Below are 72,089 nucleotides of genomic sequence, written 5' to 3'. Positions count from 1 at the left end.
CATTGATGGCCAGGCAGTCAGGTCTCGTCGAAAGAGCACACAAATCACTGACACGCTTAGCTGTAGTCAAAGCGAGCAACAGTGCTGTCTTCATAGACAGCATCTTGAGGGGTATTTGATTCAATGGCTCGAACGGCGACTTACATAGCGCTTCGAGTACCAAAGCCAAATCCCACTGAGGAAGCGTGACTCTAGGTGTTGGCCTAAGTCGCCGCGTTCCTAATAGGAAACGTTTCACTAGAGGGTGGCTAAAGACATTGTCTCTGCCAAACCCCTCATGACAAGCTGAAATCGCTGCTGCAAACACCTTAATGGTGGCGGGCGATCGCTGCTTATCAAACATAAGCTGTAGAAAAGAGAGAATACTCTCCACCTGACAGCTCATGGGGTCTACACCTTGTGTGACACACCATCGTGAAAACACGTTCCATCTACTGGCATACATCTTAGAAGTGGAACTGGCACGTGAACCCTGTATGGTCCTGATCACTGCATCAGATAACCCACGGCGCTCTAGCCTGTCCCTCTCAGCAGCCAGGCCGTCAGTGGTTGGCAGATTATGGGCAATCGCCCTATCGTGCCCCCCGCCTGAGACAACGCGTCCCGTCGATGTGGAATTGGCCAAGGTGGCGCAATCAACATCTGACTCATCTCCGCAAACCAAGGAGCCCCTGGGCGATCGGGGAATATCAGTATCACTGACAGCCCTCCTGACCTCACCCTGGCTAACAGTGGGAGAATGCAGGACAGCGGAGGGAATGCATACAGGAGAACTCTCGGCCACGGTTGGTGCGCGAAAGCGTCTCTTCCCAGTGGCGGTTCGTCCTGTTCCCTCAGAGAGAACCATAGAGGACATTGCGCGTTCACGCGTGACGCGAATAGGTCCACCTCGGCTCTCCCGAACTGTTCCCAAATTTGGAGAACAATGTCCGGATGCAGACACCACTCGTCGTCTCGAGGACCCCCTCTTGACATGAGGTCTGCTCCTACGTTCAAGTAGCCCGGAATGTGTGCTGCTCTCAATGAGCGAAGGTGCTCGTGAGCCCACAGCCACAATTCCTCTGCCGCCCGATGGAGAGCAGGAGACCTGACTCCTCCCTGGCGATTTATGTGAGCTACTGTGGTCCGGTTGTCTGACCAGACCAGCACATCGCGACCCCGAAGGGTAGACGCGAAGTGGGTCAGAACCAGTCGAACCGTTTCCAACTCCAAGAGGTTGATGTGGCGACTCGAAAGAGGCCACACACCTCCTATCGCTTGAGTCTGACATGTCCCTCCCCATCCCGTCAGAGACGCGTCTGTGAACACTGGGATGTAGGAGGACACCTTGCCTATCGGGACTCCGTGCGTAAGAACGCGCGGGTTTCTCCAATAGTTCAGATCTGCACTGAGCGAGAGTGGAACCACCACCAACCGATGACGTTGACGCAATGGGTCTAGTCTTAGTTGGGCGAACCATCGCTGCATCCTGCGCATATGCAGGAGTCCCAGCGGAACCACAAAGTGGGCTGACGACATGAGACCCAAAAGTGACATGATCGACAGCGCCGTCACCGTGTGATTCGGACGACACTTCCTCAGGGCTAGCAACAAGGCTACCCTTCGGGGGTCCGAAATTCGAGCCCTCATCCTCACAGTGTCTAGCTGTATCCCCAGGTAGACAATCTGATGAGTGGGCCAGGGCGCGCTCTTTTTCCAATTCACAGCGAACCCCAGACTTGTGAGATGAATCACTGTCTGTGTTGTGTGAGTGATCGCCAGCTCTGCTGACGGGGCGAGAACCAGTAGATCGTCCAGGTAGGCTAGTAGCCGTATCCCCTGACGACGCAACGGTTCCAATGCCGCCTCCACACACTTGGAAAATGTGCGAGATGCCAGGGCGTACCCAAATGGCATCCTCGTGTATTCGTACGCCACCCCTTGAAAGGCGAACCGCAGAAACTTCCTGTGACGCGGCTGAACCGGCACATGAAAGTACGCGTCCTTTAGGTCTATGCTCGTACAAAAGTCCCCTCTCTGGACACATTCCAGCAGACGTTTTGTCGTTAGCATTCGGAAGGGCCGTTTGGTTACGCTCTCGTTGAGAATGCGTAAATCCAAGATCGGCCTCACCCCTCCCGTCTTTTTGGGCACCAGGAAATAGGGCGAATATAGCCCCTTGTTCCTGGGGAACTACTGTGACCGCCTCCTTCGCCAAAAGTTCCGTAATCTCTGAAACCAGAGCGGCCACTTTTTCGGGCGTTTTCATCACCGTCTCCACCACTCCCCTGAACGGGGGTGGGGTCCGATGGAATTGGAGAGCATAACCCACGGGGGTGGGGTCCGATGGAATTGGAGAGCATAGAACCCACGTCTGTTCTAGCCAGCGTGAGAGGGTACAGCTTCTTCGCCACTGCCAGCAATGCAGAGAAAGCGGCTGAGCGCGAAGCTGTGGTGCATTTAGTAGGAAGGACCTGTATTCCTCTATGGCCCTTACCGCCACTGTTCCCCAACACTGAAGTGGTGGAACAGCCCAAGGTGGGCCTCCCGAGAAAGGGAGAGGAACCATCAATGCGTTCTGAAAGAGAAAGAGGAGCAGAGACGTCGGTTAAACTCGTAACCGTCGTATTCCTGCCCTCCTTGAACGCATCGCGGGTCTGAATTGCACTGACCGAGGCCACAGCCTGCGACAGGGCACCATCCCCAGCAAGCGATTGCGTCATCTTAGGTGACTGCAATTCGCTATTAGAGCCCTTCACTACAGCACTCCTAGAAGTCTGTAATATGAGGTCTCTATGAGGTAAAACAAGGCGGCGCCTTGATACCCTCTTAACCTTCACCTTCTGTGTGTGTTCAACTCTGCACCCCTGGTGGGTTGATTCACACTCAGTGTGGTGAGTACTAGCTCGTTTTGCCAGAGTAGCCGATACGTTGGTTATTCCCCTAACCTTAGTAATCCGGCCCTTCGTGAACGTAGCATGGGTCTGAATCGCACTAACCGAGACCTTAGTCTGCGATAGTGCGCCATCCCCAGATAGCTGCTGTGTCATAATGTCTGGGGGCGCCGATACTCTGGACACCTTCGTGACCGCGGTAATCGGACCCTCTGTGAACGCAGCATGGGTCTGGCTCGTACTAACAGAGACCCTAGTCTGTGATAGTGCGCCATCCCCAAATAGCGGCTGCGTCATCATGTCAGAATCTGACAGAGACTGCTGCCTGCTATGTAGAGCACTTCTTATACATGAAGTGTTATGTGTACCTACTCTGAGTGCCTGTTCAGCAACGCACCCTCGGTGGGCTGAACGGCTCTTAGAGTGGTAAGGAAGAGAGGGTGAGATTTGAACGCTCTCGGACGTATTATGGAAAAGGGGCTCTTTTTTGACAAAGTCAGGTGGAGCCAACTCTTTATTGAACACATCAACAATAGCAATCACATCACCCATCCCTTCAACCGAAGGGTGGGGGGGAACAGTGGATACGTTCGATGTCGACGGATCCTCTATTCTCTCCCCCGCGTCCCGTCATGTGCGCCTCCTCTTGCCTCCCTTGGGAGGCCAGGTCGGCGTCCTCACCACCTCCCTCGCCGGCTGTAACGGGGCTACCGTGGCTGCTGGAAGGGCGGGGCCCGTTCCCTTGCTGCCTGCAGCCGCCGGATGACGCCGAGTACGCCGCCTCGCTGTAGATCCCTGTCTACTCTGAGGGGCGGAGGTAGATGGCCTCTGTGACGGTGCCGGGCCCAGTCGCTCTGCCAATGGCAGGTGCTTGGCCAGCTGCTTCTTGTCCTCCTCCAGCTTAGAGAACCTCTCCGTCGCCTCTTTGACAGCGACCCCAAAGAGGCCGTCGTCAGAGAGGGGGGCGTTCAATAAAGACGTCCTGTCTGCCTCTTTCATGGAAGTCAAAGACAACCAGAGGTGTCGTTCCCCGACCACCGAAGTGGCCATGGACCTCCCTGCGCAGACTGCAGACGCCTGTGTTAGGTGAAGTATGGCGCCAGAAATCCTGGACGCCTCCTCCACCTCCTCCGGTACCAGCTCTGTCTTACCCGTGGTTAAACGGGACAGAGCGGCCGCCAAGAGGGCAATATTATTAGCTGCTGCTACAGCTTGGGCTCCCAAACTGAAGGACTTCTCTAACAGCAATGCTGTGAGACGGTCCTTCTGTGATGGCAACGTGGCCTTCTTGGAAGAGGGCCAAGGACTCGAACCCGGTACGAGATATGTCGCCATGGCGCTCTCTAACCTGGGGATTCCCTGACCCTGGAACCTTCCCTCCACTCTCGTGAATGGGAGGTACGCTTTAACCGGTAAAGGTGCCTCCCACGAGCCCTCGACGTACCTAGCCAAAGAAGGCATGGCAGGAGCCACTGGCTCTGCCGCCCTCCTTGGCCTGGAATAAGGTCCGCCCTCCATCATATCAACCTCCGGTGCGGAGGGAAGAGGGGGCAGCTTTATGTCCAGACGTCTGGCAGCTCTCTCAATGAGACCCGGAAAATCCGATCTCAGAGAGGCTGCAGCAAAAGACAGAGCTTCTGATCTCTCAGAGCTCGTACCCTCTCGCTATCCAAAGGAAAGGGGGGCTTGAAAGTATGAGGGATGGGGTCTGACTGTTCCATCGGAATGCCAGACCCCTCCTCAAAGTCCCTATCTTCCCCCGAGTCTGCGCCGTCAGACGACGCCTCTGAAGCAGAGGCTAGTATTGACAGCACGTCCTCAAGGGGGATGTCCTCCCTGAAAAACGCCCAACGCTGCTTCCTCTCCTTCAAAGAAAGGAGGGCGCAGGAGGCGCAATTCGGGGGACTGCAGACGCCTTCTTTGGCATGCTGGGACCCCAAACACACGAAACATAGGTCGTGGTGGTCACCGGCCGCCATGGAAGAGCATCTGCACTGAGCTCTGAAAAGAGCTTTTGGGGGTGGGAAATCTCCCGGTGTGCTCATTTAGACGACGTTGATGACTGGAGATCAACGGCGTTTTCGTCCTGAGTCTTCTTCGTGCTTCTTTGTCTCTTCTTGGCTCTTCAGTCTAGTCCAGTCGCTGAAGATAAAGGGAGGCAGATTGAGGGGAGGCATCCCATCTTATAGGGACACCTGTACTCCTATTGGCTGCAGGTGTGTGCATAATTTTGTCTCAGGCTGATGCTGCCTTAGGGCAGTGGGTAAACCAATAGGAGCAGAGCTCCAATATGGGGCGGAGCTCCACGATATAGAACACACCCTATCTTCTCCAGGAGCAGTCTGTCCGCAGCCCTCCAACGCCCTTGTCATCTCAAACATAGAGAACTCTGCTTCTCATGGCTCCCCTTTTCTCTTTAAGACATCCCGGAATTACCAGCCCCCTCTCCTAAACCAACAATGTGGTCCTCTGTAGCTCAGCTGGTAGAGCACGGCGCTTGTAACGCCAAGGTAGTGGGATCGATGCACGCATGACTGTAAGTCGCTTTGGATAAAAGCGTCTGCTAAATGGCATTAAAATTTAAAACCTAATGTAAATTGGCGACGAAGAACTACAACTCCCAGTAGAGCAGCCACAGTTTACAAAATGACATGACCCAGTTAGGTCATCGGGCTAGCCCCTGCTCAGTTGTCGTTATGTGACGGTTTACTTTGCTTTAGCTTTAATTAGAATAACCTGAATGTTTAGACGTTGCTCTAAATTGGCAATCTTTACCTAAATGTATATTAGACTACAAATTTACGTGGGATATATACCTGCACGGTAGCAAATTAGCACTATTTCCCACACTTCAGGTTAGTATACCGGTACACTATAGCCGTTTCTAACGGGTGTAGCTATAGCCTACTGTAGCTATATTAAAACCGGGACATGGGACAATTACATTAATTGCAAGCAACGCAGCTGTCAACTTCTGCAACTTTGTGTTGCAGCCTCTTAGGCTGATTTGAACTTGCATAACGTTCACTATTACGTTATAATATGATATAATGTATCATAATGGGTAGCATGTGTGTATGCTATGTACTTAAAGATTTATATTCGAAATGTATTTAGATTTGTAAAGAGGTGCAGACCCGTTGTCATGAAATAATGTGCATATGTAATGCCCAGCAAACATATTTTAAAGATTGAAATTAATTTAGGGTCCTGAGGGGAGGCTTTGTTACTGAAATCCACATAGCCATCCATATAATGAACCTAACCCTTTAGAGTGAAACGAAGTAATCAGCAGGCTACTGACAGTTGAATTAAGTGGGGCAAGCAGCGCCACCACAGACCCGCTGTACAGCGTAGATGGGTTAGCTGACAACGTCACGAAAACGATGTGCGCGCTTCCATGGGGCGTGTTATTGTGATTCTGGATGGACAGATTGCTAGCAAGAATGACAAGAAACTGCCATGTGGGGAATCGTAAGTGTCTCGTTTCATCTTGTTCTTGATACCATCTCTTGTTTTGGTAATATGGCTAAAATTCGCTAGCTAGCTAACCAACAACTGTAACGATGTATTTGAGAGACAAGTGCTCATTGTGCAAATTGATTTATGTTTTCAATAAAAATTGTCAACGAAATATAGTTTACATGTTGTCAACAATCTAAGCCAACCCCGTCAGTTTTTCCCCATAGTTGCGCACGTTTCGGTTTTATTGCTAAACATCCTACCCCTCTATGGAGCTAATGCGTTCCCAGGATAGACACATAGGATTACATGCTACCCAGACCGCACGCACAAGTTGATTTTGTCCCCCTACACCAGACGCGATCAGGACATGCAGGTTGAAATATCAAAACAAACTCTGAACCAATTATATTAATTTCGGGACAGGTCGAAAACCATTAAACATTTATGGCAATTTAGCTTGCTGTTGCTAGCTAATTTGTCCTGGGATATAAACATTTGGGTTGTTATTTTACCTGAAATGCACAAGGTCCTCTACTCCGACAATTATTCCACAGATAAAACGGTAAAAGTTTGTTTTCTAGTAATCTTTCCTCCTTCAGGCTTCTTCTTCTTTGGACTTGATATGGCGGTTGGCAACCAACTTTATGGTGCATTACCACAACCAACTGGACTGGAGCCTAGACCTCAGTTCATCTTTCAATCACCCATGTGGGTAGATGCACCAAAAAACCAATGAGGAGATGGGAGAGGCAGGACTTTCAGCGCGTTGAGAGTCACAACGAGTTCTAGTTTTGCGCCTGGCCACGTAGACGCTCATTGACGCGCACAAGCAATGTGGGTGCAATGATTGAATAACATGTATGTGTACATTTATTTTGCAACGCTTGCGCACGTGACGCTTGCGGTGTGGTCAGCATGTAAGCCTTCTAATCTTTTAACAAAGTACCTGCTTCACAGACTGACCCTGACCGCAAGGTTGACTGGTCACTAGGGTCCATGCATTCCAACTGCAAAGGACTCTGGGAGAGTTGCAGAGAACCCAGTTTCAATCAGGAGCTGCTGTGAGGTATCCATGGGGACCAGGAGGGTGCTGGTGACAGGCTGTTCCTCTGGGATCGGGCTGGCTGTGGCTGTAGGACTCAAAGGTCAGAGAGACAACATTGTGGTTTTCATAAATGAAATTGACAGTTTGACACGCTCATCCCCATCAGTTGAGATGCAGTGCAAGTGTTGTTAACTTGCAGTGTGTCTGTGTGAGGCAGTGGTTGCCACCATGAGAGACCTAGGAAAGCGGGAGCCCCAGGAGAGAGAGGCTGGGGACACCCTGAACAGATCCCTGGAGATCAGACAGCTGGATGCCTGCTGTGAAGACTCCATCAGAGAGTGTGTGGACAGCCTGCAAGACAGACGGGTGGATGTACTCGGTGAATATTAGGCTTCCGCGCACGCACGCTCGCACGCACACACACATAACACACACACATTCATACTGACTCTACACACACACACTTGCATGCAATCATCATATACACTGCTGCTACTCTGTTTATCATATATCCTGATGCCTAGTCACGTTACCCCTATACATATCTAACCCTACTACTCCAGTATCCCTGCACATTGTAAATATGGTTTGGGCACTGACCCAGGAACTGACCCTGTATATAGCTACTGACCCAGGAACTGACCCTGTATACAGTGAGGGAAAAAAGTATTTGATCCCCTGCTGATTTTGTACGTTTGCCCACTGACAAAGAAATTATCAGTCTATAATTTTAATTAATGGTAGATTTATTTGAACAGTGAGAGACAGAATAACAACAAAAAAATCCAGAAAAACGCATGTCAAAAATGTTATAAATTGATTTGCAGTTTAATGAGGGAAATAAGTATTTGACCCCCTCTCAATCAGAAAGCTGGGACCATAGTCACCAAGAAAACAATTGGTAACACACTACGCAGTGAAGGACTGAAATCCTGCAGCGCCCGCAAGGTCCCCCTGCTCAAGAAAGCACATATACAGGCCGTCTGAAGTTTGCCAATGAACATCTGAATGATTCAGAGGAGAACTGGGTGAAAGTGTTGTGGTCAGATGAGACCAAAATCGAGCTATTTGGCATCAACTCAACTCGCCGTGTTTGGAGGAGGAGGAATGCTGCCTATGACCCCAAGAACACCATCCCCACCGTCAAACATGGAGGTGAAAACATTATGCTTTGGGGGTGTTTTTCTGCTAAGGGGACAGGACAACTTCACCGCATCAAAGGGACGATGGACGGGGCCATGTACCGTCAAATCTTGGGTGAGAACCTCCTTCCCTCAGCCAGGTCATTGAAAATGGGTCGTGGATGGGTATTCCAGCATGACAATGACCCAAAACACACGGCCAAGGCAACAAAGGAGTGGCTCAAGAAGAAGCACATTAAGGTCCTGGAGTGGCCTAGCCAGTCTCCAGACCTTAATCCCATAGAAAATCTGTGGAGGGAGCTGAAGGTTCGAGTTGCCAAATGTCAGCCTTAAAACCTTAATGACTTGGAGAAGATCTGCAAAGAGGGGTGGGACAAAATCCCTCCTGAGATGTGTGCAAACCTGGTGGCCAACTACAAGAAACGTCTGACCTCTGTGATTGCCAACAAGGGTTTTGCCACCAAGTACTAAGTCATGTTTTGCAGAGGGGTCAAATACTTATTTCCCTCATTAAAATGCAACTCAATTTATAACATTTTTGACATGTGTTTTTCAGGATTTTTTTGTTGTTATTCTGTCTCTCACTGTTCAAATAAACCTACCATTAAAATTATTGACTGATAATTTTTTTTGTCAGTGGGCAAACGTACAAAATCAGCAGGGGATCAAATACTTTTTTCCCTCACTGTAAGTATAACTTTTGTATGACTGAAGCTTTTAGTGATAGGTCTAATGCTTTAATATTTAATAATTTCTGTCCTCCGAATTCATATTCATTATATAAATAGGCCCGTTTAATTTTGTCTGGCTTTCCGTTCCAAATAAAATTGAATATTTATTTCTCATATAATTTAAAAACTGTTCGCTAGGCGTAGGCAAGACCATAAGCAAATAGGTAAACTGGGATAAGAGTTCATCAGGGTGATTTTTCCACAAATAGACAGGTATTTACCTTTCCATGGTAGCAAGATCTTATCTATTTTTGCTAACTTTCTATTAAAATGTATTGGAGTGAGATCATTTATTTCATTTGGGATATGTATTCCGAGGATATAGCTACTTACTTTCTCGTGTTCTTCTTATTTCTATTTCTTGTGTGTTTTTGTTCTACTTGACTTTGTATTGTATTTTTGTATAGTACTACTGATATTGATTACTGCATTGTTGGTAAAGAGCAAACAAGAAAGGCATTTCACTGTACTAGCGCACGTGACAATAAAAACTTGAAACACACTCCAATATAAACTCACTTATACTGTATACAGTACACCATGAGGGATAACACATTGTCATCCATAATGAGTGAAGAGGGTGTGACATGGCATTATCAGTCTCCCTCAGTGAGTAATGCAGGTGTAGGCATGATTGGGCCGTTGGAGTGCCAAAGTGTGTCTGAAATGCAGGAGCTCTTCGACACCAACTTCTTTGGCTTGGTGCGGCTGGTGAAGGAGGTCCTGCCTGATATGAAGCAGCGTCAAAGCGGACATATTGTGGTAATGAGCAGCATCATGGGCATTCAGGGTGAGTAGTCAATACATAAATGCAGCTTCAGAAATAAATAAGGTGTTTACTTCCTAAACGTATCCCTATAGAATTTGACATTAAAATGAATGAATGGATTTTATTTGTATTGATAGGGCTACTCTTCAATGATGTCTACTCTGCTTCAAAGTTTGCTGTGGAGGGGTTCTGTGAGAGTCTAGCAGTACAAGCCATGAAGTTCAATGTGAAGTGAGTCTACACTAAAGGAGATCCATCCACATCACTTTACATGAGTCATACAGCAGTAACTAAACAATCACAAAGCAGTAACAAGACTTTGCCCTGATGCCACAACAGTGAACCCACAGGTTATGTTTTCATGTAGATGATTAGCCTGAGATACTGAATAGTTGATCGCACATGCAAGCAGGTGGATTCCCTCAGTTAAACAGTGGTCCTTTATCTCTCCCTGCTCTGTCCATCTGTCCTTCTCCCTGCTCTGTCCATATTTCCTTCCACTCTGAGGATGATTCTAGTGGAGCCTGGTCCGGTGGGGACAGAGTTTGAGAGGAAGGTGTACGAGGACGCTGAGAAGATGGACCTCGCGAGGGCAGACGAGGAGACTGCTAGGATCTTCCGTGAGCTCTACCTGCCCTACTCTAGGAAGGTGTTCAACTCCCTCGCACAGACACCTGAGGAAATAGCAGAGGTAACACTGTTCTGTCACTACTTTATATTTTGTGACTACTATCCTATTATTATTTGGTATGCAGTCTCAACATCTCATCCTTTGGTGGCTAGATGGGGAACAGAATGTACTAATCGCTCTACTCTCTTGCAGCCAAACACTTCAACTGATCACAGCGAAGGAGCCTCCGTTTCGCCACCAGACCAACCGCGTGTACATGCCCATGACTGCCCTGAAGCACGCAGACCCTACCGGTCGTCTACCCCTGGACACCTTCTATAAGATGCTCTTCAAGCACGACAGTCTATTCACTGCCAGTCTGGGGCTGCTGCACATGTTGCAGAAGAGGACGGGTATTTTGTATCGATGGGAGTATTTCCCGTGTGCCTTGTATTTTCCAGTGCGCCTGTTTTGTGCCCTGGAGTGTGTTTGATGCATTTCTGCGTAAACCTGTATTTTGCAGATTAAAGCCTGTTATTCTGTGATTTACCCTCCTGCGCCTGACTCCTTCAACATCACCTTATCACAGCTCGATTCAATCCGTAGTGCTGAAGACCCGTGCTATGGTGCAATTAAAATGTACAGGTAATTTCCGATTGAGCCGACATATGCAATGTTTACCGTGCATGCAATCATTGCCTTTAAATTTGAATCGAGCTGTAGCTCGGATCTTCAGATTGAATCGGATTGAATTGAGCCCTAAGAAAGAGTATGTGTGTCTCACACCAATCTGGACTCCTTCAACTGTTCCTTCAGCTTTTAGAGGATATTAGTGCTTTACTACTGTATTTTAACAGTGTAATGAAGGTTTATAGTAAAACTGGCAACACTTAAATAAAACGAGGCAACTTTTTTCCCTTCAAGTTATTTGCTTTAAAATGTTTAAACTTCAGTTGCTTTCCCAATATTTTCATAATTTGAAAGGTAATATTTGAATGCAATATAGATGAAAATATGAGTGTGAGAGGTTCTGAACTTATTCCACAGGCCTTATCTTCATCTTAATGGCTTTTAAAATGCAGAATGGATTGTTCTACATTTCCATTTACAGTATAACTTTCTTCATACTGTATCTACCAAGTAGTCATTTCAGATTTATAATACTGTTATTTCACGGGAAAGGAGGAGAAATTGAAATGCTCTATAGACTCACCTGCACATCCATCTTTGAAGCCACTTAAATGCAGCTTGTATCCTTCATGCTCAGAGGAGACAGAGAAGGAGGAGTACTGGACATGGACTTTAGCTCCTTCAAAGTCCTCCATGTCCACCCTCAACTCATTCTTCTGCCTCTGAGTGAGGAGATGGATGTTTTCTAGGCCTGAGGGACAGCACATGGTGATGGTGGAGAACATGAGCACTAAAGATAGTAATAATACACATTAAAAACATTTAATGCATTTAGTATCTCAGCATAGACATTTCAAATGTGTCCAGTGCATCATGCTCTTACCTAACCAGTACTCTCCAGATGCCTGCCCAAACCCATTCCTGTATTGGTACCATGCACGGTAAAAGTTCACTGTCCGATTTCCACTGAAATTTGAGATGTTCCACACCAGGGGAATTTTTATCCATCTCCGGTTGATAACATTTTCTACTTCAAATGTTAATTGTGCAAACAACAACACAGATTGAGCCCTGAGGTAGTGGTAGTGATTTTTTTTTTGATGAAGCTCAAAACACTATAAACAAAAGGTCTATTCACTATACACACTGTCCATTTCCCCCCCCTCAGGTTGGTTCTCACAGCCCATGTCACAGTAGACCTGGATGGGGGAGGTTTCTCCTGCAGGGTAGATGGTGTACACTCCACTGTGTCCAAAGCCCCTTCTATACACATCAGCACAATCCACTGGCATGGTGTCGTATGGTAGAGTATTGACTGCCACAGGGAGCAGTAGAATGAGCACATCCAAAGCCTGCAATAAATGTCAACTTTAATTTAAAGACATACTTCAGAATTATTATAGAATAATAATCCCCCACCCCCTATTCAAGGTAACCAACTATTATGAATAGCAAGGTCTTTGGCAGTTCCGTTTTATACCATTTAAAGAACATGTCTGTCCCTCCTTGTAGACTTGTTTACTTTTGTGCAATATTGATAGTGGAAATCCACCGCAATTGTGACAGAGTGGAAATTCCACCCGACATGGGCACGAACTCACTACTCTCAGTGCCGTAACAACGTACTCAAGAAGCACTGTCAATACCACTGACCCAGAAACACTAAGACATTTCTAAATCTGGGGAGACAGTACTTCTAGGTCTCAGGAAGGCAGTAACGATGCCCTTAACCATCCACTAAAACTGCAACCAACATCATATTCTACATTTTAAACTATTTGCTCTATTCACATGCAATACATAATAATTAGTGCATTATTATAAGTCAAATATAAATGTGTGAAAATATGATACACAAACACAGAAATGTAGTTCCCTACAGTTTTTATTAGAAGTGACGTATTTTACAACTTTTGTCTGTAGAAAGAAACATTGTGGAACGGTTTTTATGTACAATGATTTTTAAACTACTTTTAAACAAGTATAGGAATTAATAATAATGATAGAAAATATCTATGACTTCTAATAATACAAGACCAATAAAATATCAGTCACATCCTCAATTTTCTTTTTGTCCTTTTTAGTACATAATCATTTTTAGAAACATAACATTCATCTTAAACAAGTAGATCTACCCAGGACAAACATTATTTACAGACAGAAGTTGGGATATCTGAAATGTAGAGACAGAGCATAGTAGTGTGGCCAGGAAAGGAAATCAAAGGACAACAAATAGATACTTCACTAAATGAACCCTGAACTGGAATCTGAACCTAGTATCAGTCCAACCCAGAAACCTCCCATGTCTGACTCTACTGTAGTAGCTGGTTATAGTGAACAGGCTTGGACGGGTGAAGGAAACATAGTAATGAAACCGAACAGGGGAGGAGGATCTGGTGGGCATAGAGGTGATTGGCTTTCCCAGTAGTAAGTACTACATCTCCAGCAGTAAGTATCCTAGCCAGGGAGCAGCAGTGGTGTGGTTGTGAGGGTTAGTTGGATCACTGGGGAGTGACATCCATAGTAAAGAGCTACAGTAGAGGGTGCAGCACTACATAGTAGTGTTCTCTCCTTCCACGTCTTCTAACAAGTCATGTCTAAATGTCCTGTCCGTGGCTGGTGGGGTGCAAGCTGCTAAAGATGCAGGGGAACGCTCCTCTGCATGCCGTAGTATAACACCTCCCTGAGGAGTGACAGAGCACTAGCAGTCCCAACCCACCAGCCACGCCCTCACACTGAACGACTGACTGACCACGACTGGACCGCACCAGAGTTGGAATCAGTCCACAGACTTATCCATAACTGAACCACAGGAGAGAGAACATACCAACACCTCAATTACCAATGGAACCGCAAGAGAATGTGCGTCTATTGGCCAACACAACAGCTAGCCTGAGTCCCAGATCTATGTTTGCGGTCTTGCACACATAACAATGACAGCAATGGAGCAGGCAAGAGAGCACAAACAGATGTGGGACTCAGGCTACACAAAAACAGGACCAGGGGTCAAAGAATAGAATAGAACCAGTAAAAAACATGCTATCATACTGACAGGCAACATGCAGGAATGTTTGCAGGGGAGTGGTAAAAGAATAGCAGCCGATAAACATAGCTTAGTACACTGAAGAGATGTTCAAAAAGGTAACCATGGTGTCAACACATATACAGTATATAAAAAACAAACACATAACTGAGTAAAACCAAAACTAAAGGGCAGTGATAATAATAATGCCCTCATCTGAATGAATTTTCAGAATGAGTGAAAACAAGCTATGACTTAAGTAGTGATGGCAGAATGGGTGGGTTTACACTGACAGTGGTAGGCAGACCCTTTAGACCAGGACCAATGAGACTAATGACCAGGAGGATGACTCGAGCCATGTGTGGGACTGACACTCACCCAGACAGCCTGGGGAAGAACGTGGCTGAAGTTGAAACTTTAACACATCACTGTTTTTGTTTAGTTGTCTGTCTGTCTGACTGAACACTGGCCAATGAACGTACTGTAATGAATGTTTAAATGCCTTCCTGGCTCTGTGTGTGTGGATAAGCAGAGTGCTTCATTGCAATGTCAGAACCCCATCTCACGATCACCCTCCCTCCAAACGCTTTGTCCCGTGAAGTGCTTCAGAGACGCCCATCATTCTACATTCTTACAAATAATACTTCTACAGAATGTAATCAGTTCTTTTTTCCCTAGTTCATCAAATCAGAACATAATATCACTAATGACAGCCAACTTAAAAGACTACATATTTGTTCCCAAGCCAATCTGATCGTTTTACCTGTTGGCCTAAATAAATAACATCAGTCAAGAGAGGCGAGACCTCTTCCTCTTTCTGTCTGAACCCCATGTTGATCTGCCTACGGTGTGTTAGACACTGGTGGTGGTGGGGAGTGAGTGAGTGAATCACTAGTAGTTTTCCTTGTAACACCACTGGCCTCAGGTGAGCCCAAGCCGTGTTCCATGTAACAGGTGAGTGTGAAACACTGTGTGAGAGGGCAGGACAGAAAGAGACTGAGAAAACACCTGAAAAGGCAGTTCTGAGAAACACAAAAAAACAATAAATAAAAATAAAGGAATTCCCTTCAACATTTTTTCTTTTTTCTTTCTTTTATCTACTTTTTAAAAAGTTTGTTAGTTTTTCAGGAGAGCGTCCCTAAGTCTTTGAAATGAAAGACTTTGTTTTCTTCATATACTTTTTATAATAATAAAAAAACAAGTCCATCTGTGACAGAATAAGTCTTACTTCATTAAATTGTCTGCTCTTTCATATCCAGACAACACACATTTCCCTTGACTCTTTCTCTGCAAAAAACACAGTCAATCCAAATCCAATGAAAATCTTGGAACCAGGCTGACACATAAACTCGAGACACACAGGCCTTTACAGCCAGTCGTCTCCTCTCTCCTCTCCCCCAGGCAGGTCTCTGTTAACCATGTGTTAACCAGGTGCCTTGGGGGTTCATGCAAACACCTGCATCTTGCCGTTGGACTCCTGGACATGGGGGATCTGGGTTTGGGCAGGACCGGCCACCGCCGGGCTGGGGGTGGAGTCTGACCAATCAGACACACAGTGGGGGGAGGGGCTGGACCAGGGCTCGGGCGACTCTGGGGAGGGGGTTAGGTAGGGATGCTCGCTGGGCAGGCGGAGGTAATGCTTGGGGGTGGCATCCAGGGCGGAGGAGTAGCTGTGCTGGGAGGGCGGGGTGGGGTAGTCCTCCAAGCCTGCAGTGCTGCCACTGGCCTGGGGAGGAGGGGCCTGGGAGGCCTGGGGAGAGGTGGGCTGAGGGGCTGGCTGGGGCTGAGGAGGCTGCTGCTGCCCGGGGGGCTGCTGCTGCTGGAAGAAGGCTGGAGGGGGCTGTGTCGTCTGGGGGGTGGGTGGGGAGGAGGTGCCCATGCGGAGGCTCTGCTGGCTGGCCATGGAGTGGTTGTGGAGCTGCTGCTGCTGCTCTGCGATGGAGGGCAGCTTGACAGGGCTGAGGGAGATGGGCGTGCTGGCGATGACAGGCGTGGGCTGCAGCATGGCCTGCTGGGCGCTGCGGTACAGGTGCTGCTGGTGCTGCTGCATCATGAGGCTGTTCTGCTGCTGCTGCATGGGGCTCTGAGGGTGCATGCCCGCCTGGCTGCTGTGGACCAGGTTCACCACCTGTCCCCCGCACTGGGAGGAGGGGGGCATGCGGCTGTGCCAGTCGAAGGGCACGCTGACAGGGCTCACCAGGCCCATGTTGAGCCCCCAGCTGGCCGGGCGTTGAGCACGTAGCCGTGGGGGCCCTGGTTGACCTGGCTGGCCATGGACACGCGGCCCTGCATGGACATGCCTCCATCTCCCAGGTCGTTGAGCTGGGCCAGAGACACAGCGAAGGGGCCAGAGCCGTCCATCATGCTGCTATGCACCATGGGAGTGCTGGGCACTGACATGGAGGAGTGGAAGAGCCCAGAGGAGGGCATGGCCACCGGGGAGCAGGGGTTGGTGATGTAGCCGGCATTGTTGGCCCCTCCGCGGGGGAGTCCAGGGAGTCGACGGGGACAGGGTGACAGAGCTCTCCAGCAGGGCGCTCTGCATGTCCAGGGTCAGCTTCTTGTTGCGGGCCTTAGCTGAATCCTTGAGGTTCTGGGCATGCTGCCCTCCCAGACCTGAACCCTTGGCCCCGGGGCGGCGACTCTTCTTCCCCTGGGGGGTGTTCTTCAGGCCGGGCATGAAGGCACTGGGGGGACACATGAGGGGGGACAAGGTGTGTGTCCCGGCCAGGTGGTGTGGGGCCCCTCCGTGGCCCTGGGGGCTCCTCACTGTGTTGTACTCATCCAACAGCTGAACAATGTCATGGTGCATTCGATCCTGGGCGATGTCCCGAGGCAGACGGTCCATATGGTCGGTTATCTCCCTGTTGGCGAAGTGGGCCAGGAGGATCTTGACTGCCTCACAACTACCCTCACGCGCCGCCAGGAAGAGAGGAGTCTCCTCCTAATATACAGAGAGAGAGAGAGAGAGAGAGAGAAAATTAGACATGTTTGCTCCCCAATATCTCTCTATATATTCAAGATTGTATCACTGTGGGTAGCTGACAGCTGTAGATATAGGTGGAGGGCTGTGTGTACCTTGAGGTCCTGCATGTCTTTGTTGGCTCCGTTCTTCAGCAGGGCCATGGTGGCCTCCACGTTGTTGACAGCAGCTGCCCAGTGCAGAGCAGATTTACCTTGGATGAGAGGAACACACACTGTTGTTACTCCTCCTACCTCTTACCACTAAACACAGTATCACCATTCAACTGCATGAACTCTCTCTTCAACACACACACACACACACACACAGTATGCTGCACCGCACACACTAGTTTGGCCAATCACGTACCCAGTTCGTCGACAGCGTTGATGTCTGCGTGACAGGTGATGAGTTCCTCCACCATGCCCTCTACAGCCAGGCGGGCAGCCAGGATCAGGGCGGTGGAGCCGTCGTACATACGAGAGTCCAGGTCTGTGGCCCGGGTCCTGATCAGAATCTAACCAGGACAGACAGGGAGAAATAACATATGTCAGTCTGGCAGATGAGGCAACAGTCAACTCAGCAAGTGGACTACTGTAAGTAGTAGCAAAGTCAAGTCTTACATGTGTAATTATGCGTATAGAAAGACTGAGGTATACACTGAGTAAATGTGAAGATATAACTTAAACATTAAGCATTTGAAAAGTGTGTGTGTATTTACCTGGAACACCCCCTGGGCATCGGCGGCCACGGCAGCGTGTAGCGGCGTGCGTCCTGTGTTGTCCTGTGCATTGGCGTCGGCCCCGGCGTCCAACAGCCGCTTGGCAGCGTCAGCGCGGGCGTAGCGGGCAGCCAGATGAAGGGCGGTCTCTCCGGTGCGGTCCGTCTGGGCGGCCAATGTGGCGCCCTGGTAGATGAGGTCAGAGATTATGTTGGCGGAACACTCCTCTGACTCCTCCTCCTCGGGGAGCTCGGGCTCCAGACCGCCTCCGCAGAACGACGCCAGCATCAGAGGGGTGAAACCGTCTGGTGGAGAGAAGGAAGGGAGAGGCACAGGGTCAGTCAATGTGTCAACCAATACATAACAGACAGGAACATATCAAAAATATCAAATGTAGCAACTAACAATAAACAGTGGGAATATGAATCAGGAGGAGTTTTTTAAATAATATACTACTGTCTCAAGGATTCCAATCCAGACGCATCCCCCTGCACATGACACAACAACGTTCCATGTGATTTATTTCAATACTGACCAGGTCCTCGGACGTTGACGTCCATGCAGTCCTGGTCGAACTCTCCCTGGGGCGGGGTGAGGGCCATGGAGGGGGGCATACGGATGTCTGCAGCCGCTAGGTGGTGCTGGGTCCACTGTCTACAGTCTACAGTGTCTTCACTGTCTGACAGGATGCTGGGCTCCTCAACCTTCAGTCTCTTGGCCTCAGGGCAGTCTGTGTCAATCCACGAGTCACTGTGGTCGCCAAGCAGAGACTCCTCCACCGTCTTGGGCATGTGTCTGGAGAGAGACAGGTAAAACACAGTCACAATACCATAGTGGAGCAGATACATTGATTTGGAATCACCATAGGAGTGCTGTAAGTGTACTGAGGACACAACAGTGTGACTACTCACTTCATGCCCAGTGCATCCTGGCCCAAGGGTTCCCTGCGGTTCTTGTTGCTGCTGGGTTCCTTCTTGGGGAAAAAGCCCTCGGGGAACCACAGGGTGCTGTGTTCTCTCTTCCTGCGGGCGATCAGCACGCCCACCACCAGGATGACCAATAGGAACAGGGCTGCCACGCCCACCAGCATCAGTTTGCCCCACTCTGGCATGTCTATAACTTCTGGGAACTTCTCACCTACATGTTATAACAAGGACTTTAGTATATGAGCTGTGGTTACAGTATGTGGTGAAGAAATGACATATATATCAATGTTTTTAATGTTATCTCATGTTATCTTTAGATGCTGTATCCTGGTATAGTGTCTGTGTGTTCCTACTCACCGCGGACTTCTTTGATTTGGTATGGGAAGTTGAGCATCTTCACGGCTGACAGGGCTCCCAGGTAGTCTGCTGCACTGTTTGCCGACGGGAAACAGTCATCAGAGCTCTGGGAACACAGACGGTTGTCTATCTCCAGGTACACTATGGACCCAATGACCTCCTGGTGGGGCTGCAGCTCTCGTTTGAGGCGCGCCTCTCTCCGGATGTAGGGCCGGATCATGGCCTCTCCGTTTTGGTCCAGGCGGAAGCGCAGGGTGGTTCTCAGGATGGCGCTGAGCTTCTGCAGGAAGGCGGGGCCCGTACGTACTAGCTCCTCCGGGGGTAGCAGGACCACCAGGACCAGCACCCCGTCAGCCAGGTCCTCTGGAACCTTCTCTGCACAGTCCAGACCGTCCCAGCCACACTCCTCTGAGTTACAGCCCTGGTCACAGCGACCGTCAGCGTAGTGGTCGATACAGTACGTCTTGTAGATGGGACTGGTGGAGACAGAGAGAGTTAGAGAGATCAGCTTAGAGGGTTACATATAGTAGAGGGTCAGGTGAAAGAATGAGAGTCCAGAACAGAATGATGGAGGTGGAGTACTTACTTGCAGATTTTCTCCTTGTTCTTGCAGTCAAAGTTGTCGTAGAGGCAGTCAGCATTGTTGCACGCCTCGTCACACTGGCTGTTGTTGAAGACACGCCAGCAGCGCGGGTCGGTGCAGCGCGCCCACGGGTTCACCCCCAGCGAGCAGTCGGCCCCGTCCCAGCGGCAGAGGAATGTGTTGCACTCCTTGTCGCAGACACCGTCGTTGGCCTTGCCGTGGCAGTCGGGCAGGGGGCAGTTGGGCGGCGGAGGGGGCTCTGCCAGCCTAGTGCTGCCCTGCTCGCAGCGCTTGCCCGTCCAGCCTTGGACACACTGGCAGTGGAAGAAGGGGAAGCTGGTCTCCTCGGTGCAGAGGCCTCCGTTGCGGCACGGCTGGGAGGAGCAGCCCTCGTTACTATGGTGCTGGCACTGGGGCCCGGCGTAGCCAGTCAGGCAGGTACAGCGGGCGCCCCGCGTGGTCAGAGCACAGCTACCTCCATTATAGCAGGACAACTCCCGGCACGACATGCTCCTCTCACAGTTGTTCCCAGCATAGCCCTGAGGAGGGAGAACATTCACATACATAGTCAGTGTGGGTAAGAAACAGACATGTGGTCAACTACAATACATGAGACATGGATGTTAGTATTGTAATAAATCCAGGGGTCTTTGACATATGTTTCTAGGTTATGCTATTTGAGCAGGGAAGGTCAGGGAGATAGAGATGGTTATAGAAATATCAGCTGTTTCCACAGGTGGACTAGACACTAGATAAAAGTGTGCGACAGTGACATGTTGATCCTTACCAGCTGACAGGTACAGGCGTATTCAAGGGCTGAGCTGCTGGAGACAGAACAGGCCCCTCCGTTCTGACAGGGCTGAGACTCACACACACTGAACCTGCTCTGGCACCGACGACCTGCACACAATAACACACACACACGTTAGACTGGTGCAAACAGATACAAACACACACATTTATATACACAACAATACGACTATACACACACGCACACCCTCCTTACCTGTGAAGCCGGGCTTGCAGACACACTGGTAGTCGTTGGGGAGCTGGATGCAGTCCAGACTGTTGGTGGGGCTGCAGGGGTTGGAGTGACACTCGTTGATGTCCCCCTCACACCTCTCTCCAGTGAAGCCAGGAGGACAGTTACAGCGGTAGCCCCCCACCCTGTCCACACAGGTACCGTTGTTCAGACACTTAGGAGGAGTCCCGTGCAGCCTCAGAGGAGGAGCACAGTCATCCTCATTGATCTCACACAGAACACCTAAAGGAGAAATGGCCGGGTATCAATATTGAGTACATTTACATGCACACTAATAATTAGATATTAAACTGATTATGGCAGTAGGCAGAGCATGGCATTAGTCATGTAAACACCTTACTCTGCTCATCTTAATCAGCGTAAGGTTATAATGGTAGTAAGCATACGCTGATTAAAACACCTGGTTTTCTGAGCAATCTTTTCTAATTATTAGGACATGTAAATCTGAGTTCCAGCAGTGTATTTGATCTGTGCATGTGCCAGGCAGCACCAGCAGCACAAGCCTCCCTTATGCGCGAGTGAAGTGAGTCTGTAAAAACTGAAAGTATGCATCTTAGAAGTAGCTTTCACATACAAACTTTATATGTCCGAACTCAGATAGGGAAGCCTATCAAATAAGCTTCCCAAAAATAACATGGTTTATTTTGTTTGGCAATTTTCTGCATTCATCAAAGTCCCATCAAGCAGCCTGATTTCAGATGTGTCCATGTAAACAGGATTATTAGGGAAATCGTTCTTCTTGAAAAGCATGTAAATGTTTTAAACTAACTATTATATCAATCTGACTATCCACAATAATCATATTATTGTGTGCGTGTAACCATACTCAATATAGGATTCTCTCCTCTTTATTCACTTCACAAGGAAATAACAGGACATGTTGTGAGTATGGAAGAGGACATGTTGTGAGTATGGAAGAGGACATGTTGTGAGTATGGAAGAGGACATGTTGTGAGTATGGAAGAGGACATGGGTGAGGACATACCCAAGGTGCCAGGTGGGCAGGAGCAGATGTAGTGTCCCACCAGGTCAATGCAGGTTCCACCGTTCTGGCACGGGTGAGACTGGCACTCATTGACCTCCATCTCACAGTTCTCTCCGGTGTAGCCTGGCATACACTGTAGGGCCATAGACACATACCATTAACATCATATCTATAACTGTATTACAACAACATTAAGGCATTAACTGCAGTTTATACAGAATTCAGACTTGACTAATCCGACTCACGTCACACTGGTATCCTCCCACGTAGGCCCTGCAGGTGGCGCCGTTGCGACAGGGTTTGTCCTCACAGTGGTCCACCTGGCTCTCACAGTAGCTGTCTGTGTAGTCTGTTGGACACTTACAGTAGTGGGTGTTGCCTGTGTTGACACAGTGACCTCCGTGGTGACACAGCTCGTCTGTCTGGAGGCCTGGGAGCAGACAAGAGACCGGGGACAGTTATACCACGGTATACATATAAACACATACTGTATACATGCGCTAAACCAGGGGTGTTAAACATATACTTTAAAATGACTCAAACCAAATCGAAACTGTGTAGAAATGATAATGGACCTACATTCATACAGTTTCTTGACTGTGTCCAGCTCGCTAATAATCACCGAAATGAAAGCTAGACAGTCAGGGAGCATCGAAAAATCCCAAAACTATGGATAGAGGACAATTCTTTGCTAATTTTGATAGCGAGGAAATATAACACAATTTTTGTATGACCTTCTAGACCTTGTTGAAGACCGAATGCGGCCCCTGGGGCAAAATGAGTTGGACACTGCTGCGCTAAACACTTACAGTAAACACACACAAATAGCAAGAACAGAGCATGCGTCCGTACCTCTCTTGAGCGCGGCCACCTCACAGGAAACCCCAGGGATGTCACAGTAGCGTCCAGACCAGCCTCCCAGACACTCACAGGAGAAGGAGGCGTCCTTCTGACGACAGCGCCCTCCGTTCTGACAGGGAGACGATCGTCTGCACCAGTCCACTGGCATCTGGAGAGACAGAGAAGAGGACCAGCTTAACACCACAGTATCTGAACATGTGTTTGTGTTAATGTGTTCTGGATTACTATAGAATAGTATAGAATAGAATAGTATAGAATAGTATAGAATAGAAATGCCGTGTGTGTGTACCTGGCAGCGGTTGCCTGTGTATCCCTTGGGGCAGGAGCAGCGGAAGGACTCCAGAGCGTCCTGGCAGACCCCTCCGTTGAGGCATGGCTGGGAGTCACACTCATTCACCTCATACTGGCAGTGGGAGCCTGTGAAGCCTGAGCGGCAGGTACAGGAGTAGCCGTTGATCTTGTCTGTACAGGTACCGCCGTTGAAGCATGAGCTGTGGGTGTAGGGTAAAAGATAGTTATATCATCACTGTTGATCCATTCTGCACACATCAGAACACACACTGTTTCAAAGGTCACAAAGGGCACACGTGCATGCACACACACACACACACACACACACACCACTCTCCCCCTGAAGCGGACTATCACACTCACCTTTCAGTGCAGTCAGGGATGTTTGTCTCACAGTTAATGCCAGTGAAGCCAGGTCTGCAGGTGCAGGTGTAGCTGTTGACGTAGTCTGTGCAGGTGCCTCCGTTCTTACAGGGGGCGCTCTGACACTCGTTCACCTCCACGGCACAGCGCGGCCCCGTGAAGCCTGGCAGACAGCTGCAGCGGAACGAGTTCACACCGTCCGTACAGGAACCCCTACTCAGACACGGGTCTGCAGGAAGACGGAGAGAGAGAGGGGGGTTAGGGATGGAGGGAGAGGAGGATGATATGATATGTCTATACAGTACTATAGTTCTATGGATAATGCGATAAACTGGAGTTGGAGGAAGTAGTAGCAGATATGGAGGCCGGTATTGTACAGCAGCAGCAGAGACAGTGGTCCTATGGATAATGAAGTACAGTAATAGAACGTTGCTAGTCTCTCATTGGTCACTCACTAGGGGCACAGTCGTTGATGTCCGTCTCACAGCTGGGCCCGGTGAAGCCGCCACGGCAGGTGCACACGAACCCTCCCTGTGTGTTGGTGCAGGTACCACGGTTCTTACACGGGTTGGCGATGCACTCGTTCACGTCAATGTTGCACAGCTGACCTTGCCATCCTTGCTGGCAGTTGCACTGGTAGCCCAGGTAGTCAGGTGTGTGGGTGCACAGGGCATGGTTGGCACAGGGGTTGGGGGAGCAGGGGGTGAGCACGTCGGCACAGGTGGGCCCGCTGTAAGGCAGCTCACACAGACAGGTGAAACTGGCCACGCCGTCCACACACGTGCCCTGGTTCAGACACGGACTGGACGAACACTCGTTGATGTTTACCTGGCACAGGTTACCTAGGCAACACAGGAGAGAGCGACATAAGGGAGATGTGTTAGATTACGATACAGAGTAGAGTCATTGAGTAGGTTAATTTAACATGGGGATAAACCTAACTAAGACTAGTAAACTGGCTGTCACTCGCTGCAGTTCTTTTAGATATCCACTAGAGGGCAATATGAGCCAGTACATTAGATGGGACAATTTATGGATGGAAACCAAACCAAACAAGGCCAACGTACAGCAGTTTACACGGTCTGTAGATGTTTATTTTCAAACAGTGATTGTGTTTGTATGCTGTGAGAGTGTATACATCACGGGTGCCTGGTGTATGCTTGTTAGGCTGCTGTAGTGCCTATGTGTGTCTAGAGTCAGAGTTAGGGATAGGGTTTGGGATAGGGCAGCAGGCTCACCTCTGAAGCCCTGGCGACACTTGCAGGTGAATCCGTTCAGCTGGTCGATGCAGGTGCCAGCGTTCTGACAAGGGCTGGGCAGACAGTCATTACGGTCTAGGTCACAGTTCTTCCCCACCCAGCCGGGCTCACAGTCACAGCGGTAGCCGTTGATGTCATCTCTGCAGGCGCCGTGCACACAGGGGTTGCTGCCACACTCGTCCACCTGGGAGTAGCAGTAGGGAGGCTGGAAGCCCTCGGGACACTGGCAGTGGAAGCCGTTCTCCTCGTCCACACACGTACCCCCGTTTCTGCAGGGGCCGGACGAGCACTCGTCCATCTCCACGTTGCACAGAGGGCCGGTGAAGCCTGGTTTGCACACGCAGTCGTAGCGGTTGATGCCGTCCTTGCAGATGCCATAGTCACATGGTTTGCTGGCGCAGTCATCAAAGTTAATCTCACAGTTGGTACCTGTGTGGACAAGAGAGAACACCAATCAAACAGCAGTACTATGACAGAGACCCCAGCAGAAATTCTGTGTCCATAAACAGAATAAAGTTGAAGATATTTAGTGTTATAAATCTCTATTGGTACTGCTCTCTCACCTGAGGTGCCGTGTTGACACTGGCAGATGTACTTGTTGACCAGGTCTACACACTTGCCCCCGTTCTGGCAGGGGTTACTATGGCACTCGTTCAGCTGGTTCTCGCAGCGGTAGCCCGTGTAGCCCGCCTCGCAGTTACAAGTGTAGCTGGCGATGCCGTCCACGCAGGTGCCGTGGTGGCACGGGTCGGGCTGGCAGTTGTTGGTGTTGCTCTCGCACAGTGTGCCCTCGTACCCTGGAGAAAGAGACAACAGGAATTAGAACAGGCCTCTTGGGGGTTCTTTGCATCACACTCTTCATCTTTTAGACACAGTTTTTTTCTTTAAATCTGCCTGCCACCCAGCAACCTCTCCTCATCCAAACCCCTCCTACCATTTCCCCTCTCCCATTCACTTCTCTCCATCTCCATTTCCCTTTCATTTCCCTCTTTCTCCACTTCCCTCTTTATTCCTTTCTATTACCTCCCCCTATTTCCCACTCTTTCTCTCTCTATGAAAGCTTCTACAGTTTGGAGTTCTGGGCCCCGTGGTTTCCATGCCGACGGTGTTGTATGTGTGAGACTGAGCAGTGTTAGTTGGTTCGTTAGCGTGCAGTGCAGAGCGTTGTGGTGTGGTGGTGCAGAGAGAGCTGAGCGCTGCTGTGCCGGGTGCTAGGCAGGCCCCGTCGTGCTGTGGGCCAGGGGACAGGTCCTTGCGGTGTAGAAGGAGTAGGGCCCTTGACAAGGCTCACAGGCCTGGCTTTGTTCCCGCCGGGGACAATGGGCCACACCACGTCTAACAGGGCCACTTCACTCAATAACAGAGGAGGGGGGGTGGGGGGACACAGGGAATACCAAGCAGCTGGCCACCGCTAAACAATGCAACAGGCTCCCCATACACACACATAGACACAGCCTCCGACAAACACACACAAACACACACACACACACACACACGCTAGACAAACTAACACAAACACACTTGCTCAAGAAACCAGCTAAAACCCACTGTAGCTGAGCTGTTCACATTCTTACACATAGATGCTAATGTGAATGGGAATGACCTTGAGTGAGCTAAGATATGCCATAAGGCCAGTGCAGTGTGTTGGGGTGTATGGGGGTATGTATTGTGGGGTACAGAGGAACAGATGTCGGGGTGATGACCAGCCCTAACCACCCCCCACCCCCCCAGCAGCTGCTGGCCCTGGGTGACCCTGTGTGGGGTCTGAGGGACCGGCTGGGGAGAAGAGTGGGGATTAGGGGCCTCAGTCCAGCCTCAACCCCAGCCCAGTCTCAACCCAAGCTCAGCCTCAGTCCCAGTCCATCTCCAGCAACAGTCTCCCAGGTCCAGTCCAATCAGCAGTCTGAGGCCACAACAGACACACAACCAGGGAGTCATCTGACCCCACCATCACACCTACTCTCACTGAGACCATCACCATCTATAACCCCTATAGAGGTGAGGGGACAGACGTGCCTGCTGTAGGGGGTGATTGTCAGTCTAGGAGCACTCATGTATGTACACACTGACACACACAAACACAGAACACACACTGACAAAAATAAATGTACATTATTATTGCTCCTTACCTTCAGCACAGCGGCACTCGTATCCGTTGGGCCGGTCGTAACACTTGGCTCCGTTCTGGCAGGGCGTGCTGGCGCACTCATCAATGTCGATCTGACACATGGTGCCAGTAAACCCTGGGACAGGCAAATACAGAGGTGAGGGGTCAGAGAAAAGCTCCAGTAGATGGGTCCACAGTGAGGTCAGCCCGCGCTCCTTAAGGGGCCAGAGGTCTCCAGGCTAGGTTAGATGTGGGACGTCTGGACAGTGGGATGGTAAGGTTCTAAAGTGTCTGGACAGGGTGACGACGGTCTATCGTCATTGATCCATGGACTTGAAATCCAGAGTGTGATCCAGAGAATTGGACCTAAACATGGTTCTGGAGAGGGTTAGGTTCTGCAATGTCTAAAATCTTCAGTGTTCTGTTATGATGCATTCTGGGATGTCTGGTGAATTTGAGAACGTCTGGACTCTCAAGGACTATGTTGTGTTCTGGAATGTCTGCTAATGTCAAGTCACGGTTGTAGTCCCGTGTAGCTCAGTTGGTAGAGCATGGCGCTTGCAACGCCAGGGTTGTGGGTTCGATTCCCATGGGGGACCAGTATGAAAAAAAAAAAATTATGCACTCACTAAACTGTAAGTCGCTCTGGATAAGAGCGTCTACTAAATGACTAAAGAATGTTTAAAAACAAATCTGTCTACCAATCGCTTAACCCAGCAAGATTTTATCTCCCATATGCCTACCATTTAAATTGATTTCTTGCCCCAACATTAATGTAAATGTCAAACCAGAATCCTGAGTATGGTTAATGCCTTGGTCAACTAGCTGAGACATTTATTCTTGTACACATTCTTCTACAGTGTCTGAAATAGCTTGTTCTCAATTTGTTGAGATGGCAACACCAAAGTAGGCTTTAAATGAACTTCTATTCCACGTCTGAGAAAAAGTTTGTCTGGCAAAGCAACAGAAATCAATTGGGAAGGGACCCTTGGAGGAGTCAATTGGTGCGGTTGGTTTAGGAATACCTAGTGGTGATTAACAGTGTGAGGAGGATGGACCTGGTCTGTGTGTCTCTGTGTGTCTGTGTTGCTGCTTGGGGCAGGAGGTTAGAGGGGGAGAGACAGTGGGATTGTTTTCTCTCTCAGGGAACCCCCCCTCCCTGCCTGCATCAGCTACACAGGCTCAATAGCTAGATGGGGGGTGAGGGGGGATGTCTGCCCCAGATGTAAATTGCGAACCTGAAAAAGAATCTCATTAGTAGGACTGCTGTCCCTTCCACATTCCACCATAGAGGGGGAGAGGAAGGGGGAGGGGTTGTGGGGGGTCACAATAGTGTCTTTGTTCAGTGGAGAGGATAGGCAGGCTGCCTCTGGGGCCTGCATGGCTTTTATGACTGGGCTTGGTTGCTCTAAACTCCCATCAGACACAACTAGCAGGAGGAGCACTCTGATTCACAGGGACATTTAACTCCACATCTCACACCTGTTTGGTTCACACTGACCAACACAAGGTTAGACATTTTGATTATGAAAGGCTGGAGAGGTTCTGTACCTAAACAGCTCAGAGAGATTCAGATCTTACCTGGCTGGCAGGTGCATGTGAATCCATTGACCATGTCCCGGCAGATACCGTCGTTCACACAAGGGTTGCTCTCACACTCATCCACATCCACCTCACAGTAGGTCCCCATGTAGCCTGGAAAGTAAATACATTTACATTTTAGTCATTTAGCAGACGCTCTTATCCAGAGCGACTTACAGGAGCAATTAGGGTTAAGTGCCTTGCTTAAGGGCACATCGGCAGATTTTTCACCTAGTCGGCTCGGGGATTAGAACCAGCGACCTTTCGGTTACTGGCACAACGCTCTTACCCACTAAGCTACCTGCCGCATATATATATATTTTTTAACACATATATTTATTGGATTTTCAAACAGGACAATCAACAGAATTGCTATAGAAATACACCCCCCTGCATATACATTATTAACACAAATATCAAAGATCATACTTTTTCATAAAATGCAAAACTGTGAAGTGAAAAACGATTAATCTGGGCCTTCTATGTCCAGGAGGCATGACAATATTGTTTCCCTATCTATCTAGGGGAGTTCTAGCAGTGGAAATAGTTTTCTCACAGTCTCAGTCTCAGGGGGCCACAGAAGGTTTTCAATCAACACCGCTCTTGTCAGAGCCCCAAACCACAGGGGGAACGTTAGCTTTTTCTCCCTGGATGGGAAACCATCACAAATACACCTAATTGAACTGCTGCCTGGGCTAAGGCTGTGACCTGGATCACCACACCCCGCCGTGGTTCCACAGAGTATTACCACTCCCTGTCCCTGGGTCATCTTTCCCATTGACAACTGTCCTATAATCAGTGGTATGGTGCTATAGAGTGTTGCAGTGTCCCCTCCATTGAGGTGAAACTGAGTGTGGAGTGGGCCGCGGCGGCTCTGAAGAGACAGAGGCAGCATGGAATCAGGAAGAATCGGCCACTCCACATGGAACTCCACCAGGCTAGCCGATGATGAGGAGGGTGGAGAGAGAGGAGAGGAAGGGGGCTGTCTGTGGAACATGAACGGGGAGGTGGAGGGGAAGGGGGAGGGTAGAAGCTCTGGGAAAAAGCCTCTCTCCCTTCTCTTCTCTGTGTGTGTATGAGGGGTGCAAAGTGGAGCACAGAGAGGCCCTATTGTTCGGCTCCATTCCCACCACTCCACTGCTCATTATTATTCACAGCACACTCCTCCCCCTCGCCTCGCTTCTCTCTCTCCCTCTCTCTCTCACCATCCAGCCCTATAGACCACGACTCCCATCCCTAATTTGCATAGTCCCCCAAACCAAACCCCCAGCCAGGATGCATGGACTGAGGACGGTGCCATGCGTGAGAGTTTCAATGTGTTTGTGAAGGAGGGTCGGGAGCCTTGATTCTGTACCGTTCTAACTAACACACTGGCTGGCTGTCTTACTGGGACCACCGGTGTCAAAGTTATGAGCACCTCTCTAGCCCACCACCACCACCAGCAGCAGCAGTGAGAACGTGTTACATAACAAGATCTAGTGCTGAGGGTTGGTGGAGGGTTAGAGCTATGGCTACAGCTACTCTGGGAAAGTCAAGTGTAAAGCCATCATCTCCAGTGTGTCTGGGGCTCAGAGGGTCTATAGTAAACAAGAGGGATGGGAGAGCAGTGAGAGATGAGATGTGACAGGACTGGGCTGTAATTCCCTGGCTGTAGTTCCCTAGCTGTACTTCCCTGTAGTTCCCTGGCTGTAGTTCTCTGTAGTTCTCTGGCTGTAGTTCCCTGGCTGTAGTTCCCTAGCTGTACTTATCTGTAGTTCTCTGGCTGTAGTTCCCTGGCTGTAGTTCCCTAGCTGTACTTCTCTGTACTTCTCTGGCTGTAGTTCCATGGCTGTAGTTCCCTGGCTGTAGTTCCCTAGATGTACTTCTCTGCAGTTCCCTGGCTAAGTTCCCTAGCAGTAGTTCCCTGTAGTCCCCTAGCTGCATTTCTCTGTAGTTCCCTGGCTGTAGTTCTCTAGCTGTAGTTCCCTGTAGTTCCCTAGCTGCATTTCTCTGTAGTTCCCTGGCTGTAGTTCTCTAGCTGTAGTTCCCTGTAGTACCCTAGCTGCATTTCTCTGTAGTTCCCTGGCTGTAGTTCTCTAGCTGTAGTTCCCGGTAGTTCCCTAGCTGTACTTCTCTGTAGTTCCCTGGCTGTAGTTCTGTGCTGTGAGGTGTCTCCAGGTGGTCGGGGTCAGGGTGGTCCTACCTGGCATGCAGATGCAGGTGAACTCTCCGATGCGGTCCAGACAGGTGGCATCGTTCTGGCAGGGCATGGACAGACACTCGTTGATGTCGATCTCACAGCGGGGGCCGGCGTAGCCTCGGCCACACTGGCACTGGAAGGACCCCTCCGTGTTTACACACTTCCCAAAGTGTTCACAGGGGTTGGCACCTGTAGGAAGAGGGAACAGGGGTCAGTGCACCCGCTCACACACAGTACATATAGGGCAGGACCAGGTGAGATAGGACCAACACAAAGCAGAGGGCAATGCTAAATAATATGCCATTTTACCAATGGAACACTCGTCCATGTCCTGGTTGCAGGCTCCGCCCACAAAGCCGGCGGGACAGGTGCAGATGGCGCGCCCGTTCAGGGGGTTGGTGTCACACACGGCGCCCTCGTTACATGGGTTGCTGACGCAAGCGTCGTCCAGGTGACAAAGCAGACCTGAGGGAGGGGACACAGGGACAAACAGAGCCATGTCAGTAACACTGTCCTCCTATGAGTAAATAAACAAGACCATAACTAACATACTGCTGACTGGGACTAGGACTGCAAAATTCCCTAAACTTCCCTGGTTTTCCAGATGGGGATTTCAGGAAAACCAGGTAATTTGGGGAAAGTTCCCGGAATTTCACAACCCTAACTGGGACACAGAGAGACAGTGGACTCACCGGTTTTCCCCACAGGGCATTCGCAGAAGAAGGACGCCACGCGGTCGTGGCAGGTGGCTCCGTTGAAGCACACGGCGGTGGCACAGTCGTCGATGTTCTCGCTGCAGTCGTCTCCTGTCCAGCCGTTGACGCACACGCAGGTGTGCCCCCCGATGGTGTTGAAACAGGTGCCTCCGTTGTGGCAGGCATTGGGCTGCATAAGGCACTCATTGACATCCTCTGCACAGTACTGACCTGTCCACTCAGGTGGGCACTGGCAATTATAGGTGTTGACTCCATCCACACACAGGCCTCCATTCATACACTTATGCCCTGGGCAGTCGTCCACGTTCGTCTCACAGTTGTGTCCCTCGAACCCTGTAGAGAGAGAGAGTGAGAGAGAGAGAACAGAGAGGAGGGAAAGAGAGAGGTGAGCCAAGAGGCTAAATCTCAGGGATAACAGGCACTCCCATTAGAGTTAAGTGCTCACTAACACATCCATTGCCCCCCACTTCCATCCATATAGTCTTCCTAAACATTCCCCTCACTTCCCACAGCTGTGGAGGTAAAGGGCTGAGAGGGGCAGTAAAAATGTTCAGTGGGCGTCTAAGTGTTTACATGTTCTCATGGCGTGGTGTTTCCCACAGTAGGCAGCAGCAGAGCACCAGGGAGGGCCCTGACACCACCGGGCTGACACACAGCGCTGTGCTGCGCTCCAGAGGTCCACTACTCTCTGCCATGTTTGCTTGTTTTATAATCTCTCACAGTTTCAATGACTTCCTCTCCGGCCCAGAGACATTTCCTGTCAGCTCCCAGGAGGGAAGCCAGAAGGGCCATGAAGTAAATTCCTCCTGAAGGAAGCAGTTTGGAGTAGAGCAGCGGCCCACTCTCCTCTCCCACCCCTGTTAGTCCCCCGTCCCGTCAACAAGCTATTAATAGCAGCCAGAGAGAGAGAGAGAGAGCGAGAGAGAGAGAGAGAGAGAGAGAGAGGCATGACCTGGGAACCTGGGAAAGACAGGGGAGTAGATCCCACATCCCACCAGGATGCAGCACTGGCAGCTACGTCACACAGCCTGCCTGGGAAACCCTGGGAAAGACCTGGGGTTCACAGTGACTGGTGGGGCTCTGGGGTCTGTGTTGAGGCACTGTGTGTGTGTGTTTGTGTGTGGGGGTCAGTTTATGAGCCAATCAGTTTACCTGGCAGGCAGGCACAGTCGTAGGTGTGATCTCCGGTCGGGCGGCAGGTGCCCCCGTTGATGCACTGGGAGGGGGCGCAGGGCAGGGAGGACACCTCGCAGGTGCGCCCGCTGTACCCAGGTGGGCACTGGCAGCGGAAGGAACCATGGGTGTTCATGCAGAGGCCTGCGTTGAGACAGACGCCAGGCTTGCGGCACTCATCGATATCGTTGCGGCAGTTCTTCCCCTGGAACCCGGGCGGGCAGGAACAGTTGTAGTGGTTATTCCAATTGGCACAGCGGGCACCATTGGCACAGGGGCTGGTGGCACAGGCGTCTATGAGGGAGCAGTCTTGACCTGTAGATATATAAGGGGTGCAATGTCTCATTATGAACATTTTAGGTAACACCTAAACCTAATATATGCTTTATAACTTGTTATAAGCATGCATGAGCCTTCAACTGCCTCTCATCATTGTACTTGCATACTGTACATAAATATGCACAGATCAGCTCTTTCCCACACCACTCTCTAAGTAAACACTAATCCACATGGACAGACAGACATATGTACCTCTGAACCCTCTCTGGCACACACAGGTGAATTGTGGGATTCCGTTGGCCACCTGGCTCTTGCAGGCGGCTCCGTTGAGACATGGCGACCGGTGACAGGGGTCCAGGCTTTGGCACAGAGGCCCGATGTACCCCGGCCGACATCTGGACAGAAAAACGGAACACAGCTTGTTAGACCCTAGGTTAGACTGACAGACAGAGTGACAGCAGACCATCAGTGTGATTTCCAGCCAAAAGCAAGGCAGGCAACCCCGTTCCCACCATGTTCCTACCCCCACCACCTGACAGACACCTTGGCAGGCGCCCCTGACTCTGACTCACACCCTGGAAGGAGTCAGTCCCCTTGGCCCTGGACTGGGTGGGTTCAATTCAGTCAGATTATTTATATTGCACACACACACACAAAGCAAGCACACACACACATTACACACCCTCCCACACACACACAAAGCAAGCACACACACATTACACACCCTCCCACACACACACAAAGCAAGCACACACACACACATTACACACCCTCCCACACACTATTTCTAATTCGGAAACAGATGTAAGCCATCACTCTTTGTCTTTCTCTCTTGTCTGAAAAAGACAAGACATGCACTCTCTCCATTTCCCTCTCCCTCTGTTGTTCCCAGCTGGAAAGCATCACTCTCTCCATGCCAGTTCACATTCTTCCACCATTACTATTTTTCCGCACTTCAGCTCTCACTTTTCCCCTCGTACGTTAAAACAAGCACGCCCAAAACCAGCAGTTTACGAAAGCTTGTCAACAACGTTAGACCACCTGTGACATAGCTGACCTATGAGAGATGCAGACATTAGGAACCAGGACACCACTAAAACAACAACATTTCACTGACTCTGAGAGCTGCTTTGGAACGATTGTAAAGACTAGGTGAGAAATAAATGGCTCTGCTTCCTGGACCTCTTCCTAGTTGTTGTTTTCCAGTAACCATCTTAATGGACGACTACAACCTGACCTAAAAGTGTGCAGGTAGGGTGAGGTAAACAACAGGTTTCCTGTGGCCTACTCCAGGGGTGCTGTGGGAGTGCTTTGCTGCAGGAGGGACTGGTGCACTTCACAAAATAGATGGCATCATGAGGAAGGAAAATTATGTTCATATATTGAAGCAACATCTCAAGACATCAGTCAGGAAGTTAAAGCTTGGTCGCAAATGGGTCTTCCAAATGGACAATGACCCCAAGCATACTTCCAAAGTTGTGGCAAAATGGCTTAAGGACAACAAAGTCAAGGTATTGGAGTGGCCATCACAAAGCCCTGACCTCAATCCTATAGAACATTTGTGCGCAGAACTGAAAAAGCGTGTGCGAGCAAGGAGGCCTACAAACCTGACTCAGTTACACCAGCTCTGTCAGGAGGAATGGGCCAAAATTCACCCAACTTATTGTGGGAAGCTTGTGGAAGGCTACCCGAAACGTTTGACCCAAGTTAAACAATTTAAAGACAATGCTACCAAATACTAATTGAGTGTATGTAAACTTCTGACCCACCGGGAATGTGATGAAAGATATAAAAGCTGAAATAAATCATTATCTCTACTATTATTCTGACATCTCACATTCTTAAAATAAAGTGGTGATCCTAACTGACCTAAGACAGGGATTTTTTACTAGGATTAAATGTCAGGAATTGTGAAAAACTGAGTTTAACTGTATTTGGCTAAGGTGTATGTAAACTTTCGACTTCAACTGTATATAGGTAGGTAGATAAATAGATAGATAGGTAGATATATAGGTAGGTAGGTAGGTAGGTAGGTAGATATATAGGTAGGTAGGTAGGTAGGTAGATAGGTAGATATATAGGTAGGTAGGTAGGTAGGTAGATATATAGGTAGGTAGGTAGGTAGCTGGTAGATATATAGGTAGATATATAGGTAGGTAGGTAGGTAGGTAGATATATAGGTAGATATATAGGTAGGTAGGTAGATATATAGGTAGATATATAGGTAGGTAGGTAGGTAGGTAGATATATAGGTAGATATATAGGTAGGTAGGTAGATAGGTAGATATATAGGTAGATAGGTAGGTAGCTGGTAGATATATAGGTAGGTATGTAGGTAGATAGATAGATATATAGGTAGGTAGGTAGGTAGATATATAGGTAGATATATAGGTAGGTAGGTAGGTAGGTAGGTAGATATATAGGTAGATATATAGGTAGGTAGGTAGATAGGTAGATATATAGGTAGATATATAGGTAGGTAGGTAGGTAGGTAGGTAGGTAGGTAGGTAGGTAGGTAGGTAGGTAGGTACATGGCCCCATCCATCCTCCCCTCAATACGGTGCAGTCGTCCTGTCCCCTTTGCAGAAAAGCATCCCCAAAAAATGATGTTTCCACCTCCATGCTTCACTGTTGGGATGGTGTTCTTGTGGTTGTACTCATCCTTCTTCTTCCTCCAAACACGGCGAGTGGAGTTTAGACCAAAAAGCTCTATTTTTGTCTCATCAGACCACATGACCTTCTCCCATTCCTCCTCTGGATCATCCAGATGGTCATTGGCAAACTTCAGACGGGCCTGGACATGCGCTGGCTTGAGCAGGGGGACCTTGCGTGCACTGCAGGATTTTAATCCATGACGGCGTAGTGTGTTACTAATGGTTTTCTTTGAGACTGTGGTCCCAGCTCTCTTCAGGTCATTGACCAGGTCCTGCCGTGTAGTTCTGGGCTGATCCCTCACTTTCCTCATGATCATTGATGCCCCACGAGGTGAGATCTTGCATGGAGCCCCAGACCGAGGGTGATTGACCGTCATCTTGAACTTCTTCCATTTTCTAATAATTGCGCCAACAGTTGTTTCCTTCTCACCAAGCTGCTTGCCTATTGTCCTGTAGCCCATCCCAGCCTTGTGCAGGTCTACAATTTTATCCCTGATGTCCTTACACAGCTCTCTGGTCTTGGCCATTGTGGAGAGGTTGGAGTCTGTTTGATTGAGTGTGTGGACAGGTGTCTTTTATACAGGTAACGAGTTCAAACAGGTGCAGTTAATACAGGCAATGAGTGGAGAACAGGAGGGCTTCTTAAATAAAAACTAACAGGTCTGTGAGAGCCGGAATTCTTACTGGTTGGTAGGTGATCAAATACTTATGTCATGCAATAAAATGCAAATTAATTACTTAAAAATCATACAATGGGATTTTCTGGATTTTTGTTTTAGATTCCGTCTCTCACAGTTTAAGTGTACCTATGATAAAAATTACAGACCTCTACATGCTTTGTAAGTAGGAAAACCTGCAAAATCGGCAGTGTATCAAATACTTGTTCTCCCCACTGTAGGTAGGTAGGTAGGTAGATATATAGGTAGGTAGGTAAGTAGGTAGGTAGATATATAGGTAGATAGGTAGATATATAGGTAGGTAGGTAGATAGATAGGTAGATATATAGGTAGGTAGGTAGGTAGGTAGGTAGATATATAGGTAGATATATAGGTAGGTAGGTAGGTAGATAGGTAGATATATCGGCAGACAGGCAGAGCCATATAGGTAGGCAGGTAGGCAGGCAGGCAGGCAGGCAGGCAGGCAGGCAGACAGGCAGGCAGGCAGGCAGGCAGGCAGGCAGGCAGGCAGACAGGCAGACAACAGGCAGGCAGGCAGACACAGGCAGGCAGGCAGGCAGGCAGGCAGGCAGGCAGGCAGCAGGCAGGCAGGCAGGCAGGCAGGCAGGCAGGCAGGCAGACAGGCAGACAGGCAGGCAGGCAGGCAGGCAGGCACAGTGCAGGCAGGCAGGCAGGCAGGCAGGCAGGCAGGCAGGCAGGCAGACAGGCAGGCAGGCAGGCAGGCAGGCAGGCAGGCAGGCAGGCAGGCAGGCAGGCAGGCAGGCAGGCAGGCAGGCAGGCAGGCAGGCAGGCAGGCAGGCAGGCAGGCAGGCAGGCAGGCAGGCAGGCAGGCAGGCAGGCAGGCAGGCAGGACAGGCAGGCAGGCAGGCAGGCAGGCAGGCAGGCAGGCAGAGCAGGCAGGCAGGCAGACAGGCAGGCAGGCAGGCAGGCAGGCAGGCAGGCAGGCAGGCAGGCAGGCAGACAGCAGGCAGGCAGGCAGGCAGGCAGGCAGGCAGGCAGGCAGGCAGGCAGGCAGGCAGGCAGGCAGGCAGGCAGGCAGGCAGGCAGGCAGGCAGGCAGGCAGGCAGGCAGCCAGGCAGGCAGGCAGGCAGGCAGGCAGGCAGGCAGGCAGGCAGGCAGGCAGGCAGGCAGGCAGGCAGGCAGGCAGGCAGGCAGGCAGGCAGGCAGGCAGGCAGGCAGGCAGGCAGGCAGGCAGGCAGGCAGGCAGGCAGGCAGGCAGGCAGGCAGGCAGGCAGGCAGGCAGGCAGGCAGGCAGGCAGGCAGGCAGGCAGGCAGGCAGGCAGGCAGGCAGGCAGGCAGGCAGGCAGGCATGCAGGCAGGCAGGCAGGCAGGCAGGCAGGCAGGCAGGCAGGCAGGCAGGCAGGCAGGCAGGCAGGCAGGCAGGCAGGCAGGCAGGCAGGGTCAGGCAGGCAGGGCAGGCAGGCAGGCAGGCAGGCGCAGGCAGGCAGGCAGGCAGGCAGGCAGGCAGGCAGGCAGGCAGGCAGGCGGCAGGCAGGCAGGCAGGCAGGCAGGCAGGCAGGCAGGCAGGCAGGCAGGCAGGCAGGCAGGCAGGCAGGCAGGCAGGCAGGCAGGCAGGCAGGCAGGCAGGCAGGCAGGCAGGCGGGCAGGCAGGCAGGCAGGCAGGCAGGCAGGCAGGCAGGCAGGCAGGCAGGTGGCAGGCAGGCAGGCAGGCAGGCGCAGGCAGGCAGGCAGGCAGGCAGGCAGGCAGGCAGGCAGGTGGCAGGCAGGCAGGCAGGCAGGCAGGCAGGCAGGCAGGCGGCGGCAGGCAGGCAGGCAGGCAGGCAGGCAGGCAGGCAGGCAGGCAGGCAGGCAGGTGCAGGCAGGCAGGCAGGCAGGCAGGCAGGCAGGCAGGAGTGGCGGGCAGGCAGGCAGGCAGGCAGGCAGGCAGGTGCAGGCAGGCAGGCAGGCAGGCAGGCAGGCAGGCAGGCAGGCAGGCAGGCAGGGCAGGCAGGCAGGCAGGCAGGCAGGCAGGCAGTGCAGGAGGCAGGTGGGCAGGCAGGTAGGTAGGTAGGTAGGTAGGTAGGTAGATAGATAGATAGATAGATAGATAGATAGATAGATAGATAGATAGATAGATAGATAGATAGATAGATAGATAGATAGATAGATAGATAGATAGATAGATAGATAGATAGATAGATAGATAGATAGATAGATAGATAGATAGATAGATAGATAGATAGATAGATAGATAGATAGATAGATAGATAGGTAGGTAGGTAGGTAGGTAGGTAGGTAGGTAGGTAGGTAGGTAGGTAGGTAGGTAGGTAGGTAGGTAGATATTTAGGTAGGTAGGTAGGTAACCCTACATCCACCCAGGGACAGGGAGCCCAGAGCCGGGATAGGGATGGGGATTGGCTCCCACTTCAAACAGGTCGTTTGAAGCTGATGACAGGGCAGTGATGGCTGGGCGCTGGCCCTCCCTCGGGGCCCGCTCTCATCTTTCCCTGTAAAATAACCCCCGGGCAGAAAACAACAATGGCTTTTCCTCTTCTCGTCTTGTTTGCAGGAGGGCCGCCATTACATCGACCGAGGTAGATCCTCTCTGTTACTTTTTGTGCTTCTTTTGTGGCCTACTCTCTCTCTCTCTCTCTCTCTCTCTCTCTCTCTCTCTCTCTCTCTCTCTCTCTCTCTCTCTCTCTCTCTCTCTCTCCTCCCTCAATCTGGTTTTATGACTATGCTCTCTGACTGGGGGGCCTGAGGCTAGTGCAGGGAGAGGAGCTGTACTGAACCATAGGGGGCACTCTTCTTGTGGGTTACCAGGCTCTGTGTGCTGAATACTGAGCCGGACTGCTCTCTGTCTCTGTGTCTATTACACTGTATTCCACTGGCTGCTCTGCTCTGCTTCCTAAAAACAAGACTGCTCAGTGTTCTGAGTTTTTTTTTTATACCTGCCATGACAATGGCGAGACCGAGAAGCCACAGGGCTCAGCACGGAGAGGCCGGCATACCCACATCAATATGCAGCCGAGAGAGAGAGGGAGCGAGAGAGAGAGGGAGCGAGAGAGAGAGAGAGAGATAGAGAGAGGGAGAGAGAGAGAGAGAGAGAGAGAGAGAGAGAGAGGGAGAGAGGGAGAGAGAGGGAGAGAGAGAGAGAGAGAGAGAGAGAGAGAGAGAGAGGGGGAAAGGTCTCGCTGGCTCGCTTAGTTTCCACGGCTACTCGTCCGTGTCCCAAAGCTCCTGCAACATAGGCCTGGCTTTCCCTATGAACCCACTCACACGCTGGTAGGTCAGATGTCAAAGGTCACCAGTCTGATTGTGATGATAATGTCAGTCAGGCTGTGGAAAGGAGGGGGCGGAGCTGGCCGGGGGATGTGGATGGTTGTGGGAAGGGAAGGCGGGGGTTGGGGGGATTCTGTTGGAGAGAGAATGTCTTTTGGAGGGTATGGGTGGGGTGTAGAGGGGGATCTGGTCCAGAGAGAATGTCATGTCATATTTCCTGTAATCCCTCGTCTCCTGCTCTGAAAACACTCTCTCTGAATCCCATATCCCTGTTGCCCTGGAAACCTCACAGACGAACGAGCAAGCCCTGACACCCCACCAATCACGCGCCTCACACCACCCCCCCTCCCTCCCAAGCCTTCGTCCCCTTAGCTATTTGTCATGGCTTGGCTGGGTTTATTTAGAGGCAAATTAACTATGTCTGGAATCTAGGGTGTCACCCAGGAAGAAAATGAAACGCGGACAGCGCTGCGTCGGCACAAAGAGAGGTCTGGACGGACTGAGGAGGGGAAGGGGAACAGCTTGGAGGTTTTAAAACTAACAACACAGACTGACACTCAAACTCTTCTGAGGCCATTCTGTGCTGTGGCCATTTAAAACGCTGAAGAAAGAACGGCAGAACAGCCATCTTTACAGCCTGTTATTCTGTTCTAAAGGCCTTCACAACTCTTCTGGACAGACAGACAGACACGGAATAACTTACAGCTACTTCTAGAAACTAGCAGATGTGAGACTGTATGTGTGTGTGTTTGTCTGGGGCACAGTGAATGAGACCAGGGCAGTCACACTCAAATCTTTTTGACTTCTATTCTGTTAAAACGGCAGTTAAAAGTTTAAGGGAGAGAGGAGAATTTCAACCGACGACTGGAGAGAGTTGCATAATGTGTGGATAATACTGACTGAGAGATGTTAGAATTCAGGAAATAAGGGTAAAAGAGTATGACTGGATTGTGAGAATGTATTAGGTGTGTGTGTGTGTGTGTGTGTGTGTGTGTGTGTGTGTGTGTGTGTGTGTGTGTGTGTGTCTGTGGTTGAGCAGCAGCAGCGTTAGCAGCAGGAGGGAATGCAGTGGAGAGATTGTTTGCCTTCCTTTAAAAACACACAGAGTCCAGCAGCCAAAACACACATTATTTTGTCTAGGGCCTTGGCCATTGTCAACATGCTACTCTCATAACACATAACTAAACCAGGGTTCTATCAGTCTCGTGGCTGTGGAGGACGCTATTTTGTCCTGCACCTGTGGTTCAGTCAGGCAGCCTTATCAGAATCTGGGAGTTTAGTTCAGACTTTTACAGCCATCTGGATTCCACCACTGTAGTGAAAGTCCTTGTCTGCTGAGACTGCTGTAGTGTTGGACCTTCGACCGGAGCCAGGGAGTGTTAAGTGTTTAGTGGTAGGATGTGGAGACAGCAGGTGTGTAGGGGGGAGGTGTTGCGCAACGGCCCAGGCAACCTCTGTCAAGATTTACTGAGGGCTGACTCTTGACCTTTGAGGAAGAGAGTGCGCCAGAGCCAGACGAGGGGGAGGTCTGTGGGGTGCTGCACGGCCGGGGCCAGGGGATGGCCAGAGAAGCCAGGGTAATCTCCTCTGCAGCCCCACTCAGCCCCAGCCAGCGCCATGCATCTGTCCACATCTGTCAGAGGGACTCAGGCTGTCTGGTGTTGGTCCGCTCTGCCAGGGCTTTAATTTACTCTAGCTAGAACAATGGTGCTATTCTGCCTGGCTGGGAGACGAGGCACGAACACCAACAAAACGCATGCACACGCCACTCAGAGATATGGACATTCCTTCACAAACACTCACATGCAATGGATCTGTTAAACCTACCCTTTGGAATGACTTCGATTAGCAACAGTGAATTTATTTAGTTACATTTTACACCTTCAAACAAAAAGGGCACCAATGACAACAAAAACAATGCAAATACTCACGTGGTAAAATGTGCTCACACATGCAAAGAAACACCACAGTACACACCCAAACACAGGCAGGAACTTACAACCAATCTTAGTTGCCGGAAGAGGAGGGAGGCAGTATGGTGAGCCCATCACAGGGCTGGGGATCCACTGAGAAATTACAAAACAGTTGACAATGAGATTGAGCTACTCCAACATTATGCACTTTATGGAGGAAATTTCTGAATAACATCAAGGCACCCAGACAGACCTGCCGCAAAGACCCTATGTTTTACATGTTGAAAAGCAGTGACAGACGTTTGACAACAACCTCTCCCTCAACGTGCTCAAGACAAAGGAGATGATTGTGGACTACAGGAAAAAAAAGAGGACTGAGCACGCCCCCATTCTCATCGACTGGGCTGTAGTGGAGCAGGTTGAGAGCTTCAAGTTCCTTGGTGTCCACATCACCAACAAACTATCATGGTCCAAACACACCAAGACAGTCATGAAGAGGGCACGACAAAGCCTATTCAGGAGACTGAAAAGATTTGGCATGGGTCCTCAGATCCTCAAAAAGTTCTACAGCTGCACCATCGAGAGCATCCTGACTGGTTGCATCACCACCTGGTATGGCAACTCCTCGGCCTCCGACCGCAAGGCACTACAGAGAGTAGTGCGTACGGCCCAGTACATCACTGGGGCCAAGCTTCCTGCCATCCAGGACCTCTATACCAGGTGGTGTCAGAGGAAGGCCCTAAAAATTATCAAAGACTCCAGCCACCCTAGTCATAGACTGTTCTCTCTGCTATGGCATGGCAAGCGGTACAGGAGCGCCAAGTCTAGGTACAAAATACTTCTTAACAGCTTCTACCCCCAAGCCATAAGACTCCTGAACAGCTAATCATGGCTACCCGGACTATTTGCATTGCCCCCCCACCCCACCCCACCCCAACCCCCTCTTTTACGCTGCTGCTACTCTGTTTATTATTTATGCATAGTCACTTTAACTCTACCCACATGTACATATTACCTCAACTACATCGACTAACCGGTGCCCCCGCACATTGACTCTGTATCAGTACCCCCTGTATATAACCTCCTTACTGTTATTTTATTTTACTGCTGCTCTTTAATTATTTGCTATTTTAATTTTTTTCTTAAACTGCATTGTTGGTTATGGGCTTTTAAGTAACCATTTCACTGTAATGTCTACACCTGTTGTATTCAGCGCATGTGGCAAATACAATTTGATTTGATTTGACGTTTGGTGATTTCCTCTGTGTTCAGGCTGAGAGTGTGTTCCTCTCCAGATAAAGGAGACGTGATTTATGTGTGTGAATCCTGACACCTCCGTTCAGCCAGTGTGTGTGACTGTAGCCCAAAGACACTTTTTCTGCTCTGTGGGTCATTGTGACAGGTAACACAATACATCACCCAGCCTGGGGTCGTAGGCCAGCTCACCTGTGGACGTCACGCAGTAATCTGTGACACGGTTCGATACACCAAAGGTCACGGCCCACAGAGCAACAAGTATGGATGAATGGCCTGATCCCCACTCAGAGGGTGCCCTATTCCACAGGTATTGTGAACCAACCAAAGCCCATACAAGACAAATGGACAATAACAATAACAGGATAGACAGCACAGCAGGGCCACCATCTTGTCATCCCCTTCAGCAGGAAGGAAGGAATCTCCAACCTCTACACTTCTGAGAACTTTCATGGAAGTTTTTTCCTTCCCTTGTTTGCGAACTTGCTTCGGGAGGAATTTATGAAGGTATGGGAATTTTGTAACCTCCAACAAAAGTCCCTCTGAGGCAGTGTCCTGCCCACAGCAAAGCACCCGTCAGCCAAACCCCAACCACCACCACCACCACCAGGAACCAGCAGCTCCATTTCTTTGTGAGAGTCCATACTGACACCACACTGCCAACAAGAACAGATCCTCCTCCCCCCAACACCCCCTCTCCTCTCTCTCTCCCTGCTCTCCTCTTTCTCAGAGAGGAGCCAACAGATTGGGGGTAGGGGAGCGTTTTGTGGGCCAAATAAAAGAGCTAAAGTAGTCAGAACTCCATTGTGTGAGGGGGGGTTGGAGCGGAGTGGAGGGAGGAGGGACAGTGACCCAAACAGCCAGTCTTTCAGGCCTGAGCTTATACGGACCAACAGATCTCAGCTGTAGCCTGGCAACAGTAACCCATGGTTGGGGAGAGGGTGAGAGGTGAGGGGGGCGGTTGGGAGTGACACAGGGTTCCGTGAGGACAGTTTGTAAAGTTCTGGAGAGCATACAGTATGTACAGGTAACTTAGAGTTCAGTTAGTGACAAGATCAAACAAAATGACCATGATCAACTATAATGTATGAGAGTTTCCCAGTTTAAAGTCAAAAGTTTTATTGAACAATGGTGCTTGGCGACAGACAATGGAGGTATTGAAATAAGCAGAGGGAGGTTTGTGGAGTGCCTCCATGGCATGAATATTAACCATGTGAACATTAAGACAATTAACCTTCTCTTAGAGAAAAGCAAATATGAATCTGACCAGAAAAAAGCTGTCACTAAACCCTCTTAACCCCCGAGAGGACAAGAACACATGGGCCTATCAGTGTACTTCAAACTACCGTGGCTTCTCAATGCTCTTTGTAACTCCTGGTTTTCTCTGGTCAGAAGACTGCATGGACATGGTGCATTTTTGTACCTTGGTGTGACAGATGTCTGCAATTGTGTAAATAAGGGCTCAGTAATGCAGTAAACACACACATTTACCTCACATTAAACTGGAATAAAGACACTGATTCTTTAGAAGTCACCGTTTATCAATGCAACACTCTAAAGTTGACATCTGAAGAAATACCTCAAATGTCAACATCTTTTCTTCGGCATTAAAATCCCTGAAATAGTTTGAATAGCAAAGCAGACGTCCATAACCACATCACATGCATCCCAGGGTTGAGGTCTTCCAAAGCATTCTTCAATGTGCTCCACCACAGAACCCCACCCCACCACCTAAACTGAACCAGACTGCTGCAGAGCCTGAGACAATAAAAGGGAATGACATTTTTACAGTATAAAAGACAACTTCCAAAATCAACTTCCTCACAGAGTTTCTCAAGAAATGATTCCCCATTATGAAATGATAGAACTTCCCTTTCAATATATTGACTTTTTCTCACTGTGATGGTTCCAAGTTCATTCAGGAATAACGTATAGCCAGGCCTAAATGTGACTAATGATGATGAGACAGCATGTGTTCCAAATCAAAGACCAAGTTCATTTATCATAGTTAGCTATCCTACTCCTCAGTGAACATTCATTTCACAATGACTTTGGGAGAGAGCAATGAATGGATTTCAATATATTCAAACAAAAGCTTTTATGAAGACAGGTTGATGGATTAGAATCTGGAATCTAAACCAAATAGACCAGCACAGAGCAGACCTTTTTACAGGAGGACTATTTTCCACAGTGAAACCTGTGGGAGAATGCTAGGAAAAGGGCCAAAGAATGTCCATTATCTCAAGCACTCTCACCAATAAACCGCTGGAGAACTTTAAGATGAAGGGTGAGGTCCTCACTCCTATCTCCTCTAACATCTTATAAACAAAGACTCGACAACACGGGATTTGACTTGTATCTCTCTGTAACCAAACCTGGTTTCTATTTACTTTAAAGACGCACTAAGCAGAAACAGCTCCACCATTTCCTGGTTTCTAAAATTCTAATAGTTTGCCTAATTTTAGTGTATGTGACAAAACAAGCACGTATAGTGTAGAGAATAATTGTACCATCTAAACCGCTGTGAAATATATTTTCCATAACCAATAATATTGTATTTTCAGCTGTTTGAAGCTGGTGCTCAAAACCGAAAATACAACTAAACTTAAGAGCGGGAAGCATAGAAATAGCGCACATAGAACAGATCTATTGCTTCTCCGACTTGCTTTCAATGAGAACGACAGATCTATAACTCAGATTTCTATATGAATTTGGTTGGGTCGCCCAAAAAGTTACATATTGCAGCTTTAATGCACCCTGTTGCTTGACGGCTACATTAACACATTTCTGTGTTGTGTGCTTGTCTTTCCTCTGGTCGTCTGAGGGAAGGACCCATTCCTTCCTCTCCTCAGCTAGTCTGGGTCTGAGAGGAGAGGGAGGGAAACATGGGGAGGAATCTCAATTTATTTTTATTTTTTTTCAATTTAGTCATTTAGCAGACGCTCTTATCCAGAGCGACTTACAGTTAGTGAGTGCATACATTTTTTTTTTTCAATCTTTTGGGCTGTAGGACTGAAGGCTCAACCTCAGTTATTCCAATTACATGTCTCTTTAGAAGCCTCCCAGCAGAAAGATAAACAAGCAGGGGATGAGACATCAGAGGAAGGCCTATCCCTATCTAAGCATGAGATTTAGACATATAGGGACTGAAGCATAATATAGTAATAATATAGGACTTCATTGCATATTTTCTTCCTCTTTGGGCAACACAATAATGGACAGTCTGACAATTATTATCTAGCTCAGTTGAGTGTATGTGTCTCTGTGTCTGTGTCTGTGTGCATGTGAGTCATGGTTTGTTCTTAGTAGAGATTCCAAATACAAAACATGAAGGGTTCACATGAGAAAAACTATCAGGCAAGTTGTACCATAATGCCTGATGATGAGTGGTGGCAGTAACATGATTGCATAGGGGAAGCTGTTGGTGGTATTGTGGTCAGTGTGGATGGAGGGATCAAGGAGGAGGAGGGCAGAGAGCAGTGAGGAGTGAGTAAGCTGCTTTAAGCTGCACAGATAGACAGGATGTGTGTATGACAGCGGGTCAGAAGGCACCACTTCCTCTGATAGGGCCTGGGAACCACAGCCCCCAGTCCTCCTCCAGCCCCCATGACCCAGGAGCAGTGGGGACAAACCCCCTTCTACCCCCTACCTCCTCTCTCTGTTCAGACCCAACCACCACTGTCTCAGATAAATACAGCTCAACTTCCCTTAGATATACAACCACCTCAAATCTTATCTACAGGTCCAACAAGCTGAATCCACAGGTTCCTTCAAGTCGGGAAGAGACCACTGACTCCTTGGGAGTGAATCTCAATTGTGTTTACTTGATTCCATGAATCCTCTCTCTTAGATGCATTTTGAGGAGGTGAGGGAAGAGGATGCAAGGAATCAAGAAAACACAATTGATATTCACCCATGGAGTCAGTGGTCTCTTCCTGACATGACGGATTGGGGATGGCTCAATCTGCCTGTCAAACAGACATGAGTGATCTGTGGTATCCTCCCGCTGCATGTTGGCCAGAGAGAACCTAAATGTCTATCCCACCAGTCATTCCAAACATCCCGTTTTAATTGAGAGCCTGTGGTCATGGTGTTTGAAGCATTCCTGAGATGACTGCAGTGGTGAATGGGCTGGAGGTGAGCAGGACAATGCACTGAGAGGAGAGCAGCAGAGGGGAAAGGAAAGGAGGAATCTTACTAAGCATTCCTCTCTAATCCAGTGTGAAAACACCAGAGAAAACACTACTATCCCCAAGGTGCTCCGGGCAACAGTACTAACTAACTAACTAACTGTGTGTCTGCCTGCTTCGCTCTGTCTGTCACTGCGTGACTGCCCACTGGGAAAAAACTGGTTGAATCAACATTGTTTCCACGTAATTGCAACAAAACAAAATCAATGTGATGATGTTTAATCAACGTGGAAAACTGATTGGATTCGCCAAAAGTCATCAACATAAGGGATTATTTTATTTTTTTACCTAAATCCAATGACATGGTGACATTTTTTGTTGATTTCATGTTAGCTGACAACTCAACCAACTGTACATCAAAACTAGTTATTGAAATTACATCTGTGCCCAGTGGGTGGGGAATGTGAGTACATCTCTCTTTCAAGGTGAATTGGTACTGTACTGGATTACATCATACAGTATTTCAAAGTGAATTGGCGCTGTTCATTTGTGCTGTACTGGCCATAAAAAGCTGAACTCATCATTGGGGGCCGCAGTGGCTCGCGGGTCTGCATACCCCCATCCATCCCCACACATGCAACCTTTTGGGGGCCGTAAGCGAAATTTGAAGTTTTAGAGTTAATTTCCTGCAATTCTTCTCATTTTGCCAATATCTGAGATTGACTAACAAAATCAATGGGGGCCACCCGGTCGGTAATTTGACCGTGATTACTACAAGTTCAGATAACTTGCCGCAAGGCTAATTTACAATCTAAAAAATGTTTGCTGACCAGGGCTAATTGAGTGACCACCAGTTACCCATCCCTGGTCTATCTGGTTTGCATCCAAATGACACTAATCACATTCAACAGAACCTGATGCATTTTTCATGAGGAAACTCCGAATTTTGCTCAGGTCTTTCTTTCCTCATGGCAACTGAAAATAATGCAGACATGAACACATAAAACCCTACTACTCAGCGCTCCTACTACACAGAGCTCCTACTACACAGAGCTCCTACTACACAGAGCTCCTATTACACAGAACTCCTACTAGAGAGACCCTACTACATAGAGACCCTACTACACGGAGCTCCTACTAAACAGAGCTCCTACTACACAGAGACCATACTACACAGAGCTCCTACTACATAGAGACCATACTACACAGAGCTCCTACTACACAGAGCTCCTACTACACAGAGACCCTACTAGACAGAGCTCCTACTACACAGAGACCATACTACACAGAGCTCCTACTACACAGAGCTCCTACTACACAGAGACCATACTACACAGAGACCATACTACACAGAGCTCCTACTACACAGAGCTCCTACTACACAGAGACCATACTACACAGAGCTCCTACTACACAGAGCTCCTACTACACAGAGACCCTACTACACAGAGCTCCTATTACACAAAGACCATACTACACAGAGCTCCTACTACACAGAGCTCCTACTACACAGAGACCCTACTACACAGAGACCCTACACACACACACACACACACGCACAAAAACACACACACAGGCTGAAGTGGCTGTTCCCTATCAAACTGAAAAACTGTCCCTCGTTCATCATGTCCTAAGAGGCCAGGAGCTTCCATGGAGGTCATTAAAACACAACACGTACAATTTATAGACATCACTCTGCTACACTCTGCTACTGAGGTCACATCACAGCTACTAATAACATACAGAGAGCCACTGTTTCCATCCCTCCATCCTCCTGGACTCACAGACAGACAGACAGACAGACAGACAGACAGACAGACAGACAGACAGACAGAGAGAGAGAGAGAGAGAGAGAGAGAGAGAGAGAGAGAGAGAGAGAGAGAGAGAGAAGAACATATTGTTCAGATCCATCCATCCCCCCCAGAGGATCTGAAGCCATTGTGCAATCTTCAGTGGGGTCCACCACTGTGGGCTTTGAGAGACACAACACACAGGGTATAGATAAACCGTTGGAGAAGCTGGGGAAAAACACACAGAGACAAAGAGCATTCATCCCCAATAGTTGCTGCCTTCGCAGTGAGAGAGAGAAGGAGCATGTTCAGGGAAGAGGAGGCCCGTGGGCTGGTCCGCCGGCCGGCTCCACTCCTCCACGCACGAGCCCGTCTCTCCCAGCATGCGGCCAGCAGGCCGCTCAATGGCAGCACCTGGCCCTACGCTTGCTCACCCTTTGTCAAAGATCTGACTTCACTGGATTACCATCACAACATCCACCAGCTGTCCCCAACACACACACCCCGTCCCCCACCCCCTGCCCAATTCTTCCAGCTGGATCCGCTCTGAATGACACCCTCTCAATCTGCCTAATTATCTCCCCCTTCAGCCCCTCCAGGGCCTGTGGCTCTGCCGGCACTCCAGCGGCCCCTCCGTTGCATATTCCATCTACACACAGACATACAGGGGCAATGCGGAGGGGACCCGTGGCCCTTCAACTGACTGCTCACCTAGAGGGCCACTCTCTCTGTGATACTCAACCTCTTCACCATCAAGTGCACCACACATCTGTCTGTCTGTCTCTGGGCTTTGTTCTCCCTTGGCCTTGTGTTCAATTATGGGATTTAGAGAGACAGAATGAGGGACAGAGAGAACAACAACATTCTGTCCAATGATTTTTGTATGTTTTGTACTTTCCCCAACCATCCAGGATGTTGATGTAAGCAGGTGCATCAAGAGTAGAGAAATATGACGCAACAGGGAGTATCATGCCCTTAAGCCAATGTACTAGATCCAATATACTGTATCATGATTCACAGAGAAGAATAAAAAATCACTTGGATTGTTGTAGTGTGTGTTACAGGTGCATCAGCCTAGTAGTCCCTCCCAGGCCAAGCCAGACCAGCCACCCCTACACCTATCAGAAGTAACCCATGTCATGCTGGCTCAGTGAGACGGTGGAACAGGTTCCTGAAGGATTACTCCTGTAATCTGCTATCAACTACACATGCCTGAGACCCTGCTCATTCACCTTAGACAGGGCCACAGCAGTGAACCATGAGAGGGCCAGACAGACAGGGCTAACAGGGAGCGAGCAAAGCTTTATGGTTCTGGTATGCTTAGAGCAGAGTAGTAGTATCATGTCTTTATGTTTGCCAACCAGACATACGATACATTTTAATCTGGGACAGTAACAATGACAATACAAAAATATATAATATTACTGTCACCTGAGAACAGAGGAAAATAATACCCATGTACCTACACCCAAATGAGGGCACTACATTCATCCACCTCTGGCCTGCTAGCCCCCCTACCTCTACGGAAGCACAGTTCCCGCTCAGCCCAGTCAAAACTGTTCGCTGCTCTGGCACCCCAATGGTGGAACAAGCTCCCCCACAACGCCAGGACAGCGGAGTCACTGACCACCTTCCGGAGACACTTGAAACCCCACCTCTTTAAGGAATATCTGGGATAGGATAACAGCTCAGCTGGTAGAGCACGGCGCTTGTAACGCCAGGGTAGTGGGTTCGATCCCCGGGACCACCCATACACAAAAATTTATGCAAGCATGACTGTAAGTCGCTTTGGATAAAAGCGTCTGCTAAATGGCATATTATTATTATTATTATTATTATTATTATTATTATTATAGTAATTCTTCTACCCCCCCCCCCCCCCACCCCCCCATTTAAAAAAAATAGAGGGGAAAAAGGGTGGTTGTCCCACTGGCTATCCTAAGTTGAATGCACCAATTTGTAAGTCGCTCTGGATAAGAGCGTCTGCTAAATGACTTAAATGTAAATGTAAATGTTGCACAACTTCAGAGAAGGATCAACAGCTTCTGCGCTGAAACGTCAGGTAAGAAATCAACAGGTTGAGCTAATGGCTAGTTTGCCCTCAGTGATTTTCAGGTAAAAGCTCACGTGTCTCAACAGCTCTCTACAATTTCATCCTAAAGCTACCACTTTTATCTCTATCTGCTATTTCTCTCTCTCTCTCTCCATTTCTCCCTCACTCTGTGCCCTTTCTTTTCTCACCCTCTCCCCAGCCCTAGCTCTCCTGATGGTGCCAGGTTACAGTCAGGTATCTGTGGGAAGAAAGGATATTTTCTGCTGTTGTGGATCTCCAGTTACGCTGGGATCCCAGGGGATGGGGCTGGGGTAAGGTGGGTCCTCCAGTAGCCTCTGTCTAGGACTGGTTTGACCACTCCGCTCCGCTCTCCTGTTGGCCGGGCTGAGGCTATGCTGCCTGTCCCGGTCATGGCCTTGCTGTGGACGTGTTACCATTTTGTGTGGTATGGCATTTAGATTTCCTATTGGAAATCTCTTCCCTTCCCTCAATCAGTCGCATGTAAAAGAAAAATGCTTATGTCTTGCTGTTGACACTGACCCAGAGGGGTGATTACGCATGAATGGATAGCCCTCCACGCCCCATACATATAGACACACAGCGCCAAAAAGCTGAGTAACACAAAGCATGAACACACTACACACTCTCTGAAAAGCAAACACTAACCTAGTGAAGAGACACCATTAAAGTTGGGAGATGAATGAATACGCTAGGTCCAAGTTCAAGGGTTTAACTATGTATAATACAATTATAACCAGTAGAAGGTTGAAGCATAGGCTAGTTGGTAGCAGAGTTATGTGAAGACACTGAGAAGTATTTTGCTCCATAGTCTAACCAGGTTGAAAACAGAAGAGAGCTCATCTCACAAAGAACAGTTTGAGGCGCTATTAACACAATTATACATTTACCCACCACTTTCCCTGCCTTAGGTAATGATTTGTCATCGGTGGTTACTGGCTGCACATGACGTTTACACAGACGCTGCCTGCCACTTTTATACCTTTATGCAGTGAGTCTGTGACTGATCTTTTACAATGGCCATGTTTTCAGACAGATCTGAACTGGGATGTAAGTAATGAAATGAGATAGCAGTGTGGAATGTTCCAAGCAAGCAGCAACTATAGTATAGACTACTCTAGTCAAATCAGTGGTCAATCCCTAGCCTACATACGGAGCTACTATTCAGCCTGGTTGAGAAACTCTACTGAACATTGGAATGATGCTTTGTGATGTCAAATAGCCTTTAGCCCAACCGTATCATGAAGGTGAGGGTCTTGTCACCAACCAAGTCATAAAAACTACTGTAGTGGAGGGAAGCTGCCTGTCAGCCAATCTCATCAGACAAATGTAAAACCAAAGGAATCAAGCATTATTGTTCCATCCAATTCTCAGTTCTTGTCCAACTTTAAACACTAATTTATTATAGGCTTTAGTTTGCCCAATGGTAAAAAGCCTAATGGCCCCCTCGCTTCATCACACTGTATTTAGCCTAACTACTGAGATTGTTTCCCACGTACCCCATCGCCTATTGGAAAAACAAAGACCCCTTATCACTGTGAATGACGGTGAGAGCTAACACAGAAAATGTCAAAATCAGGCGGGAAAGTAAAAACAGCAGCCCGGGCTCGCTCTGGAGGACTGGAACCGCACGACTTCACGGATATTAAAACCATGGGAAACTCGCGAAATTAATTCAGCTGGTCACGAAACAATCCATCGAATTGCGTATAAGGAACACCTTAGTCATGCTATGACCAGTTTAATACTGTAATTTCTTCAACAGGTGCAACTCCAAATGAACAGTGTGTCACAAGCCAAACAAGTCCAGGCTGGAACACTCCATTCAACCTGTCTCGTATGTATCCATGTATTGTTCATAACACACACTACACCCTAAGTAGTGGTTCGATTGCAGATTGAAACATTTAATAAAACGTGTAAAATGTTCACCGTAAACACGTGCCATTGTCCATAATGTAGCGATAACCACCCAGCACTTGGCTGAGTTCCAGCACATTGTGAGCACGGTGCAGCTCTAGTAATTTGCAATGCAATGATTTACTAACCATGGCTAAATAACACAAGTTCTGCATACTGATACAAATTACTAAACTATGCCTACTTGAACCGTTTCTACACCATAACTCCTCAAATAATCCTGATAGCCTACTCATAGGCCTGGGCCTATACTGTTTTCAGAGTTCCTCCTCATCATGTCACCATTTGGAACAATGTAGGCCTGCAGTGAATTCGTACATGTGTGATCCATAAAACATGATGTTGCACTTACATGCATCGCGAGGGTGAGTCTATGCACGTTCCTCCATTGTCACAAGGTCTGTATTTATCCATGCAGCGGAGTCCTGTGGAGAGGAAGGAGAGATGAAGGGAGACCGACCCATGGTGATCAGGCCCTTTTCTCAGGGTAGGTTTGAAATATTAATTCATTACAGACATTTGATAGAGCAGCCTATATCATTTGTTGAAGGAGAAGCAGGCATGTAGGAACATTGTGTGTGTTTCTTATATATATATATATATATATATATATTTTTTAGATATAATCAAAGTACACTTCTCCGCCGTTCAGAATCAATCATTCCAACATACCGGTAAGCCATGTGCTGGGTTTCAAACAGGTTGCTCTTGGCTAGAGAGTTCCATTTCGCACTCGTTAAAATGGCACTTTATGGACACACCGCTTACATGGGTACGCTTATGTTTACTTTCTTGGGAAGAGCTGATAACGTTATCTGCGACTGAACGTAGATGTATGCTGAGATGGGTGTAGACAGGGAACCGAGATAGGATTCAAATTCTTTCACATAGACCCAAAATTGCTTTATTAATAATAGGTTTGATATTTTAATTATTGCCTATATGGGATAACTATAAGAATATCTGCCAACCCGTTTCGTTGAGGGTAGGCATAGCCTACAAGCCAATGAATAGTTTCCATTATTTGCTTAATTACAGTGTAATGTAGCCGACTCAAGTTGATTAATGTGCAAGATAATTAATTAATTCAGAGTTCAACGATGAGCCTCCCTGTATACAACCAATCAACTTTTGCTAAGATAACATTTAATTTTACTGGATGTCAACAAAATAGGCCTGTAGGTTACTTTCTCAACAGTAGGCCTAGTTCAAAGGATTTTCGCGCACAAACAGATCTGGAACTCACAACCCTATCAAACATCCATCCAAAAGGTTTGTGAGCCATATGCGGGAGCTTATTACACAGCATAGACAGATACATTACCTTTTTTAAATTATGTTAAATGATATTCTAGCACTCATCCCATCCCTCACAACAACAAAGTTAAATTGTTAAAAGCTCTTTGTTCAGATAAGGAGGGGGTAAAGTTGGCTCATCACCCCCCTTCACTAACAAAAAAATCTCACCCTATACCCCCACGAACGAGGATAGTAGACTTGAATGAAATAGGGAAAATACTTATCTCCTACAAGACATACATACGGAATTCCGTTTTTATGTAAGTAACCCGTGCTTCTAGCCTACAACTTGTGGAAGAATGCCCGAAGTAACTTGCTTTCAATTGTTACATTCCACGTTCCTTCTAGCGGGCTTGCATGCACAGCGCTGCCAGCGGCACTCCATACTATCGCTTGTAATTATTTTCTCACAGTGGCGATCTGCCTCGCAAAGTTACCCACAAAGACGCATACCAATCCCGCAGAGACAAGCTGATTCTTTGCTGTTATCGGGTGCAATCTGTAAACAAAATCTCACCCATACAATAGAAGATGTAACATTGTAACAATAACCTCCACAAAACACCCCCTAACGTCCTTCCATTGAATCTATTGGGCTTTGTCACTCAAACACTGCTAGAAGTTAGAACAACTTCAGGGGGCAAATATTCCAGGATAGAATCCTCCTTGTTAACCACCAGTCTACAAAGAACATTATGCAAATACATGGTATGTAGCCTATTACTGTAGGCTATACAAAAACGAATGCTTGTTATCTAGTTATTAACCCGTTATGATAGCCTGTTATATTAACCTGTTAGAAATCGAACTTTGAACGCCACTAACAACCTACCATGCTTTTATAAATAAAATACTTTTTAAAAATCAAGGTGAACGGCTTCTTTGTAGCCTAGACTAGAGAGAAGCTAGCAAATTGTCTGGCATGTGCTTCAATCAATGATTCTATAATCTGATGCCATTTAAATTGCGCAGCGCACAGGTGACAAAATGTAACGTGAACAATTTTTGAAGGGGAAAAACCCAGAAAAAGCTAGAATGTGTCCAGACTTGTCTGCTAGACAAATTTAGAATAATGCTCACATACACATTAATTGTAATTTATGTGACTGTCAAATAAATGCATTGTCCTTACCTTCGCAATTATGGACAAAGAATAAAATTGGTAAAAATATCCAAACGTTATAATTTCCCCCCATCTCGGTGGAAATTTGTCCCAACTCTTCTCTTTGAAGTGTTAACTTAGCAGTAATACATCCTTTGAGTTCACCGAGAGATAAAAGTTCCAAGAGGCAGTGTCTGGGATCTTCAAAAAGTTCATTAATCAACTAAAAGTAAAAACGGCGTATAAATCGTATAGGTCCTATCCCGTATTAGCATTCGCAGCTCGGACACCGCTGCTGTGCGTCTCCTCCTGGAACTTTTTGAAAAACTTTTTTTTCTTCTCAGCTTCACGTCTGCGCTGGGAAACAACTTGGTATTACTCCGCCCTCCTTTCCTCCCCTTTCCTCTTGCAGTAACGGCTTACACTCTGCTCAAGACAAATAGTCCGCAAGCCACCCCTCAATGGACTTGGTAAAGTAAAAAAAAAAAAAATGTCATTAGCAACATATAGGGAGAGACCAGTCTTGTTGTCTTTCAAGAGTATGACAGATAAAGGTACCATTGAGGCATCTTATCTCTCACTTGAAAATTATATCAAAGAAACTGAAATTCTCTAATTAATATGACAGCACATCAAGACATGAATGTAGCCAGTCACTTTATACTGGCACTTTATATTGAGTTTTATCAGCATTGTAATCGATATATAATAGCCAATCTAGAGTAGACTTACATTAAAAAGTTGTAATTGTCTCAATGCAACAAATCCATGAATTAATGTTGACCCCCTGTTAGATATCTAATTTCTGAATTATGTTATTTTTTAAGTAGCCTACATTTTCCATAGGTCATGTTGAGTGTCAATCAAGTCAATTTTGAAATATTAAAGCCATATATAGAAATGTCAACTTCTACCATAAAAAAAAACTTTGCCACTACTACTTGATATGATCTGCTATTATCAACTTGATAATAACAGATAACAATCTTTGTAGAATAACAAAATGTTTACAGTAGAGTGTGGACTACAGTTTTCCTGACAATGAGCCCCTTGTTATCCTGACAGGAGTGTGTCTGGGTGCTTCTTGTTAGTTTTTTGTTTGTTTGTTTGTGTGTTTACACTTGATGCTTCGCAGATAAGACTGTGAATCATGTTTACATGATGGAAATCAGAGCAGACATCCCTGTTACCACCCTTTATACTGCTACTGTCAGGGCTACAGGCCTCTCTTTCTCTCAGCCTGTCTCTCCAGTGTCCACAGCCCTATGTCGGTGGACTCATTTTATACAGCCGCTGTATAGTGCCTCGGTTGTTCTGTGTGCTCAGAGCGGAGCCGGTCGTTTACAGAGACAATAAGTGTGATTTGAATGAGAAAAGCAGTCCGGCATTATGACACAGTTTCTCTCCGCGGGGGACTGAGGTGGAGGGGGGCAGTAGCACACTGACATTCTGCTCCTGGCCTTGAATAAATTAACAAGCGCTAGATAGGGTGTGTGAATGTAGCAGAGCTCATTTGGAGTGGAGTTCGTTACAGCCAGTGACGTCACTCTATGGGGTAATTGAAAAGAGCTCGTTAGGGCCCACCAGACACCTGCCTCTTTTGGCACCATTCTTCTAAAACTTGTGTTCTGCTGTAACCATCCCAGTCAAAAGCCGGATTCAGCAGCGTGTACAATGGTTGATGATGTACACATGGTGGATGGATGTGTTAATTTCCTCACCAGCACCACCAAATAATTTTGATGTTCTCACACTGATATAGCCACTGGATGCAAACCCTCTCTCAACCAAGCCTCTCTGACGATGTGTGAGTGTATCTCCATATGTGTGCGAAAGACAGATGTAGAGAAGAAGAGACGTTGCAAGTATGTGTGATCGGGTGAGTTTGTGTATCTCACCTGGCTGGCTACAGTTTTGTCTTGCAGCCACAGGGCTTGTGGTATAACTTCTCCATACGGATCATTGCAGGCTCCCATCTGTGTTGAGAGTCCTTTCCAGCTGGAGGACTTCCCAGAGAGGGTTTTCTCTCTGTGGGCTGTAAGACAGAGAGTCTGTTAGGGGAGTCTATAATCACCCAGGAACTCCATGTCTGACTGTGACCGCCTCATCATCCCTCATCCTTCCCTGATGAGTTTCACAGTAGAGGTCAAAATGGGCAGTTGACCAATCCCAGCTGCAGCCTTGTCATACGCTCATATACAGTGGTTTGCGAAAGTATTCACCCCCCTTGGCATTTTCCTTATTTTGTTGCCTTACAACCTGGAATTAAAATTGATTTTGTTTGTTTCATTTGATTTACACAACATGCCTACCACTTTGAAGATGCAAAATATTTTTTTATTGTGAAACAAACAAGAAATAAGACAAAAAAACAGAAAACTTGAACGTGCATAACTATTCACCCCCCCAAAGTCAATACTTTGTAGAGCCACCTTTTGCAGCAATTACAGCTGCAAGTCTCTTGGGGTATGTCTCTATAAGCTTGGCACATCTAGCCACTGGGATTTCTGCCCATTCTTCAAGGCAAAACTGCTCCAGCTCCTTCAAGTTGGATGGGTTCCGCTGGTGTACAGCAATCTTCATGTCATACCACAGATTCTCAATTGGATTGAGGTCTGGGCTTTGACTAGGCCATTCCAAGACATTTAAATGTTTCCCCTTAAACCACTCAAGTGTTGCTTTAGCAGTATGCTTAGGGTCATTGTCCTGCTGGAAGTTGAATCTCAAATCTCAAATCTTTGGAAGACTGAAACAGGTTTCCCCCAAGAATTTCCCTGTATTTAGCGCCATCCATCATTCCTTCAATTCTGACCAGTTTCCCAGTCCCTGCCGATGAATAACATCCCCACAGCATGATGCCGCCACCACCATGCTTCACTGTGGGGATAATAATAATAATATGCCATTTAGCAGACGCTTTTATCCAAAGCGACTTACAGTCATGCGTGCATACATTTTTGTGTATGGGTGGTCCCGGGGACCGAACCCACTACCTTGGCGTTACAAGCGCCGTGCTCTACCAGCTGAGCTACAGAGGATGGTGTTCTCAGGGTGATGAGAGGTGTTGGGTTTGCGCCAGACATAGTGTTTTCCTTGATGGCCAAAAAGCTCAATTTTAGTCTAATCTGACCAGAGTACCTTCTTCCATATGTTTGGGGAGTCTCCCACGTGCCTTTTGACGAACACCAAACGTGTTTGCTTATTTTTTTATGCAATGGCTTTTTTTCTGGCCACTCTTCCGTAAATCCCAGCTCTGTGGAGTGTATGGCTTAAAGTGGTCCTGTGGAGCTTTGCAGCTCCTTCAGGGTTATCTTTGGTCTCTTTGTTGCCTCTCTGATTAATGCCCTCCTTGCCCGGTCCGTGAGTTTTGGTGGGCGGCCCTCTCTTGGCAGGTTTGTTGTGGTGCCATATTCTTTCAATTTTTTAATAATGGATTTAATGGTGCTCCGTGGGATATTCAAAGTTTCTCCACAACTTTGTCCTTGACCTGTTTGGAGAGCTCCTTGGTCTTCATGGTGCCGCTTGCTTGGTGGTGCCCCTTGCTTAGTGGTGTTGCAGACTCTGGGGCCTTTCAGAACAGGTGTATATATACTGAGATCATGTGACATTTGATTGCACACAGGTGGACTTTATTTAACTAATTATGTGACTTCTGAAGGTAATTGGTTGCACCAGATCTTATTTAGGGGCTTCATAGCAAAGGGGGTGAATACATATGCACGCACCACTTTTTAGTTATTTATTTTTTATAATTTTTTTAAACAAGTTATTTTTATAATTTCACTCCACCAATCTGGACTATTTTGTGCATGAAATCCAAATAAAAATCCATTTAAATTACAGGTTGTAGTGCAACAAAATAGGAAAAACTCCAAGGGGGATGAATACTTTTGCAAGGCACTGTTCCTTGGCCGCCATTCCTTTCAGTTCTCTGCTGCCAATGACTGGAACGAATTGCAAAAATCTCTGAAGCTGGAGACTCTTATCTCCCTCAATAACTTTAAGCATCAGTTGTCAGAGCACCTTACCGATCACTGCACCTGTACACAGCCCATCTGAAATTAGCCCACCCAACTACCTCATCCCTATATTGTTATTTATTTTGCTCTTTTGCACCCCAGTATCTCTATTTGCACATAATCTCTTGCACATCTAGCATTCCAGTGTTAATACTATTGTAATTATTCTGCACTATAGCCTATTTATTGCCTTACCTCCATAACTTGCTACATTTGCACACACTGTATATATATTTTCTGTTGTATTTTTGACTTTATGTTTTTACCCCATATGTAACTCTGTGTTGTTTTTATTGCACTGCTTTGCTTTATCTTGGCCAGGTCGCAGTTGTAAATGAGAACCTGTTCTCAACTGGTTTACCTGGTTAAATAAAGGTGGAAAAAAAAAAAAAAAAAAATCTCAGTAGATATTGCTGTTGGAGATTATATATTTGGGGGCAATGGTGGCAAGGAACCACTGAGAGGGGCATTCCCCAGCACCACAAAGTAGTTTGGGGACACTTTTGTTTGTGTGTGTGTTCTGGTATTTCCGATTTATGCACGGCACGGGTCCGGCACGCCCTGAACCTATATCTCTGTCAAATCGCTGAGTGAAAAAGGGTGTGAGTGTGTGTGTGTTTCCCTGTGCTTACAGCTAGCAGGCTGTTTGGCTCTGTTCCATAGAGGTTGTTCTACTCTGAAAGTGCTTTGACAACAGAGGTGTTACCGATCAGTCACATCACTAATTGTGATAGAGTAATGGTGGCACAGGATTGGAAACCTGTAAACTCTCAATATAACATTTTTTACTGCTGTAAATACAGTGTAGCAATGCGTATTTACAATAATCTTGTAACACTGAACATACTGTAAAACAAGAATTACACTGTTATAAAAACACTGTAGTTAAGTGTTACGGTGTGTAAGTGTGTAAGATAATACAATAAGATATAAGCATCACAGACGTAGGCTAGCCAGTGAGGAGCCTTGACACTATTTGAGGTGTAAAAAATATTGGCCTATTAAAGCTGCAATATGTAACTTTTTGGGCGACCTGACCAAATTCACAAAGAAGAATGTGTTATAGATCTGTCATTCTTATTGAAAGCAAGTCTAAGAAGCAGTAGATCTGTTCTATGTGCGCTATTTTTATGCTTCCCGTTCTTAAGTTTTGTTTTTGCGTCTTTTACTTTCAGTTTTGTACACCAGCTTCAAACAGTTGGAAATACAATATTTTTGGTTATGGAAAATATATTTCCCAGCGGTTTAGATGGTTCAATGATTCTCTGCACTATACGTGCTTGTTTTGTCACATACACTGAAATTAGGCGAACTATTAGAATTTTAGCAACCAGGAAATGGTGAAGTGATCTGCATATTGCATCTTTAAGGATAATGGACCACAGCCTAGTTAGTTGGATTTTGGAGCACACAGTGGGAGCAGAGTGGGACAGCAGACTGAGTACCGTGATCAAAATGATAGTTATTTACAGTGTTGTAGGCCCACAGTGCAAAAGTGATGTTGAGAATATACAAATGTACAGTCCAGGAACATTTAAAAAAATTGTTGTAGTAGTAGGTTTTAAGTTGACAAAAAAGACAGGACAAAAGGATCCAAAGGAGGCTAGGCCTACTTACTGTAACAACCAAACACTGTAACAACAGCACATTGTCTATACACGACCAACATCAAACGAAAAAGCACAAATGGCTTAAATAGCCTGAAACCGGAAATGGTCATAGTATGACCTAACGACAGGTGGATCCATACATGAAAAGAAAACACCTCAACGAGATTCAATAAACATGTATTTTACATCAATACATATAGTGGTAATTGGAAATAGTATAAACCATTTTAATGAGCACAAAATGTAATATAATGTCACTGACAATTCAGAATGGATTATCCCAAACAATGTGCGTGCACTACACAGGTAAAGTAGTGCGTGAGACTGGCTCTCTAGAACTCCCAACATGAAGACACATGTAGGCAGGAACGGAGTGGTGGAAATGGCGCTGAATAGTGTGGACGAAATTGAATAAATGGAGAGAAGGTTGGAGAAGCAACAGCTGTGCTGGAGTGCGATCAATATGGATGACCGTTCTGATGATATGGAGCGGGAGGATGAGGGTCAAGGATCTGAATGTTCTGTAGTGGAAAGACATAGGAAGAAGAGAGCTCATGTGATCACACTCGCCGTAGCCGATGTGAGTAAGCCCTTTAAACAGGTCAACATTCACAACGGATTACCAGGACGGGTACTCCCAGCAAGTGTCTTCACTGACATTTTCAACCTGTCCCTGACTGAGTCTGTAACACCAACGTTTCAAGCAGACCACCATAGTCCCTGTGCCCAAGAACACCAAGGTAACCTGCCTAAATGACTACCGACCCGTAGCACTCACGTCTGTAGCGATGAAGTGCTTTGAAAGGCTGGTCATCAACACCATCATCCCAGAAACCCTAGACCCACTCCAATTTGCATACCGCCCCAACAGATCCACAGATGACTCAATCTATTGCACTCAACACTGCCCTTTCCCACATGGACAAAAGGAACACCTACGTGAAAATGCTGTTCATTGACTACAGCTGTGCGTTCAACACCATAGTGCCCTCAAAGCTCATCACTAAGCTAAGGACCCTGGGACTAAACACCTCCCTCTGCAACTGGATCCTGTACTTCCTGACGGACTGCCCCCAGGTGGTAAGGGTAGGTAACAACACATCCGCCACGCTGATCCTCAACACGGGGGCCCCTCAGGGGTGCGTGCTTAGTTCCCTCCTGTACTCCCTGTTCACCCATGACTGCGTGGCCAAGCACGACTCCAACACCATCATTACGTTTTCCGACGACACAACGGTGGTAGGCCTGATCACCGACAATGATGAGACAGCCTATAGGAAGGAGGTCAGAGGACAACAGCCTCTCCCTCAACGTGATCAAGACAAAGGAGATGATCGTGGACTACAGGAAAAGGAGGGCCGAGCACGCCCCCATTCTCATCGACGGGGCTGTAGTGGAGCAGGTTGAGAGCTTCAAGTTCCTTGGTGTCCACATCACCAACAAACTATCATGGTCCAAACACACCAAGACAGTCGTGAAGAAGGCACTCTTATTTTTCTTAAAACGGCATTGTCGGTTAAGGGCTTGTAAGTAAGCATTTCAAGGTAAGGTCTACACCTGTTGTATTCAGCACATGTGACAAATAAAATGGGATTTGATTTGATGATAATGAAAGCAGTGGAGCCTCTAGTGTAGAAAGCAAAAAGAGGGTCAAGGTAGGAAGCAAGAGTAATAATGTGTCAGAGTGGAAAGTTGTGATGGCGTTTGATGAGACCACAGGGCCTCATTTACACCCTATCAAATCAAATCAAATCAAATTTTATTTGCCACATGCGCTGAATACAACAGGTGTAGACCTTACAGTGAAATGCTTACTTACAAGCCCTTAACCAACAATGCAGTTAAGTAAAAGATAGATAAGTAAAAAATAAATAATTAAAGCGCAGCAGTAAAATAAAATAACAGTAGGGAGGCTATATACAGGGGGTACTGGTACAGAGTCAATGTGCGGGGGCACCGGTTAGTCGAGGTAATTGAGGTAATATGTACATGTGGGTAGAGTTAAAGTGAATATGCATAAATAATAAACAGAGTAGCAGCAGTGTAAAGTCTTATGGCTTAGGGGTAGAAGCTGTTAAGAAGCCTTTTGGACCTAGACTTGGCGCTCCGGTACCGCTTGCGATGCGGTAGCAGAGAGAACAGTCTATGACTAGGGTGGCTGGAGTCTTTGAACATTTATAGGGCCTTCCTCTGACACCGCCTGGTATAGAGGTCCTGGATGGCAGGAATCTTGGCCCCAGTGATGTACTGGGCCATACGCACTACCCTTTGTAGTGCCTTGCGGTCGGAGGCCGAGCAGTTGCCATAACAGGCGGTGATGCAACCAGTCAGGATGCTCTTGATGGTGCAGCTGTAGAACCTTTTGAGGATCTGAGGACCCATGCCAAATCTATCAGTCTCCTGAGGGGGAATAGGCTTTATCGTGCACTCTTCACGACTGTCTTGGTGTGTTTGGACCATGATAGTTTGTTGGTGATGTGGACACCAAGGAACTTGAAGCTCTCAACCTGTTCCACTACAGCCCCGTCGATGAGAATGGGGGCGTGCTTAGTCCTCTTTTTTTTCCCTGTAGTCCACAATCATCTCCTTTGTCTCGATCACGTTGAGGGAGAGGTTGTTATCCTGGCACCCCTGAGGGGCATCCGTGTTGAGGATCAGCGTGGCAGATGTGTTGTTACCTACCCTTACCACCTGGGGGCGGCCCGGCAGGAAGTCCAGGATCCAGTTGCAGAGGGAGGTGTTTAGTCCCAGGATCCTTAGCTTAGTGATGAGCTTTGAGGGCACTATGATGTTGAACGCTGAGCTGTAGTCAATGAATAGCATTCTCACCTAAGTGTTCCTCTTGTCCAGGTGGGAAAGGGCAGTGTGGAGTGCAATAGAGATTGCATCATCTGTGGATCTGTTGGGGCGGTATGCAAATTAGGTGTGTCTAGGGTTTCTGGGATAATGGTGTTGATGTGAGCCATGACCAGCCTTTCAAAGCACTTCATGGCTACAGACGTGAGTGCTACGGGTCGGTAGTCATTTAGGCAGGTTATCTTAGTGTTCTTGGGCACAGGGACTATGGTGGTCTGCTTGAAACATGTTGGTATTACAGACTCAGTCAGGGACATGTTGAAAATGTCAGTGCCCTGTGGCCTTGTGAATGTTGACGTGCTTAAAAGTCTTACTCACATCAGCTACGGAGAGCGTGATCACATAGTCATCCGGAACAGCTGATGCTCTCATGCATGCTTCAACGTTGCTTGCCTCGAAGTGAGCATAGAAGTGATTTAGCTCGTCTGGTAGGCCTGTGTCATTGGGCAGCTCGCGTCTGTGCTTCCCTTTGTATTCTGTAATAGTTTTCAAGCCCTGCCACATCCGACGAGCGTCAGAGCCTGTGAAGTACGATTCAATCTTAGTCATGTATTGACTCTTTGCCTGTTTGATGGTTCTTCGGAGGGCATAGCGGGATTTCTTATAAGCGTCCGGGTTAGAGTCCCGCTCCTTGAAAGCGGCAGCTCTACCCTTTAGCTCAGTGCGGATGTTGCTTGTAATCCATGGCTTCTGGTTGGGGTATGTACGGTCACTGTGGGGGCGATGTCATCGATGCACTTATTGATGAAGCCAGTGACTGATGTAGTGTACTCCTCAATGCTATCGGAAGAATCCCGGAACATATTCCAGTCTGTGCTAGCAAAACAGTCCTGTAGCTTAGCATCTGCGTCATCTGACCACTTCCTTATTAACCAAGTCACTGGTGCTTAATGCCGACTGACTAATGCCATAGAGAAAGAGATAGGTGAAGTGAAACTAGCCCGGATAATTGGAAATGGTTGATTGCTAATATTTTGTGGTAGCCAGGCTCAGCAAGGGAAGATTCTGCAATTGGAAAAGCTTAATGGGAAGAAGATTAAAAGCCATGTAGCTGGTGCTTATGCTAGGTTGAGGGGAGTCACCACTGGGGTCCCAATAGCTATGTCCACAGATAATACTATCAGTGTAAAGGAAAGAAAAGATGTGGCAAGTGTGGAGGGGAACATGATTATGTTGAATGTGGAAGCAATGTTAAAGTTAAGTGTTGTAATTGTGGGGGAGAACACAGTGCAGCATTTGGTGGATGCCAGGTGCAGAGAGAGGCTCAGAGATATACAGTAGGATCAGTCATGATGTATCATATGCAGAGACTGTAAAACAGATTGGTAGAACTACAGTGCGGACTGATGGAGCTTACATGGATGTACCTGTAGTAAGTGGACCTACTGTCGGGGCTGGTGCTTCTGATGGTCCTGGCATGGTTTCGAGGCCTGTTCAGAAATCTTGCACTCATGAATTGCGTTGTCAAACGACACTTTGATAATGAATAAAGTTGACTTCATAGCTTTTATTGGTAAGGTTATCAGTACGACTCAGGTTGTGGAAAGCAGAAATGACAGGTTAAAGGCTATTGTGGAGACGGCAAAAGATATATTTGAGGTAACAGATGTTACTGTTGAAATGGTTGTTGACATACTCTTAACAATCCTAAGGGTGGAGTTTGTTTGCGGACCGCCATGATATCATAGAAGAAGAAGACTTCCCAACGTGATTCTCAAGCAAGCAGGTGAGTTGCGGTAGAAATGTTACTATCTAAACAGTGCTTTTTAGGCAAAATAAGCAACGTAATGACATGGCCTAAGCATGACTGTAAAGAAGCACTAACACACACCAATGTGAGCGTTCATCTGAAAATGATAGGCCTAAATAGGCAACTGTAATTACGCGAGCCCTTATCGTCACAGAGCTGAAAAAGATATTGACTCATATTTCCTATTCATCGAGTCAGTTGCCAAGTATTGCAGCAGTGATATGTTTTCCTGTTAGAAGGAATCCTAAATCTCCCATGGGCCATGTAGAATTTAGTTGGCCGTGACTGTTTGAGGTTGGGTTTGACCTGCCCCAGTATCTGTGCGTTCGAGATGTCGACAATGAGTATGACGTGTCTCCTCCCCTCTTCTTCTTCTTCTTCTTTTGAGTTTAACGGTGGTTGGCATCCTTTATGTTGCATTACCGCCCCCAACTGGACTATAATATAAATCCATTATACTTTGTGATACAAAATGGGAAAAGGGGAAAAAGGAAAAACAAAAATAAACACCCTTCCAACTAACCCTACACTCATTAAATACCCCCTACCCCACTTTGACCCTATCTGCTCCTACACCATGCCAACGGTCTGGGAGGCTGGGACACCACCACTCAACACACCCTGTAACTCTTCTGAAGTCAAATCTCATATGCCCAAATACTTCTCTGCAGCAGCCACCACAACATCTATTTTCTGTGATTTACGTTCCATTTCTGCGGTACAGTTGATAACCATTGCTATGAATGTTAAGAAGCCAACCTTACTGAAGCATATATCACTTGTTGGCCTATCCGAGTGTGCTGGCACAGATCTACTACTCACAGGGATCCTCTCAGGATCCCTCACCTTTGACCTATCCTCCTCTACATTCTTCACTGCCTCAGCATATGACACTTTCTGCACTACTCTGACTCTAGCCACCTCAACCTGCCTTTCTCACACCGGACACTTCCGATCCCCAGCAACATGGGCACCCCTACAGTTGACACACACAACTTTATCCACCGAAACTACACAATCCTCTATCCCAGTTGCGTGACACGGAGCGCCTGCTCCCTCTGGTCAGAAGAAACACAAACAAATATCAAAAGTCCACTACAGGTTACCTTCACGGATTCTAATGCACCCAACTACTTTTCCACCCATCCTGAAACCACAAATAGATCTGCCAAAAGGCAAGGATCCACTTTCTCCAAAAATGTCACAACTACTGGACCAGATTCTTCTTTATCATGTCCATTGATGCCAGGCTCGGGTTCCGAGCGCTACACCACACCTTCCACCTCCCTTAACTCGCCCTCATTCACTTCAATTTCACCTCCAGAACTCGGTCTGGTGCACGACTCACTCGGTTTGCACTCGACACCGATCTTCTTCAACACCCCATCTCCATTTTTATGGCCATCTTCCTCAAATTCAAATCCAACCTCTGCTTTCCTCATTCTCTTCCACCTCTTCTTCCTCTTTTTCCCCCTCCATTCCTCCTCAGAAGTCCACCTTTCTGTGTCCCTGTCCCAATATTCCTCTTCTCCCGACTTTGCAGTGGCATCCCGACGTAACTCCATCTCATAATCGTCCTGCTCACCTCGGAAATGTGTCTTCTCCGGGCGCCGACATTTTGAGAGCATGAGCCTTTACATCAACCAAACTCGTTCCCCTGATGTGTCTCCTCTTCGTCGTGACCCAGTATCTGTGTGTTCGAGATGTTGACTTGTGCCGCGTTCACGTGCTAGTAGGAATTAGGAAACTCGGAAATGTCCGACTTGCTAACTGATTGAACGCGGCATGTGTATAACTACAACCAGTTATCAAGTCTTACATTTCTGAGTTTCCTAGTTCCGACTAGCACGTGAACGTGACAGATGAGTATGACACGTCATAGTCATCGTCGTCATCTCGAACGCACCGATACTGGGGCAGGTTTGACCTTGCCTGAGGACTAGATGGTGAATTTCTAAGTACACCGTCTGGAACATGAGTGTTTGATTCTGGAAATGGTCCTCTACAAGCCGGAATGTTGAATACAATTATATTTGAACTTACTCAGTCGATTGTCCATGGTGTTGGTCCTTCAACTGCTTGAAATTTTAGACAAAATATCCACAGGAAAGTATTTTTTACCCAACTTTTTAGAGCACAGGTACTGAAGTTGAAATTTGTTTCACCTGGTACGGGTGCAAAACCATGTAAATATCTGCAAGACTTCGGTTAATATGCATGGGGGCCTAGTCTTTTCTTCACCCTGCAGGCCCAGAGGCCTGCGTTAAACCCTGTATTGTGTGGAAATAATACCAGGTTCATCTGATCTTAACCCAGGAAATAGGAACACAATCACAGAAAATTCTGGTTTGACTTATTTTCAGTGGAAGAGCCAGCCCCAGCCCTTCCCTCTGGAAATGTGAACTCTCCCTGATTGTTTGGAGAATTAAAGAGAACGCCGTGACCAGACTACTTCTGTGGTGGTGAGTGTGTGTGTAGTGTAGTGTTATTTAGGCTGTGCACAGCGACAATGGTTTGTTTGTGTGATGTGTTTTTGGAACTAGGTGAATTTAGAACTTCATGTTAATTCTGTAGCCTACATTTATGCACATAGTTTCACATACATACACATGCATGTGGGTACGTGTACACACACAAACACACACACACACAAACAGAGAGAGGGAACATCATGTTTGTTTGTGTGAGGGACAGAGAGTGTGAGAGAGGAAAAGGCTGGTGACAGAGTTCTCGCAGGACTCCGAGGGGATCTCACATCAGATAAACAACACTGTGACAGCAGTCAGGATTTATAACCCCTGGCCACTAACGGGAACCTAGTAACACTCCCTGTATTACCCTTTGAACCCTCACCCCTATAGGAGACAGCAATGCACTCAGGAATTCTACAGATATGTGAATCTGTCTGTCTCTATTAACAGTCTACGTACAGTACAATTCTCTGAGGAATTATTTAGATAATATAGCTCTATCTGAGCCTATTAAAATTATATATTTACACTAAGGACATACATCCAAGGGCTTGGCTATTCAAAGTAGCTTTTTGTAAAATGTTGTTGTTGACATTTCTAACTTATAGTTAGTTGTATGTTCAGCTGTACTAACTATTCCAAATTATATTATTCAAAATCTGATTACCTGATAACCTACAGTATGTGCTTCTGTGCTATTGTGATGCAACACTGGCCTGGCCTGCATGCTAGTCTGCTTGTATCCATTCAGCAGTGCATTAGAATGATACTGTATGTTGTGTTTACTGAGTGGAGAGTGAAAGCTTGAGGTTAAAGCCACTTAGCGAGGAGGACCACCCTGGTGTGTGTAAAGAGAGAGTAAAACTGGCTGCATAACCTCCCCCCACCTCACACCCAGGCCCAGGGGAGCTGGCAGTCTGTAGACTAATCACTACTAAGTAGCAGCAGGTAGCCTAGCGATAATGAGCATTGTGCCAGTAACCCAAAGGTCGCTGGTTCGAATCCCCAAGCCGACTAGGTGAAAAATCTGTTGATGTGCCCTTGAGCAAGGCACTTAATTAACCCTAATTGCGCCTAAGTCGCTATGGATAAGAGCGTCTGCTAAATGACTAAAATTGAAATGTACTGTAGACAGTGGTGCAACACCGTAGGGAGAAGAATGCTGTTGGGGTTGTCATCCAAACATTTGCTTAAATTATTGTACTAAACTAGCATGCTACATATGATAGGAAGGGACAGTGAGTTTTAACATGCAGTATGACCTGAGAGAGCTAATGCTAAAACGCAATGTGGCAAGCCCCTGTGCTGTGAGTGAGTGCTCTTCTAGCCTAGTCTAGTGGCCTTTGAGATCTAGGCTAGCCTATCCTGCTCTGTGATGTGAGCGCTAACAGGCTGTGTGGACTGAGTGAGGGGAGGTGATGACTTTACCACCCAGACCAGGCTGATTTATGTGGGAAAAGCCCTCAGAGCGCCTGTTGAGTGTGGAGAGGATTAGAGCCCCCTCTACACAACCCGTCACGGCCAATCAGCAACTCATACCCCCTACAGACAGACGTCACGGCCAATCAAAACGCGACATTCAGGTCTACTGTCATATCCATGTGTATGCTTTACGTGTCGGCCATGGAATTGTAATTAAGTACATACAGTGGGGGAAAAAAGTATTTAGTCAGCCACCAATTGTGCAAGTTCTCCCACTTAAAAAGATGAGAGAGGCCTGTAATTTTCATCATAGGTACATGTCAACTATGACAGACAAAATGAGGGAAAAACCCCCAGAAAATCACATTGTAGGATTTTTAATGAATTTATTTGCTAATTATGGTGGAAAATAAGTATTTGGTCAATAACAAAAGTTTCTCAATACTTTGTTATATATCCTTTGTTGGCAATGACACAGGTCAAACGTTTTCTGTAAGTCTTCACAAGGTTTTCACACACTGTTGCTGGTATTTTGGCCCATTCCTCCATGCAGATCTACTCTAGAGCAGTGATGTTTTGGGGCTGTCGCTGGGCAACACAGACTTTCAACTCCCTCCAAAGATTTTCTATGGGGTTGAGATCTGGAGACTGGCTAGGCCACTCCAGGACCTTGAAATGCTTCTTACGAAGCCACTCCTTCGTTGCCTGGGCGGTGTGTTTAGGATCATTGTCATGCTGAAAGACCCAGCCACGTTTCATCTTCAATGCCCTTGCTGATGGAAGGAGGTTTTCACTCAAAATCTCACAATACATGGCCCCATTCATTCTTTCCTTTACACGGATCAGTCGTCCTGGTCCCTTTGCAGAAAAACAGCCCCAAAGCATGATGTTTCCACCCCCATGCTTCACAGTAGGTATGGTGATTTCAAGGTCCCGGGCGGCGCACAATTGGCCCAGCGTCGTCCAGGGTAGGGGAGGGAATGGCCGGCAGGGATGTAGCTCAGTTGATAGAGCATGGCGTTTGCAACGCCAGGGTTGTGGGTTCGATTCCCACGGGGGGCCAGTATAAAAAAAAATATATAAAAAAAAATGTATTCACTAACTGTAAGTCGCTCTGGATAAGAGCGTCTGCTAAATGACTAAAATGTAAAATGTAATGTAAATGTGTTCTTTGGATGCAACTCAGCATTCTTTGTCCTCCAAACACGACGAGTTGAGTTTTTACCAAAAAGTTATATTTTGGTTTCATCTGACCATATGACATTCTCCCAATCCTCTTCTGGATCATCCAAATGCACTCTAGCAAACTTCAGACGGGCCTGGACATGTACTGGCTTAAGCAGGGGGACACGTCTTGCACTGCAGGATTTGAGTCCCTGGCGGCGTAGTGTGTTACTGATGGTAGGCTTTGTTACTTTGGTCCCAGCTCTCTGCAGGTCATTCACTAGGTCCCCCCCGTGTGGTTCTGGGATTTTTGCTCACCGTTCTTGTGATAATTTTGACCCCACGGGGTGAGATCTTGCGTGGAGCCCCAGATCGAGGGAGATTATCAGTGGTCTTGTATGTCTTCCATTTCCTAATAATTGCTCCCACGGTTGATTTCTTCAAACCAAGCTGCTTACCTATTGCAGATTCAGTCTTCCCCAGCCTGGTGCAGGTCTACAATTTTGTTTCTGGTGTCCTTTGACAGCTCTTTGGTCTTGGCCATAGTGGAGTTTGGAGTGTGACTGTTTGAGGTTGTGGACAGGTGTCTTTTATACTGATAACAAGTTCAAACAGGTGCCATTAATACAGGTAACGAGTGGAGGACAGAGGAGCCTCTTAAAGAAGAAGTTACCAATCTGTGAGAGACAGAAATCTTGCTTGTTTGTAGGTGACCAAATACTTATTTTCCACCATAATTTGCAAATAAATTCATTAAAAATCCTACAATGTGATTTTCTGGATTTTTTCCCCTCAATTTGTCTGTCATAGTTGACGTGTACCTATGATGAAAATTACAGGCCTCTCTCATCTTTTTAAGTGGGAGAACTTGCACAATTGGTGGCTGACTAAATACTTTTTTTCCCCACTGTATTTTCCACCATAATTTGCAAATAAATTCATAAAAAATTCTACAATGTGATTTTCTGGAGAAAAAAAATCTCATTTTGTCTGTCATAGTTGACGTGTACCTATGATGAAAATTACAGGCCTCTCTCATCTTTTTAAGTGGGAGAACTTGCACAATTGGTGGCTGACTAAATACTTTTTTTCCCCACTGTATACGATAGATCCCTCTATTGATTAAGTGTGTATTATGTCCGGGTGGAGAAACAAAAAGCGCCTTACAGACCAAGGCCCAAGGGTCTTGTAAAATGGACAACTCTGACTGTTAAAACAATGTTTGGGGTTTGGAGGGGAATGTGATCTATTCCAACCATATCTATTGTTGACACATTGACTTATTATTGTGGTGTTGTGTTCTTATCATTAAATGAAATATGTTCTACACGTAGTGCAAGAACACACACACACACACACACACACACACACGCACACACACTCCTTTTCCCGGGATGATAAGACATCACCTCGCTTGCTCTGCTCTGAATGGAAAGTTGGGATCATCTCTGAGGGCGGGAATGGGAATGAGAACACCTCTGCCTTTCCCAGGATGATAAGTAAACAGAGAGGAACAAAATCAGATTTGTCCTTTCTTCCTATCTGAGTGTGGTTTGTTCATTTCCTGTTTCCTAATCTTTTATGAAAATCCAGCTAAACCAACAGAGCGTCTAGAAGGCTAAATAATGTGCTGGTGAAATGTGTGTTCATGTGGTTTGATCCTGTTGTTTCTCTGGTGTGTGTAGATTACTTTTATTCTTGAGCTGTACTGTTGAATCAGTTTGCTGGAGGGTTAAAAGCAGAAAATACCTTTTCTTTCATATTAATTAATCATAGACTCCCCCATCCTGTCTCCTTCACGCTCTTTCTCCCCTCTCTCTCTCTGCCTTCTCCCCTCTCTCTCTGCCTTCTCTATCTCTCTCTCTCTCTGCCTTATCTCTCTCTCTCTCTCTCTCAACTACACACACAGAGAAACTGAGGCTTGTTGCATAATAAACAATTGTGAGTGATGGATCTTTTTCCAGATTGTGGGAAAAGGTGTTTGACTTTCACACAAGTCCTCTAAACGGCTATTAAATCCTGCATGTGTGTACGTCTCCCTCAGGGTGAGAAAAAAAAATTCTGGATCTTTTCCCACTCTCCACCCTCCCTTT

The 72,089-nt window shown here is 47.5% G+C and overlaps 2 protein-coding genes across 2 annotated transcripts; one reads left to right on the top strand and one right to left on the bottom strand.

Moving 5' to 3' along the window:
• Positions 1-7,042: 7,042 nt before the first annotated feature.
• LOC121551756 (retinol dehydrogenase 8-like) lies at positions 7,043-11,144 on the top strand. Its single transcript, XM_045210966.1, has 7 exons — positions 7,043-7,172; positions 7,296-7,483; positions 7,601-7,762; positions 9,867-10,046; positions 10,163-10,256; positions 10,533-10,716; positions 10,849-11,144. Exons 2-7 carry the CDS (start codon positions 7,411-7,413, stop codon positions 10,975-10,977), a joined length of 822 nt encoding a protein of 273 aa, XP_045066901.1. The 5' UTR covers positions 7,043-7,172; positions 7,296-7,410; the 3' UTR covers positions 10,978-11,144.
• Positions 11,145-13,132: 1,988 nt separating this feature from the next.
• Positions 13,133-55,007, bottom strand: LOC121550867 (neurogenic locus notch homolog protein 2-like). Its single transcript, XM_041863262.2, is given in 29 exon segments — positions 13,133-16,511; positions 16,514-16,781; positions 16,783-17,231; positions 17,366-17,463; positions 17,619-17,766; positions 17,971-18,275; positions 18,506-18,765; positions 18,882-19,107; positions 19,254-19,729; positions 19,840-20,375; positions 20,624-20,736; positions 20,843-21,100; positions 21,864-21,996; positions 22,109-22,293; positions 22,716-22,872; positions 23,014-23,215; positions 23,379-23,607; positions 23,834-24,220; positions 24,617-25,066; positions 25,201-25,434; positions 26,767-26,880; positions 28,326-28,439; positions 30,508-30,693; positions 30,814-30,969; positions 31,197-31,553; positions 32,373-32,708; positions 32,925-33,067; positions 52,656-52,728; positions 54,735-55,007. Coding segments are annotated over 29 exon segments (7,437 nt in total). The 5' UTR covers positions 54,799-55,007; the 3' UTR covers positions 13,133-15,731.
• Between the last annotated feature and the right edge of the window lie 17,082 nt (positions 55,008-72,089).

Source organism: Coregonus clupeaformis, chromosome 35 (genome assembly GCF_020615455.1).
Source record: "Coregonus clupeaformis isolate EN_2021a chromosome 35, ASM2061545v1, whole genome shotgun sequence".
Classification (NCBI taxonomy): domain Eukaryota; kingdom Metazoa; phylum Chordata; class Actinopteri; order Salmoniformes; family Salmonidae; genus Coregonus; species Coregonus clupeaformis.
Note: the sequence above shows the minus strand (reverse complement) of the source record. Positions and strands in the feature narration are given on the sequence as shown.

Bases quoted from the DNA above. Each gene is read 5' to 3' on its own strand.
- LOC121551756 (XM_045210966.1), top strand. From the start codon at position 7,411: ATGGGGACCAGGAGGGTGCTGGTGACAGGCTGTTCCTCTGGGATCGGG. The intron at 7,763-9,866 runs GTGAATATTAGG...AGTCTCCCTCAG, and splicing joins CAGACGGGTGGATGTACTCG to TGAGTAATGCAGGTGTAGGC. The intron at 10,047-10,162 runs GTGAGTAGTCAA...TTGTATTGATAG, and splicing joins CAGCATCATGGGCATTCAGG to GGCTACTCTTCAATGATGTC.